Source organism: Triticum aestivum, chromosome 3A (genome assembly GCF_018294505.1).
Source record: "Triticum aestivum cultivar Chinese Spring chromosome 3A, IWGSC CS RefSeq v2.1, whole genome shotgun sequence".
Lineage (NCBI taxonomy): Eukaryota > Viridiplantae > Streptophyta > Magnoliopsida > Poales > Poaceae > Triticum > Triticum aestivum.
In genome coordinates, this window is record NC_057800.1 from 628,968,828 (window position 1) to 629,040,916 (window position 72,089).

Consider the following 72,089-nt stretch of genomic DNA (forward strand, 5'->3'; position numbering starts at 1 on the left):
CTTGTTGCGGTATATCCATTTGGTGCCTATTATATTGTGCTTCCGTGGATCAGGACGCTTAACCAGTTCCCATACATTGTTCAGCTCAAACTGTTGAAGCTCTTCTTGCATAGCTTGAATCCATTCAGGTTCCATGAAGGCTTCTTCAACTTTCTTGGGTTCTGTAATTGAGACAAATGCGAAGTGCCCACAGAAATTTGCCAGCTGAGTTGCCCTTGAACGAGTGAGTGGACCAGGTGCATTGATGTTGTCAATTATTCTCTCAATCTGCACTTCATTGGCAACATGAGGATGTACAGGGCGAAGACTTTGCTCTTGCTGATCTGTGTTGTTGTTGGGAGGAATGTCTTCAGGCTGAGCATTGTCTTCATGTGGATCAGGTCCTGAGATGATAAGTTCTTCTTCAGGATGAGCTTCAGAAGGTATAATCTCTCCAGTTCCCATTAGCTTGATTGATTCACTAGATGGAACTTCATCTAGCACATTTGGCAGTTGCTCTCTTTGTGAACCATTGGTCTTATCGAACCGCACATCCATTGTTTCAACCACTTTGTAATGAAAGAGATTGAAGACTCTGTAGGAGTGCGAATCCTTTCCATATCCAAGCATAAAACCCTCATGTGCTTTTGGTGCAAACTTTGAGGTGTGGTGTGGGTCCTTGATCCAGCACCTTGCGCCAAATACTCCGAAGCAAATGACATTTGGCTTCTTGCTAGTTAAGAGTTCATAAGATGTCTTGTTCAGAAGCTTGTGAAGATAAACACGATTGATTGTATGGCATGCAGTGTCAATGGCTTTAGGCCAGAATTTTCTTGGAGTCTTGTATTCATCTAGCATCGTTCTGGCCATCTCAATGAGTGTTCTGTTCTTGCGTTCGACGACGCCATTCTGTTGTGGCGTGTACGGGGCTAAGAATTCATGTGTGATGCCCAAGGTATCAAGATATGTATCAAGTCCAGTGTTCTTGAATTCAGTGCCATTGTCACTTCTGATGCGCTTTATCTTGGCGCCGTAATTGTTCATAGCTCGATTGGCGAAGCCTCTGAAGACATCCTGCACTTCAGTCTTGTAAAGGATTATATGCACCCAAGTATATCTAGAGTAATCATCAACAATGACAAAGCCATAGAGGCAAGCAGTAGTGGTAAAAGTTGAGTAGTGAGTGGGACCAAAAAGATCCATGTGAAGCAGTTCGAAGGGTCGAGTAGTGGTCATGATTGTCTTCGAGGGATGTTTTTCCCTCGTCATTTTCCCTGCTTCACAGGCACCGCATAAGTGATCTTTCTTGAACTTGACGCCTTCGATGCCTATGACATGCTTCTTCTTCGCAAGGGTGTGGAGGTTCCTCATGCCAGCATGCCCAAGCCTCCGATGCCAAAGCCAGCATTCTGAAGCTTTTGCCAGAAGACATACTGCAAGCTGTGGCCCTGCTGAGAAATCTACCACATACAAATCATATTTCTGATACCCTTCAAACACTAGAGATTTGTCAGATTCCATTAGTACCAGGCAACGATATTTTCCAAATATTACGATCATGTTCAAATCGCAAAGCATTGAGACAGACATTAAGTTGAAGCCAAGGGATTTAACAAGCATGACTTTATCCATGTGTTGATCCCTTGAGATTGCAACTCTACCTAGACCCAATACCTTACTTTTACCAGTGTCAGCAAATGTGATGTGGCTCTTGTCGGATGGACATAAAGTTGAGTCCATAAGAAGGCTTCTTTTGCCGGTCATGTGATTTGTACACCCACTGTCAATAATCCATTCTGAAGACGCTGGTGTCGTACCCTACAGTGCAGTTAGGGGGATAGGCTTCACGAAGAGAATTGTGAAGCAGAAACATTTGACGAACCAGTGGGTTATGAAAACTTAGATCCAGATTAGGACTAATAGGAAGAGTAGCATGCGATTCAGGAATGAAGTACATAGTGATGCCATTCGGGCATTTGATCTTGCGCCCTACAAAATGTTTAAGGTCTCCAGCAATAGCGTCAGAAGATTTTGGTTTTCTGCTGGAGACCTTTCCCTGCAAAAGAGAGTTAAGCTTTCTTAGCCACCCACATCTTCAAGGGTGGCTTAGAAGCAATAAGTCTAAGTGCAGCATCTGAGAATTTTGGCTTTGGAGCCCTAGCAAACAGTCTAGCAGGCGGACAATAGTACTCATAAGAATAGGCAGAATAGTTCTTGGTCATATGAACATGGTGGTTTGATGAACCGCTCTCATATTCATATGCCTGGGTATGGTTTCCCTGCAAAATATTTGCGTTAGTGCGACTCAGGTGAGTCCTCTGTCTGTATGAAGCCTTTGGACCGTATGAAGCCTTTGGTCTGAGGTTTGTCTTCTTCATGTGAGGTGTCATGAAGACATTCACAGGAAGATTTTCTAGACACCTTTTTGGAACCCAGATCTTCTTCATAGGCGGTCCATTCCTGCAGTTAGTACCAATGTACCTGGCAAACACTTCACTATTCTGATTCTTAAACAGTACATAGTTTGCATCAAAGGATTCATCAATGATAATGGGGTTAGCACAAGTGAAGCCAGATAGATTGGATGGATCTGCTGAAGGTTCCTTTGCAGCAACCCACATGGTTTTGGGGTACTGCTCAAGTTTCCAGTAAGAGCCATCTGCATTCATTTTCCTTACGAACCCAACACCCTCTTTCCTAGGGTTTCGGTTCAGAATCTGCTTCTTGAGGACATCACATAATGTCTGATGCCCTTTAAGACTTTTGTACATCCATGTTTCAAGCAATGTCTTCAACCTAGAATTCTCATCAGCAATAGCGGTGGTATCCTCAGCAGAGGGGTTAGTTACCACATCAACAGTTGAAGATATTGCAACAGCAGTAGCAGTGGAACATTCAGCAACAGAAGTAGCATTATCACACTCAATGCATTTAAGACATGGTGGTTCAAATCCTTCCTGAGCGGAACTGATCTGTTTGGCGCGAAGTGACTCGTTTTCCTTTTAAAGATCTTCATGAGCCGCTCTCAATTTCTCAAGATCTTGCTTCCTTTGAAGATAATCATAGGAAAGCTTTTCATGAGTTGTTGAGAGAGTATCATGACGATCTTCAAGTTCCTGATACTTAACGTGAAGATTTTTTATGTCTTCAATTAAGGATTCAGATCGAGTCATTTCAGCACCCAACAGATCATCGCTTCTGTCTAACAGTTTTTGAATATGTTCCATAGCTTTCTGTTGTTCAGTTGCAATTTTAGCAAGTGTTTTGTAGCTGGGTTTTCGGACCACAATCAGAGTCATCGTCGCTAGATGTTTGATAGTGAGTAGTGCGTGTGTTTACCTTGGCACCGCGTGCCATGAAGCAGTAGGTAGGAGCGGAGTAGTCCTTGTCATTTGCATCGGTGTCGGTGATGAAGTCATTGTCTTCAGTGTTGAAGATGGACTTGGCGACGTATGCTGTAGCCAGACTTGCAATGCCAGAATCAGACTCCACCTCTGCCTCCTCAGAAGCGGACTCCTCCTCTGAATCCATTTCCTTGCCAACAAACGCGCGTGCCTTGCCAGATGAGCTCTTCTTGTGTGATGAAGACTTTGAGGAAGACTTGGAAGAAGACTTTGAGTATTTCTTCTTCTTCTTGTCGTCAGAGTCATATTCCTTGCTCTTCTTCTTCTTTCTGTTCTCATTTTCCCACTGTGGACACTCAGAGATGAAGTGTCCAGTTTTCTTGCACTTGTGGCATGTTTTCTTCTTGTAGTCATGAGCAGAAGCTTCATCATTCCTTGAGCTTGATCGTGAAGACTTTCTGAAGCCTTTCTTCTTGGTGAATTTTTTGAACTTCTTCACAAGCATTGCAAGTTCCCTTCCAATGTCTTCAGGATCATCAGAACTACTGTCAGATTCTTCTTCAGATGAGGAAACAATTTTTGCCTTCAAGGCACGAGTTTGCCCATAGTTTGGACCGTAGATATCTCTTTTCTCAGAAAGCTGAAACTCATGTGTGTTGAGCCTCTCAAGTATGTCAGACGGATCGAGTGTCTTGAAATCAGGACGTTCTTGAATCATCAGGGCTAGGATGTCAAATGAACTATCAAGTGATCTCAGCAGCGTCTTGATGACTTCATGTTTGGTGATCTCAGTGGCGCCGAGGGCTTGAAGCTCATTTGTGATGTCAGTGAGTCGATCAAATGTGTGATGGACATTCTCATTGTCATTTCGCTTGAAGCGGTTGAAGAGGTTACGAAGGACACTGATTCTCTGATCTCTCTGGGTTGAGATGCCTTCATTGACCTTTGAGAGCCAGTCCCAGACCAGCTTGGATGTCTTCAAAGCACTCACACGGCCATACTGTCCTTTGGTCAGATGACCATAGATGATATTCTTGGCAGTAGAGTCCAGTTGAGTGAATTTCTTGACATCAGCAGCAGTGACACCTTCTCCAGCCTTGGGAATGCCGTTCTCGACGACATACCATAGGTCGATGTCAATGGCTTCAAGATGCATGCGCATCTTATTCTTCCAGTAGGGATATTCAGTTCCATCGAAGACGGGGCACGCAGCGGAGACTTTAATTATCCCTGTAGTCGACATAGCTAAAACTCCAGGTGGTTAAACCGAATCACACAGAACAAGGGAGCACCTTGCTCTGATACCAATTGAAAGTGCGTTATATCGACTAGAGGGGGGTGAATAGGCGATTTTTATGAAAGTCTTCAAAACGTGGAAGTTATGAAGACAAACAGTAGAGTTATGCCTATTACTATGCAGCGGAAGGTAGATTACACTAGGCAAGCCATGGTCAAGTATTCAATAGAGTGAAAGCACAGTGACAAATAGCTGCAGTGTAATAAGGATCGGGTAGGAAGATATTATGAAGCCAAACAGATCATACATTCACGTTGTGAAGACAGAAGATAGAGCAAACATGCAATGACTTCACAATGAGTAACAATAAGTAAAAGGAAGTGAAGATGAAACCAGTGACTCGTTGAAGACAATGATTTGTTGGACCAGTTCCAGTTGCTGTGACAACTGTACGTCTGGTTGGAGCGGCTAGGTATTTAAACCTTAGGACACACAGTCCCGGACACCCAGTCCTGAACCGCAGCTCAGGACACCCAGTCCTCACCATATTCTCCTTGAGCTAAGGTCACACAGACCTCGCCCAATCACTCTGGTAAGTCTTCAAGGTAGACTCTCAAACCTTCACGGACTTCGTTCACCGGCAATCCACAATGTCTCTTGGATGCTCAGAACGCGATGCCTAACCGGCTGGAGGATGCACAGTCCTCAAGTGTAATAAGTCTTCAGATCACTCAGACAAGAAGACTTAAGTGATGCCCAATTCTCTCTGGCTCTGGGTGGTTAGGGCTTTATCCTCGCTAGGTGTTCTCTCTCTCAAAGGCTTCGAGGTGGGTTGCTCTCAAACGACAAAAGCCGTGCACTGAATCTGAGCAGCCAACCGTTTATGGTTGTAGGGGGTGGGCTATTTATAGCCACTTGGCAACCCGACCTGATTTGTCCGAAATGACCCTGGGTCACTAAGGAACTGACATGTGTTCCAACGGTCAGATTTCAAACTCACACGGCAACTTTACTTGGGCTACAAGCAAAGCTGACTTGTCCGACTCTGGACAAGATTTGCTCTCATAGTCTTCACTCGAAGACATAGGTTTTTTAATTAGGCATCACTTCAGTCATTCTGACTGGTTCTCTTGGACCCCACTTAACAGTACAGTGGTTTCTATGACTCAACAAAAATGAAAGAGAACTACGAAAGATCTAAGTCTTCGAGCTCCATAGGCTTCACGTGGTGTCTTCTCTTGTCATAGTCTTCAATATGAATATCTTCATATACCACCATTGACTTCAATGTCTTCGTACATTTTTAGGGGTCATCTCTGGTAGGAAAACCGAATCAATGAGGGACTTCTACCTGTGTTATCCTGCAATTCTCACAAACACATTAGTCCCTCAACTAGGTTTGTCGTCAATACTCCAAAACCAATTAGGGGTGGCACTAGATGCACTTACAGACCAACTTGTATGTGATGTCTCATTGATGAAAACGATGATCATGAGGAGGTGTTATATGACAATGACGTATTATGATGATAAGTTGTTAATGATATGATGATGATGATGATATTTATTATATCATTGGGTGAAAGAACCGCGGATTAGTTTCAAGTGGATGATGTCCATCCACGTGAAACTAGTCCATGGTTCTTTCTCCCACTGATGTAATAACTCATTATGATGTAAAATCATTCTCTAAATTGTTGCGGTATGAAAACTTGTATAAAGGTGTATGAATACAACATGAAATAAAAAAGAAATACAAAATAATAGTAGTAGCGTGTGCTAGGAGAAGCGCTACTACTAATTACTAGTAGCGCTCATAGTGGAACGCGCTGCTACTAAGTCGATGTAGCAGTAGCGTGGTCCGACCGCCGCTACTGCTAACCTTTAGCTGTAGCGCCTTACTAGTAGCGCGGTTCCCCGCGCTACTGATAGGCTCTAAACACGCGCTACTGCTAGGGTTTTCCCTAGTAGTGTCTGTCTTCACGTGGAGCTGACACGTGGTTCCTTCGGACAATGAGAATTTTACACATGGAAATTTCCCATTGGTTCTCTCTGTTAGCGGGTTATTGGATCCAAAACCGGACCCGATAGCTTAATGGCAAACCGTTACGGTGGATGTCACGTGTCGGTTATCCTTGACGATAGCACTTCCATGACGCGCCATTATCATTATGGAAGTGGACACTTCCGTGATGATAATTTTGGTATTGTCATGGAACACTTTTACAACAACACATGTGTGACTATCTTGACTCTGTCATAAAATCTTCATGGATGTACATGCATGGCAGAAAACGTGACCTACTGTGACAAACACGTATTATCATGAAAGTGGTTTTTTTATAGTGGACGGAGAGCTTACCAGGGGCAGAAGACCTATCTTTGGTGTAGTTTATACTCTTTTATTTATAGTGAGACCATCTGAAATGTAGCAAAGTACATGAATGTGGTTTTTGTTTGAATCTATTTTTTTACGTGTTTGTCGTTTGTGTCTTAGCGAGAACCATACTGGAATGCAAAAGTTGTGTTTTATCACACGCATGTTACTATTACTTCTAACATGAGTTTTATGCCTTTTTCTACTATATACTTCATGTGTTTTTCGTTTGGCTGATGCAAAATGCACCTTAAATCAGCACAGGGGTTGCATGTGTTTAGAAATAGAGTTGCCTTGTTCTTAGACCTTATAAAGGCAACTCTAGACTTTTTTTGCGCAGCTATGATGCCCAACACACCGATCTTTTTTCTGCGTAGAGTTGTCTCAATGGATACAATATAGTTCCTTCATGTTTACAGAATCAATATTTTTGGGGGCTGGATGGGTTTGTACCATCTGTCTGCTAAACAGCACATGAGTTTCCCATTTTTTCTACTAGAGTTGCCCATTTTTGTTCATGTGTTATTTTGGTTTACACAGTTCATTGTTACCCAGATGCCCCATGCATGCAATGGGGTTTTCCTAGGATTTTTGGCTCAAAACAGTTGAGTAGTTGGACAAGCACCAAAAATGGGCGTCTATAATCAACATCCTGGTGTTTGCACCCTTTATCTGCCAAACAACACTGGAGATTGCCCAGTTTTGGTACTAGAGTTGTCCCTTTTTTATCTAGTGCTGCTTTGTCTTACTACAGTTGTACATCAAGGTACACAATGCATTTATACGTAGTTGCCCCGTCCATACAGTAGGGTTTCCTAAAAGCAGTCGACTAGTTGATCTTGTTTTTCATCAAAGAAAAAAACCAGTTGATGTTCAAACAAGCACGACTGGGGTGGCCGAGTAAGCAAGACACGGCCGAAGACCAAGGAGGAGAGAGTGCCGGGGGAGCTGGTGCTTACCTATTTGGGGGGAGGTAGGCTGTCTTTTTTGTTCTCCGGATCTGATTTGGAGGAAGAAAGGAGGAGGAAGAATGGGTCTTTGTATGTGTTTCTTCTTTCACAAGACGCCAATGATGGGGGGAGCAACATGTCCTTGTTCTCCAGATCTGATTTGGAGGAAGAAAGAAGGAGGAAGAATGGGTCTTTGTATGCGTTTCTTCTTTCTCAAGACGCCATTGATGGGCACTAGTAGAAAAAGGGCCTTCAGTCCCGGTTCATAAGGGCCTTTAGTCCCGGTTCTGGAACCGGGACTAAAATGTCGGTACTAATGCCTCTCCTTTTAGTCCCGGTTCAATCCAGAACCGGGACTAAAGGGCGCGGCCACGTGGAGCTCCACCTTTAGTCCCGGTTGGTAACACCAACCGGGACCGGTTGGTAACACCAACCGGGACTAAAGGAAATTTTATGATTTTTTTAATTTTTTTTATTTTTTTTATTTTTTTTATTTTCAAATTTCCGAATTTTTTTAACCTCTAGTCTGTAATCACCACCCCTCATCACTTCTCAATTTATTCTCTAATCACCCCTCATCATTTCAAATCATCTAACTTCCCGAACGGTCACCCATCCTCCCACTCCCCCAGCCTGAGCACGCTTAACTTCCGGGTTCTATTCTCCCTCGCTCCAAGTCTGCACTTGTTGTTTTCCTGACAATACTAAGATGTCAATCCTATTAACCTTCAGGAATTTTGCTTGAGCATGAAGTGACACATTTCATAGTTTTTATTTTGAAACTATTGTTTTAAAAAACAATAATTATTTAGTAACACTAATATTTCTTGAATAATTAGTTTGACCATTGTTTGACCACAGTTTGACCAGATTTGACCAAAATTGAAATAACTGAAATAATTATTTAGTAACACTAATATTCTAGAATAATTAGTTTGACCATTGTTTGACCACAGTTTGCCCATTGTTTGAATTTTTTTCGATTTTTTCACCCTAGATCTTAAAAGCCCCGTAACTTTTTTTTGTTAGGTTTTTGAGGATTTTGAAAATGTTTGTTAAATTCGGATGTAACTTTTCGAGTAGATGATTTTTCATATAAAAAACTTTTTCATCCGAGTTAGTATGCAAAAGTTATGCCCATTTTTACAAATTTCAGAGAGATTTTGCAAATAAAGTCAAAATTCACATTTGCAATTTTTCCCAACAACTAGACCACATATCACATGGGAAACTTATTTTCTTTTATTTTTTTGACATTTCCATCATTTTCTTTTATTTTTTTTAAACTGAAAAGGCGATCCACGGGGGGGGGGGGGGTAGAGTTTGAAAATGGGACCTTTAGTACCGGTTCGTGGCACGAACCAGGACTAAAGGTCTCATCCCCATTAGTCCCGGTTCGTGCCTCAAACCGGGACTAAAGGTCTAATCTTTAGTCCCGGTTTGAGGCACGAACCGGGACCAATGGTTGTGGGCCAGGAGCGAGGCCCATTGGTCCCGGTTCATCCCACCAACCGGGACCAAAAGGTCCAGATGAACCGGGACCAATGGCCCACGTGGCCCGGCCGGCCCCCTGGGCTCACGAACTGGGACCAATGCCCCCATTGGTCCCGGTTCTGGACTGAACCGGGACTAATGGGGTTACCCGGCCTGGACCAAAGCCCCCTTTTCTACTAGTGGGGGGGAGCAACATGTCCTTGTTCCCTAGATCTGTTTTGGAGGAAGAAAGGAGGAGCAGGGAGGAGGAAGGGGTCCCCTGCGTGTTCTCATCCTTCAAGTAAAAGGGGGAGAGGGGCGCGTGAGATCGGAGCGGGAGGGGGGCAGGTGGGGGCTCAGGAGAAACACGTGAGGGCGGTGGCGAGAGGACCAGGGCGCTCGATCCGCTCGATTAGGTGGGAACTATGCGTGGGGGGCGTGTTTTCCTTTTATGGGTTGTCCTAATGGGGCCGTGCGCTGGCGCTTTCTTTTGGGGAGAGTGCTCGATCTCGCGAGCGCGTGCTCGGGCGCCAGGTAGCAACGTCCATGTTTTCTACTCCCTCCGTTTCAGCTTACAAGTCCTGCGCGTATACTTAGGTTGCTAATTTTATCACCGTAATATAAACTATATAACACAAAAATTATACCGTTTGAACATATAAAACATCTAAAGTTTATAATGATATGTTTTTTTTATAATATATGACTTCTATTAGTTTGGTCAAATTGATGATCTAGGGGTACACGCACACTTTATAATAAACAGAGAGAGAGGGGGGGAGTAGCAAACGTTCCCAACAAATATTGTTCGCGAGATAGAGAAAATCGTTGGCAATTCGTGTTCGTGAAGGATTGGAAACTGGGCCAGTGCTACGATTCGGAACCGACCCGACCCTCCTATACATCAACATGTCCCATGATCGGCTCTGCGGGGATCGACTTGGATTGGAGCGTCGGTACGGAAACAGGAAGCATTGGAGCGATTTCGATATCCTGCCTCGATGTAAGCATCTCTCTCGCCGGCATTGTCACCAGTCTCCGCCGGCGCTGATACGTATTGTAATTATTAGGGCATCTCCAGCCCGCGCCCCTAACAGGCCCCTTCAGGTCACTTTTTCGGCGCCGGCGCTGAAAAAACGGCCCAGTCGTGCCCCCAGGACGCTGAAAATCGTCGGTTCGGACCTTTTTTCCGCTCGGCGCTCACAGGCCAAACCCGGCGCGCTGGGGAGCTGTTGGGGGCTCCGGCGCTAGGGAAAAGCACGCCTGGCCCACACCGCCAGGGAAAAAGTCAAGGTTTTCTTCCCCGACTCGCCTCGCACCCCCCGCGCCCTCGGCCACCACTAGCTGTATCCCGGCGACGGCCGCCGCCCGACTCCGGTAGATAGCCATTCCTCGCCGGAAAATAGCAGCGCTTCGCCGCGGCAGCCCCTCCCGCAACAGCTGGGCGTTTCCGGTCGCAGTTTCCGGCCGCGGAGGCGCGGTTTAACGGCGGGTTCACGACCATCGAGCGCAAGGTGTTCGGCGATTTGCCCGTCTCGGCGATGGACTCGGATGAGGAGGAAGAGCTCGCCGCGCTGCTGGAGGAGGAAGCCGCGACCGACGTCCAGGAAGAAGAGCATCTGATGGTGCTCTCCGCCCTCGCCCAGCTGCTGGCGAGCAGTGAAAAGCCGCGGCGAGGTGGCTCGGCGCCGGGGCGGGTGAAAGCAAAGAACCGACATCGTCTGCAAGGCTACTGCATGCTCTACTCCGACTACTTCGCCGATGCTCCACTTCATGGCGAGAGAACATTTCGGCGCCGTTATCGGATGAGCCGAAAGCTCTTCCTCAGGATTGTGAATTCCATCCGGGAGTTCGACAACTACTTCAAGTGCAAGATGGATTGCACTGGCGCTCTTGGATTCACCTCCATCCAGAAGTGCACGACAGCGATGAGGATGCTTGCATATGGAGCTCCCAGTGATTCATTCGACGACTATGGGTGCATGGCCGAGTCCACCAGCATAGAGTGTTTCTACAAGTTCTGTCGGGCAGTGGTGGCAGTGTTTGGGCCACAATACTTGAGAACACCCAATGCGGAAGACACTGCTCGGATCCTAGCCCAGAATGCAGCAAGAGGATTTCCTGGGATGCTTGGAAGCATCGACTGCATGCATTGGAAATGGAAGAACTGCCCATTTGGTTGGCAGGGGATGTACAAAGGCGCCAAAGGCGGTTGCAGTGTGGTGCTTGAGACGGTAGCCACACATGATCTCTGGATTTGGCACTCCTTCTTTGGTTATACAGGAACTCACACATGACTTGCTGTGTCATCTTGCACAACATGATCATCGAGAGCGAGTAAGAAGACCCAGTGTTTGACACTGAACCATACTACACGCAGGGTCCTCTAGCCGAAGTTGATCACCAGCTACCGGCAACTTGGACTGCCTATCTCAGTATGCGTCAGGAGATCCGAGACCCACAGGTGCATCATCAACTGCAGAAAGATCTGATTGAGCACCTATGGAGACTCAAGGGGGACGCCTCGTGATGAAATACGAGTTTTTATTTGTTGAACAATATAATTTGTATTGAACTATTTGTTGTTGTAGTATTTTGTTGAAGTATTTGATTTTTCTGTGATGAAATATGTGATAAGAAATAATTGTGTTGATAATTAAACGCCGAGACACGGCGAAACCACGCCGAATATGGGCCTATTCTCACCCATATGGGTCGTTTATTCGCCGAAATTGAGCTGTAAAGTGAGCCAATTTCAATGCCTGGGCGCGACGACTGGGCACAAAATCGCTCCCAACGCCGAGTGCATCGCCGGCTCGCCCCAGGGAGCGATTTTTATGCGTCCTGGGGGACCAACGGCTGGAGATGCCCTTAGTCGCCGCCGGCGTGTCCATGGACCTGACCATGGATGGCGTCGGAGATAGATAGATAGATAGATAGGGCCCGGCCCGTTTGCCAGAGCGTTGCGTCGGGGCCTCGGGGAACTGTGTGTGTATGTATCCTGATGACAAGTGGGCCATACCATACCGTCGACCTCCTTCCATCTTGCTTCTCCTCCGTTCCCCTCCCCTCCTCTCCCCGGAAAACCCTAACCCCCTTCTTCCGTCATGGCCACCGACCGCGCAAGGGGGCGACGCTCCCGGCGACAGCCTGTGGTGCCCGTGCAACGCCTCCGCACCCCTATTACGGGACGAGCAAGTGGATCCACGAGTCTCCGCGACCTGCCGCCGCCCGTGCTCCCGCCTCCTGATTTGATGGACGCCTTCCGCTCGCTGCACCAGTATGACCATCGTCGCCACCGCTTCTTTCCTTTCTCTTTCGGTTTCTCATATTTGCGTAGGATTCATGCTGCACCGGTAGATGATTTCGTTTTGGGTCTCTCAGTTTCCGTAGAAATAATATATTTTATCTGGAACACACACACACACACACACACACACACAAGTCTCTGTATGCTTCATCAAGCAGATCCAGACTGCATTGATGTTGATTATTCATCTCCTAACAGCCTGCTTCTTTCACTCCAGCTCCGGGGAGGATGAGCAGCAAAAGCCGGCCACAGCATTGGAGGAATCGCCGTCATCATGGACCTGGCTTCCCTTGTTATCCAATTTGTTTCAGAAACAGCACAGCCAACTGCCGTATGGCCACTCAGCCTCCCCCTCTTGTTATATATCATCATGTTTAGTCCAAGTCAAATTGTTTCATTTGTCAATGGAGGCTTGTTGCTTGGATCGTTCATCGATGGAGGATTTGGGATAACAAGGGTTTCTGTACAGGATGGTTGGTTTGGTGTTGTTCATGTTTTTCCTCGCCAATAAAATTTTGCATCCAATTGGTTTTGAGCCGATGTTTGGCAAACCAATCACTAGACTTGCCAAATTTTGGCTTTCCCAATACCGTAGCGCAAAAGTTAGCAACAACTAACCTATCCAGCCCGCATTTCACACCGATTTCAGGCCTCTTATCGACCTTTTGCCATGATGATACCATGGATTATTCATTCACCACCTAAGATAATTTGGTTTTGCTCATCGAAACTGCTTGTTCCAATGCAGGTCTCAGGAGCATGTGGCTGAGTCTGCGTCCGGACAAACGCTGCAGCAGCTGGACGTCTCGTCATCAAACAACTTGGTTGATGTTACACCATTCAAGGGATTGTCCATCACTGCCACGTCCTCGTCCTCTCAGCGTGACACCATTTGGGTCCGATACCAGTGTGATTGGGGGCTCACATTTTACACCAGGATCGATCTTCATGGATATTTCCACACATATCCTCATGTGGGTGGGCCATTTCAGAGCTTAGAGCAAGTTAACAATGCCATTGATCGCTATCTTCATGACCGTCGGGATCCAATAATGTAAACTTTCTCAACTCTTTTCTTTGCGTGCACGCTTGCAATTGATAATATAGTCAAACAAGTTCCAATTAATGCTTTTTCCTTCTATGTTTTAAGCCCCAAAGGTGATTACAGTTTTTGCATAATTAATCAGGAGAAGAACGAATGAACCCTAGTTAGATTATAGAAAATTTGGTACTTTCATACATACAGAAGAAACAAAATGACGCACCAAACTGCCTTAATTTTTAAGTTCCTGTTCTGAGACCACTTCAAGTTAAGGAGACATTTTAACTATATTTGTGAGAGAGTTGCTGAAGTAGTGCGTCAAATTAATATAGATGCTATATGTGCTACCACTTTGTAATTTTGTATGTAGGTCTCTTTCGTTTTGGTCGATTAATGTCATGAGCTACGCCAGAAGACATGTGCGAGCTGTTTGATCCTTGTTAAACAATCCTGCATGCATACTATTTGTCCCTAATCCTATTTCCGGATGATAGCATTGAAACTATAGCCAGTACCTCTTTGTACACTCCACTGTTTGTGAAAGTAAAATATATTAACCATGAAGGAATCTCTGATCTAAACTAGGTGCGAGGAGCGACCTGAGTTCTATGAAGTGGGTAAGGCTAGTGTTGAGAGGGGTATACGGGACTCTCTTTTCTGGCCTGATGGCTCAAAGAAGATGTACGTGAAATCTGAGCCGGTTGATGAAAGCCGTTGCTGGATGCTCCAGCTGGTTCAAGCTTTGGTGGACAAGTATAACGAGGATCACAATCTTTTCAAGGTTTGCTCTTTGTCCTCCTTCCTGTCCTTACTCTTTATCATGCTACCTGTATTGCTTTGTGTTATACGACTGTCCTATTCGTTCATCTAACAACTAGTCGCTGATGGGATCCATTCTTCTTATCTCAGGATCTTGCGTTTGAAGTTAAAGATGTTGTGTGCTACGAAGTAATATATGAGGGCAACTGCCTCTACTACCATATTAATTTCACTACAAGGACCAAAGGAGCAAAGACCGCCGACAATCTATTCTTTTCTGAAGTCAAACGTATGCCAGGAGAAGACAAAAAATTGGTGGTCAGCTGTACCTGCATGGTTGATCCTTCTGATAACGGTATTTTGTACTCTCATCAAGTGTCGCTGAAATTTAGTTCAAACGTTTTTTTCTTTCAAACCGTATTTTTACTCTTATCATGGTTGACCTGTTTGTTTGTGCCTCGTGGGATTTTATTCTTGTAATATCTCAAAGTAGTTCATGCACATCCATGTGTAATATCTCAAACTAGTTTATTACCTTCAGTTAATCAGCTATCATTGTTTAAAGGTCATTATCTCCTCTCTTTATTTAAAGGTCTCCATGGTTGACCGTTTTGATAACGGTACTTTATACTCTTATCATGTGTTACTAAAATACAGTTTAAACGTTTATGTCTTTAGTGTATGATCTCTGAATTGACCTGTTTGTTTGTTTGTGCCTCGTGTCATCTTATCGATTATCCTTGAACTTTGCATTGTGATATCTCAAACAAGTTCATGCACATCCATGTGTATTATTACCTTCACTTAATCAGCTATCATTATTTAAAGGTCCTTATCTCCTCTCTTTCCTTAAACGAAGGTCAATGCTACGGCTGTGAAAGTAATATGAAGCACCCCAATGCTGATGCATATGCTGGTGGTCACTCAAAGGTTTGCAACTTGAAGGGAGAATGTCTTGGTCCTAATATAGCGGTCGCAGAGACTATGGATGACGTAAGTGTGATGTTTTTATTTCCTGGTAAGCTGGCGTTTGACATTTTCTGTTGCTGTGTTCGTTTTTAATTGAATGAACGTCTTTTACAGTGGAAGGCTGAGGAAGCGAGGGTAAGACAAATGTTCAAGGTAAAGACGCTTCATCTTGTGTGCTAGGTATATAATAACATGATGTTGGTTAGTTGGTTGATCAATTCCTGCTTGTGCATTTGTTTCCATCAGGGCCTTGACGATCCAACTGTTGTGGCGCGACTCATGGAACCACCCAAGTTGAACTTCGGAGCAACCAAGGCCACCGATGAGGAAGTAGAACGTTTTATGAATTCGATCATGGGACCATGCGATCCTAACCTTTGCACCACTTATGGCATCCTCGATGCTAGCGCCGTAGAAAGATTTAGAGTGGCGCTAATGTAAGACCAAGGATGCTGCCCGGAGTTATGTTGCACTTTCTTGTGGCTAGATGGTTCCTATCAGCAAACCGTTCGATACCAAGCTATTTTGTGTCGCCTGTAGAAGAAGCTGATCGAATGCTTATTTGGTTTGAAGATTGTTATATGTACGGCTTTTATTATGTGTGTATGGCAGTACTGGTTATGGCTGCTCGTCCTCGTATCCATTTTTTTTATCGACTGCTTGGGTATGTCAAATATAACATAAGAGCAATCTCCAATAGATGGTCTAAAATTTGGCGGTCCAAAACCAGAGATGTAAAATTTGGACCGTTAAAAAGTGCGTTTTGAAGCTCCGAAAAAAGCTCAACTCCAATAGATGGTCCAAATTGATGGTCCAAAAAAGCAACTCCAACAGATGGTTCAAAATGAAGATGTAAAATCGTCTTGATCGTCTTCTTAACCTCGGGACGTCGGCCGCCTTCGTCAAATCTGTCGCCATCAAGCTCTCCCCGAGCGCGCCATCCTCCCCGTGATGAGCTCCTCTCCCAATCCCCCTATTTTTCCCCTTCGATCGGTGTCGTTTGCCACCGCTCCCGTGCTCGTCCGTGGTCGCCATGGCCGGAGCCTGAGCTCCCCGGTATGTGCTCCTTTGCCGGCCAGCAGCGACAGAGGAGGGCAGCAGCCGACGCGAACACCACGAGCAGCGGCATAGGCACGCTGCACGGGCCAGCAGCGACGACAGCTCGGCTGGACAGGGTCAGTGCGGGGCGGCGGCGGGGCCGGGAGGCGGTGGCAACGGGGCGGGCCAGCAAGCAGCGGTGGGCGGCGGCCTAAGGACCCGGCGGAGGCCTACATGGGCAGCCAGACCGCCGGAGGCGCCGAATCCCACCGCGGCTGCCTCCTGATTCGGCGGCGCCCGGGCGGCTGCGAGATGGCTTCCGGCGAGGGAGGCGACGGGGGCGAGGGCGGCGCGACGATTTGGGGCGGTGGCGGCGACGGCGGCGGGGATTTGGGCGGTGGCGGTGGCGGATCCGCCCGACTGGTGTTCGGGCGGGTGGACAGGCGCGGCTGTGAAATGAAATGAAGTGGCGGTTGGGCGTTGGCAGGTGGTCACCGAATTTGGACCAGATGCATCTCGTGATGTAAATTTGCACCGCGAGATGTTGTATTTTACATCACGAGGAGGCCGCGGTCCAATTTTTTTACATATGAACCGTCTGTTGGAGTAGCGTTGCTTGCCCCAGACGGTTCAAAAGTTAGGTATTTTTACGTTTAAACTGTTTATTGGAGATGCTCTAACTGTGTCTGATCTATGCATGACGCGTTGAAGGAGAGAACACCGACCAGATGGACATATATACAACGACTCACCAAAACTTGATGTTTGCCCGTTTGGTTTTCAAGCAAAAAGAAGGCTTAAGACGAAAATCCAAATCTGAGCCCGAGCTCATCTGCACCTGCGCTCACCAAAAAAATTAAAATAAATACTAAAAAAATTCAAAAAATTCCAAAAAAAATTGGGATGGTGGACAATTTGATGCGTGAGGTGCGCCCCAATTTTCAAAACATTTGGACTTATGTGCAGCTCTCAGCAAAAAAGACAAATCGGAGGTCTGTAAAAATGTGTACTGTTCATATACTGTTTTGGTCTGATTTGTCTTTTTTGCTGAGAGCTGCACATAAGTCCAAATGTTTTAAAAATTGGGACGCACCTCACGCATCAAATTGTCCATCACCTCAATTTTTTTCGGAATTTTTTGAATTTTTCTGATTTTTTTACGAATTTTTTTTGAGCGGGTGCAGATGCACCCGGGCACCGAAACGCCGCACTCCCCTGACCTCTTTTTTTAAAACCGAGAAAGCGCTTGCTGCTTGATCTCTTTTGTGTCCAACTTCTGGCCATCAATGCCTATGATGCATAAATCGATAGCTAGCCCATCGAGATACGTTCGGCTAGAGGCGGACGTACACGTACACGCTGCAAACGTCGACCTTCAGTGCATGTGTTAATTACCTTGGTCTTTGACTGATTACAAGAGATAACTCTACTACAGATCTTAACATCTAGGAGGACATGCTCGTGCAAGGCTGAATGCATACGGTGGCTATTAGTACAAGCTGATCCCTGAGTGTAGCTGAATATGCATGCAACAACGTAACAGTCGATGCAAACCAAAGAAAACCGAGAAAAAATGCCACTTGCCAAACACCTCGGCAGTTTTATCAAAACTGAGAAAAACTATGGTTTTTAGAAACTAAAGTATTTATTGCCCATGTATTGAAATACTTAGATTTTGGAATACCATGGTTTTGAAAAAACGTTGTTGCCAAACTAGGCCTAAAATGTCAAGTCACACAGGAGACACACCAAACATTGTCGTTGTAATTTTAGCACAGTATAACCGAGGCTAAACCGAGCTCTCTCACGTCCTTAGCCATTTTGGCCGTCGGATTTCGGGTTTGGATCGTTTCTGGCCGTCCGATCTTTGTTTCAGCGCAGTTTATGGCGACCTGGGCCTCCTGTGCAGCTACTCCGGCGGAAAAATCCGACTACGCTGGTTGATTGGGCCTAGAGAGGGTAAGCACGGCCCACTGATACACCCAACCCTGTTCGTTTCACGCACCCGTCTCACAGCTACTTCGTTCTCGCAGCGCCTCCTCCCCCCGACGTCTCCTCTTCTTTCTGGCGACCTCGACCACCGCCGCCGCCGACCACGACCTCGAGCAGTGGATCTTACTCCTCCGTCCTCGACCTCGAGCGGCGGTAACCATCCTAAATCGCACACGTGCTCTTCACCGTTAAGAGAAATCCATCGACGTCCATCGTGCCTCGCGCGACCTAGGTATTTAGATGACGCGTCGTGTGCGTGGGGAGTGAGGGTGGGGGATTTGTGCGTCCGGGGTTGCGGAGGGGGTTCGATTCGGCAAGGCTGAGGCGTGGGGGCGAGCGGTCGGGCCACTGGACCTGCGCCCACATGCTGCAGGTTATGGCCGGCATCGACGGCGGTGGGGACGCACCGGCAGCGCGGCAGCCTGGGTTGACGCCCATGGAGCTCATCGAGCAGGTGTGTCTCTCTCTTTCTTCTCTGCTCTGATCTAACCACCCGTGGCAGCGGTTGGCTCCGCCTGTGTGCAGTGCGCTACTCTGTTTTTCTCTTGTTCCCGTGGGGATTGGTTACTTGGTTAGTCCTGTTGGTTCTGCGAGCGCGATTCATTCCTTGATCGCTGGGACGGCTGGGGATTCGGTTTCTAGAATCGATGGCCATGTTTACTGCACGATGTAGTAGGACATTGGTAATTTTTGTTTTCGAAGAACACAAATTTTCAGCATCAGTTGTGTTTCTGACTGGCTTAAAAAACATATGTACCTCTCTCTCTCTCTCTCTCTCTCTCTCTGCGATGATTCGGGCGTTTATTAAAAGTTTCAATGCTTCAGTCAGGTAGTACAAGTGTATGCAAAATATTTCAAGTGTGCTAATTAATGTAGTGGTATTGTGTCCCCCCTTACAGACGGTGATTACATGTGGAGTTCGGGAAGAGCAGCTGCAGCATCATCAGTACATGCCTGCTCATGTACTTGGAGCCTTGGAGGAGCAGAACGAAAATATTTCCAATGTCACGTTGGACATCTTGACAGCAGGCACTGATTTATCCGAGGCAGCAAGTCCACCAAGAAGGACGAAGACGGCAGCATCAGCGACGACGATGCGTACACTCTTTTTTATTTGTTAAGATGAGCTAGATTCCACCCAGTTTTGCTCACATGATTGACTCATTTTTATTTGTTGGATCATGATGCACTAAAAGATGTTCAAAATTGATGGCATGAACACTCTTCTATATTTAAATAGTTGAAATGAGGGATTTTCTACTATAGAGAATCCTGACAGCACAGTCATTAAGGATAATAAAACATGTTATTTAGCAATAATACATAGGCTTGCATAGTAATTAACTGGTCATTTGATTTGTTGATTACATCCACTTTATACAATTCATTCTGCAGAGGGAAAGCAGTACAATAAAGTCTTTTTTAGTACAGCAAAGCAACTCCTTAGTTCTTATCATGTCTACTCACTTGTGGAAATATTTTCTTATGTCATTGCATTTTAATCATTACATAACATTATTACGCCCTACGATCCAAAATACCTTTCATGGTTTTAGTTCCTCCTTTGTTATTTGCTCATCTTATTGTGGTGTTAATTGAGTGTACCATATAAACTTTACAGGTTACTGTAATCTTGTGAAGCAAAGGTAACTGCTTCTGTTGAGTTGTTACAGAATGTCCTATGGAGGAAATCAGCAACAAAGCATACACTATGTCGTAATTCAAATTTGCTTGCAAGATTTCCTAGGAAACCCGATCCCTGTAATTCCAGTGGGATAGATGATTAATTGAACACATATAACTTATAATGTGTGATTTTAAAATAATTGAAGGAGGTTTGGTGAAATTTTAAAAATTGTTGTGACTTATCAACTCTTGTGAAAAATAAGAACTACTCATGCATTATTTTCTAAAACAATATCCTGTCATGATTTAGACAATCTCATCTACCGCATTATTCCTTGGTTGCAGGTCAGTAAGGTCGTCTTACTTTGATCCCTGGGTTAATGATGTTACTTTCCTAGAAGGTAGATGGAGTTATGACATTAGGCGGTTGACTAGATGGTCACCAATTGTTGATTTGTGTGCCAGGGACCACGCCCGCATCTCTGCTCCAGTCAATCACATTGTGCTATGATGCGCACATCCTCAAGTCTGGGAAGCGACCCTGGTAACCCAATTACAAGCGCATTTTTTTAATCCTATCACATGCGCAATCTCATCAGTGGTTAATTTTCCATTATCTGGTTCAAGTGTTTATTGGTCAGCACTGATAATTGGGTTCTTATAAATAAACATATTTGATGATGTCTTCTTGAATCGATCAGCCTCCCTAGATGAAATCAATAAACTGGAGTACTTGAATCTATCTGCCACTTAGCCCTTGAAACCAGTACGACTACTAGCCAAATACACTCAAATCATAGATCTCTCTACAATCTACTGTAACTATCTCACATGATATAGTACTAAAAGACAAAGTTTTTCAATTTTTTTACTAAATACTATCAGTTCTTAAAACTCAAATCATCCTATTGTTGCAAAGTTGTGGGGTATATGTGATAGCTTATGGTTGTTCGAAAAACTAAGACCATGATCTATCCTAAATGTGAGATTTCATTGTGAATTAGTTGGTAGGATTAATTCTTTTGTTCTGCTGCAGCTCACTCTTAAATAATGGCAATTAGTGTCCAGAGCCCTTCGCTGTCAACAAACTGGATGTAGACACTCAGGTGGAAGCATCCGCTCAGCCCCAAATTGATATTCTCTTTAATGATTCTCGGTATGTATTTATATCAGCCAGAACATCTTATATGGGTTTCTTCTCATGATATTTGTGTCACATCCCTAGCTTCTGGCATTGCTCTAGGCTAGCTTCATGTGTGCATCATGTCTATATTTTTGAAACTTGAATTGAGGAATATTGGAAGCCTCAAAATCCTAAATAAAAGAGGGGCAAAAACCCTAGAAATCTCATTCATTGCTCCAAAAGGCTCTTCTTAAATGTTTGATAATTTAACCCGAGAGATGGTCCTATGTCTCATTCCGTGAGTTGTTCGATCTTCAAGAAGATCGACCCTTCTAGAGTCTCCTTCCCTCCATGTCATGTTGGCAGGATTTCTCAAAACAAGACATCAAGACAATGATGGTGAATGAATCAACGTTCAACTGAAGTGCACCCTGGATCGTGAAGATTGTACTAGTTTGCGTTTCCCCTTCATCCTACCCTACGCTTGAATCTCGAGATGAGATTCTTGTTTAGTGGGGGTGAGTTGTCACATCCCTAGCTTCTGGCATTGCTCTAGCCTAGCTTCATGTGTGCATCATGTCTATATTTTTGAAACTTGAATTGAGGAATATTGGAAGCCTCAAAACCCTAAATAAAAGAGGGGCAAAAACCCTAGAAATCTCATTCATTGCTCCAAAAGGCTCTTCTTAAATGTTTGATAATTTTTGGTAAGGGTTCTGGTCCCAACCAAAATATTGAACATTTTTAAGGATTTATTTTTGGGACTTTGAATTTAAATCATTAGCTATTTGAATTTGAATTATATTCATATAATTAGAATATAATTTCAAATACCCCTGAAATATTTTATGAGCTTTTGGAAAAGTCCATCTAGCCAAATAAAATTATTCAGAGGAGTTTTTGGCATTGTTTGAATTTGTTTAAAATTCAAAACAGTGGCAAAACGAAATTAAATAAAACAAAACAGAAGAAAAAAATAAAAGAGAGAGAGAGGACTTACCTGGCCTCACCCTGCAGCCCACCAGAACCGGCCCAGCCGGCCCAGCCCGCCACCGCTACTCCCCCCCTGTCGTCTTCCTCTTGCCAGTGGGAGCAGCTGCGTGCTCGCACGCGCGCGGCCGAGGAGGCCACCTCCTCCCTGCCTGGCTGCCTCCTCCTTCCCTGGTCCCTCCCGCGACGCCACGCAGCCCCGACCCCCTCTCACTTCTCCCTCGCTCTCTGGACCTCCCTCCCCTCGCTCCTCTGTTTCCCCTCCCGCGACCGAACGGAGCCGCCGCCACCGACGAGAGCCACCGTGGCTACCGGCCACCCCACGGCTCACCGACGCCCCAGGAAGCTCCGCCGGTCCTCCCTCTACCTCCTCAACGAGCCACGAGGCCCCGGACGTGCCACAACACCGCCCTCGATGCCTTCTTCAACCTCGGGACCGCCGGCCATCTTCGTCAAATTCGCCGGCTCCGGACCGTCCCCGACCTCGCCGAGCGTCCCCTCGTCATCGCCGTGAGTCACTGACCCTCTCCCCTAACTCAGCATGCTCCCCTCCGTGCCGTAGCGCCGTTCCCCACGAGCACCGAAGCCACCGTCCGCCATTGCTGCTGCACGCATAGCCTCCGTGCTCCCCTGGCCTCACTGAGCTGCTCTTAGTGCTCCCCATGTCTAGCAGGTGCTGCCCAGCCTCTCCATTTGCTCACTGATGCACCGTAGCGACGCGCCCGAGCACCACCGAACACCATCGCCGCCAAAGCTCGTCGCCGGCATGAGTTCCGGCGACCCCACGACCTCCCACTCGGTCCTCTGGATGCGCGGGAGCAAGGGCCATCCCCTGGTGCCCTCAGCGCGCCAAACTGACGCCTCTAGCGCAAGTCCGGCGTGCCCCGCCGTGTTCTGTGGTCGCCGTCGGCTGGTCTCCGGCGTGCTGACGTGGCGTCGTCGTTAGGGCTAATGACCCTGCTAACTAACCCTGTGACACTGACAGCGGGCCCCGTAGCGGGTCAAAGCCCGAGTCAACGCGGGATTAGCCCCTGTGTCACTGACGTGTGGACCCCACACGTCAGGTTTGACCCGAGCCGGCCCCTGTTGACTTGCTGACGTCATGCCAACGTCATGCTGACGCAGTAATGTTTTCTGGATTTAATTTAATTCTGAAATTCCAGAAAATGAATATAAACTTCTAAAATTCATAGAAAATTAACCGTAACTCCAAATTAAATAATTTATATATGAAAAATTATCAGAAAAATTCAAGGAATCCATCTGTACCATTTTCATGCATGTTAGAACAACTTATAGCTGCTGTTTAGCACAAATCAAATAAAGGGCATTTAAATAATCACATATGGAGTTTGAATTTGAATCTTGTATTCAAACCAACTTCATTTAATCTGTTGCTAGTTGCATTGGCTCAAAACACATTCATTTTGCCATGTCATGATCATGCATCATATTGTGCATTGCATTGATTGTGTTCCCTTCTGTGTTGCCGGTATTTGTCCCCTCTCGATAGACGTGATACCGATGATGTGATTGTTGACACTGATGAAGACTCAATGTTATCTTCAAAAGTGCCAGGCAAGCAAAACCCCCTTGTTCATTCCGATACAATCCTACTCTCTCGCTCCTGCTCTCTTTTACTGCATTAGGACAACACCGATTCATCTGTTACTTGCTGCGGTAGCTGAACCCCTTTGTCCTTTGCATGACCTGTCATTGCCACAGTAAATAGATGAAACCCACTAGCATGAGTAGGAGTTGTTTGAGCCCTGATGTGCCTACTCATTCATGTTTGTTTGTCATGCCTGCTATTGCTTAGAGTTGAGTCAGGTCTGATTCATCGGGGATGAATCAGAGGCGTGTGAACCTGTCCTACTGTGTGTGAGCTAAGTGTGTGAACACGATTTGGTAAAGGTAGCGGTGAGAGGCCATGTAGGAGTACATGGTGGGTTGTCTCATTGCAGCCGTCCTCAGGAACTGAGTTCTGTGTTTGTGATCCATGATTCAGCTACTACCACGCATTGGGCCCGAAACCAATGGACCCTCTCGGCTTCTTGATCACCCTTGTCCTCTGTCCAGGAGTTGCAAGTAGTTTCTGGTGTTTGTAGTATGCTGGAGGTCGTGGGCAGCGCTGACCGTAGGGGTGGGCTGTGATGCGGTAGGCACGTGGCACGGTGTACCGGGCGCCCGTTTGGTGTCTCGGGAACCCTGTTCACATCGTTTGGGGCTGTGAGCGAAACTCCGGCCGGATCTCCTCATGGATGGAACCCGAATAGGCGATAAACCTGGACTAGAGACTTAGGTGATTAGGTAGGTCGTGGCCGACACCCACGTTGGGCTTCCGCTTGAAGGTTGCCGAGTACATGTCGTGTAAACGGCGGTAAGTGGTGAGAGCGTGTGTGAAGAAGTACACCCCTGCAGGGTTAACCTAATCTATTCGAATAGCCGTGTCCGCGGAAAAGGACTTCTGGGTTGCTTATATCAGTTCATAGACAAGTGAAAGTGGATACTCTAAAATACGCAAGATAAGCGTGAGTGCTATGGATGGCGTTCTCGTAGGGAGACGGGAGCGGATCCATAGTGGTGTATTGATATGGTGAATATGTGGACTCGTGTGCGCCACCTCAAAAAAGTTACTCGCAGTCGTAGTTCAGGATAGCCACCGAGTCAAAGCTGGCTTGCTGCAGTTAAACCCCACCATCCCTTTGTTGATAATGATGCATATGTAGATAGTTCTGATGTAAGTCTTGCTGGGTACATTTGTACTCACGTTTGCCTATTTTATGTTTTTGCAGAGAGACTTCAGTCTCACTAGTATTTCCGCGTGGTCTTCGACGTTTAGCTTGTTACCTCAGCTACGATCTTGTGCCTCGGCAGGATTTGGTAGATAGTCAGGCTTCTCAGCCTTTTTCATTTATAGATGTCTGTACTCAGACATGATAGCTTCCGCTTGTGCTTGATTTGTATGCTCTGAATGTTGGGTCATGAGACCCATGTTTGTAATATCTCGCTCCTCGGAGCCTATTGAATAGATTACTTGAGTCATAGAGTCATGTTGTGATGCCATGTTGTATTTGCACATATCGAGCATATTGTGTGTATGTTATTGAAATGCTTGGTATGTGTGGGATCTGACCATCTAGTTGTTTATCTTTAGTAGCCTCTCTTACGGGGAAATGTCTCCTAGTGTTTCCACCGAGCCATGGTAGCTTGCTACTGCTCCGGAACACTTAGGCTGGCCGGCATGTGTCCTTCTTCGTTCCTGTGTCTGTCCCTTCGGGGAAATGTCACGCGGTGAATACCGGAGTCCTGTTAGCCCGCTACAGCCCGGTTCATCGGAGTCCTGCTAGCCCAGTGCTACAGCCTGGATTCACTCGCTGATGACCGACACGTTCGATGCTGGGTCATGGATGCCTGTCCCTGTAAGTCTGTGCCGCTTTGGGTTTACGACTAGCCATGTCAGCCCGGGCTCCTTATCATATGGATGCTAGCGATACTGTCATATACGTGTGCCAAAAGGCGCAAACGGTCCCGGGCAAAGGTAAGGCGACACCCGTGGGAATACCGTGCGTGAGGCCGCAAAGTGATATGAGGTGTTACATGCTAGATCGATGTGGCATTGAGTCGGGGTCCTGACAATTTGTACCTTACAAAGATTTTGTCTTCATGCTTGAATTTTACCAGGTTCTTTCCTGTTTTTACCATTCAATTATTACACAGTTGTTATGCGTATCACATTTGCTGTAAGGTATATATGTTGCTTTCTGTTGGAGAAAACAATTTTGCAGTCTATTGATTGAGTGCATGGCTGTCATGATTTCCCACCGTCATATCCCATTCCTTTATTAGCTATTTGTTGGTAATCTCATGAGTTGATTTGCTCTTTCAAAATTTTCAAGTTACTTCCTAATTTATGGATAACACAGATGAAGTGTGCTTTGACAGATATAACAAGGAAACATCCACGTCTAATTTGTTCTTGATATATTTATATTGGTTTATATCTCGCTGATCATACCATTTTTTATTTGTGATATTAGAATCTTTGCCTTCTCAAACTTACATTTTGTTGGGATTGCATTATGCTCAATGAATTTGATAGAAGTATACCCAGAGGATGCTAAACAGGGAAACAAAGTACACTCGGTAAATTTAATTTGCTTTGTCAAGGATATATAGGGCAAAAATTCCTCTTATAGCTCTCCTCGTATTTATTGCAATAAGTTTTTGGTCACCATCTGGAATCTTATTCCAGGATCCATTTTAATCCCATACATTTTTCCTGCTGAGTCTTTGGATGACTGGACTATTACCTCTCCAGGAGCCATACATTTTTATTTTTCTGCTGTTTATGTCTTGGTATTAATTAGTTGTAGTCCGTGAACATTGTTGTGTATGCTGTCATATACCAAGCCAATTTGTATCCATGAACCTTGAGTTTTCCCTTGAATAATATATATGTTTGACTTTATGCAAATTTAATGTGTTTTATGTGGCATTTATTTACATTTCTTTATCATTTTATCGTATAAATAGACGGGCGTGGCAACGCGCGCCTTCAATTATCTAGTATCCTGGATTTCCAAACCCATTTGAAGTATTGAAGTAGGTTGAAGAAAAGAGACCAAACCTAGGGAAGAGCAGCGTCGTACTACGAAAAGCGATCATACACCCACAAACTCCGTTTTAAAAGTGAAGACTTGTGCTTGCACTAATATCTTGAGCTTTAGGATTGGAGGAATAAGAGAACCAAACATAGGTCCTGTGGAGATACTTGTACCCCCATCTCGTCAATTATCAAATATCAGGATTTGTATCTGTTTCTGTTATCCATCTCATATAGAACTTGTTCTTCCTGTGGTAGGAAATGTTCCCATGGTTTGAAAGGCAAACGTGGTGATTTTGTCAATTACGAAGCTCCAGAAAGATCCTTCCTTTAAGTGTTTTCTGTGCAGGGTGTGTGCGTATCGTCTATGTTCTAGTAGTTGATGCTTTAAAAAAGAACTGAAAGAAACAAGCTGAAACTGTTTGATAAAAAGAAATCATCACGCTGAAATTTGTGAAAAATCCTCCACTCATTCATACCATGTTATCCCTCGGAAGGACAATTCAATTGCTCATTTTCGCATATGTTACACAGGAATGTTCATTTTCGATCTATAGACTAATATGCTCACTGTGAATCCATCTTCAGCTACAGAATATAAAATATATGAATTGTCATCGATCGGCTATGTAATCTATTAACAGCTCGTCTTTGATAGAACCTTCATCTAAATCTTTCAGCTCATCTTTGATAGGAATGCAAGATCTATGGACTAGTACTGATTTAATCCATCTTCATCTAAAGAATTTATATAAATTTGTTCGGCGGGATCTGGTATATATTTCATCACAGAATCTAAAGCCGAAGTAATCCGGCACCTCACGCCGACAAATTGGGCACTTTGACTGTTGATAGAACCACTGTTTGATGCACGGGGTATGGAAGGCATGGGCGTGGAAGCACGGCAGCCTGACGATCTCCTCGTCACCAGTCTCCAAGTCCAAATGGCAAATTGCACATTCCTGGTGCCGCGAGAGCTCCTGCAGCAGCGTCGGCCTCTTTGCACGCGCGGATTAGGGCCTGTGGATGGCTGAAAACCAAACATACCAGCAGTGACGGCAAGTGGAGGTCATGTCGAAGCGCAGGGTGTCTCCCTCAAGTCTGCCAATCTTGCGGCCGATCTCATTGGCGTAGTCCATTTGCGGGTGATCATGGCCCCCCAGTTCGCGGGGGCGAGATCGTAGTCGCCGGTAACCGGCCCGTCGGCCAGCATGCGGTGGATGAGGTCGCGGCAGGCCTCGTAGTTCCGGAAGACAGCAGGATCCGCGACCTCTACCGCGGTGGTCGAAGGGCGCCCGGTCATCGAACGAGGAATCGATGCTCCACCCCGCCGGCGAGTTGGCGTGGGTCCCGATGCTGCGCCTCCCATGCGACACAACCACGTCGCCGTGGATGCGCAGGGAGCTCGGGAGATGGCACGGCTTGCGGTGGTGGAAGACGCGTAGGAGAACTCTCCCACCGCCGTAGACGTGCATCTCCGTGACCTCCGGCGCGTGCGGCCACGGTGGCAATACCATGGCCCCGGCGCCTTCTCTCTCTCTCTCTCCTAGTCTCTCTAAGGAACGCGATTTCTTATAGGCGAAGGAAGGAAGGAGGACCGGCTGTAAACTGAAGGAATCTGCTGAGGGTCTCCATCTGGAAACGGAAAGTGGGCCCACTGCCTGTGACCGTTGGAAGAGATATGTATGACGAGCTTGAAGACTTTCCCTTTCGCTCCGTGTAATTAATATCGTTGAAGACTGGATACAGTTTAGAGACAAACCAAAAATGGCGAGCTTCAATTTCCTGCCCTAGGGCGTCATAAACTGATGTGCCAAAAACGTAGCGTGAGACGAGGACAGACTGACAGACCAAAAACGACACCTTCAGTCTCCGCCCCTTCAGAATCTTCACAACTGTTGAGCAGGGTTTATCAGATGCTTTCCTACCAACCTCTAGTGCATAGCAATTGCAAGGCAGCTAGTGGGCGTTCCTTCCATTCCAAGTTGCATAGCAATTACCGGGAACCTGAAGCAAAGCATCAGCAGGAGGATGTGCAGCAGATACGTGATGATGAGAAGGGAATTTCAGGTGTAACACATGGAATAGAAGGCGTATTCTGCTGGAGCTAGGAATCTCAAGTTGGTAAGCCAAATAACAAATCTCCTCGGTGATTGTGTAAGGACCATAGTACTTGGAGGACAGTTTATGCTTTGCTCTTCTGACGACAGATGACTGAACGTATGGTTGCAGCTTAAGGAAAATTCTCTTATCAACAGTGAGCGAAAGTGCAGTTGTATTTTTGCCTACCTGGGATTTCATGCGACAATGAGCCCAGAATAGATGCTATCTTACTGAATCAACAACCAATGCCCCTTGTAAAAGCCACTCAGTGATGTCCTCTCCCCATCCTGAAAAAAGTATCGCTCCCGTGCGGCTCCTCTAGCTGCACTGGCGCGCCCAACTCCGGCCCCTGCCGGTTCCCTCCCCACCTCCATCCTTCCTTGGCACCGCCAGAGGGCATGGCCGGGCGAAGCCTGGTCAGTGCCCACGCTGGTGGGGCTCTCTCGTCCTCCCACATGGTCGACCATCACTGACGGTCGCAAATGTCAGAGATGAAGAATCCCGACAATTTGGTGTAATGCACTTGGGGACGAAGGGAGGATCGAGCATCACCGACGGTCGAATATATCAGAGAGGGAGTGCCCACCATATACACCACATGAGATGAGAGTTTTCAAGGAAGACTCGACAGACTGAAAGTCAACCCGTGATGAATATTCAGAAGTTTAATCTTTAAATTTTGAACACAGGAGATGTCTGATGATGATAGGATCCCGGAGTACGATTATTGCTACGATGACCGGGGTTTGTGCGACGACTATCCTCACCTGCAAAATGATAGGTTTTTCATCGTGAAGCTGGACGAGACCTTTGATGTTTGTACGGTACACAACGACAAGCATTTCATCGTAATTAATATCACCACTTGTGCTTCTTTTGGTCAACATTTAATTCCTGGATTTTTTTTTCAATTCGATTAGTACACCCCGTGCCATGCAAGACCATATGTATTGCAGAAGCTCGATTTCAAAGACTTTGAGAATACGGAGACGAGGAGGGCTCACTTAAGAACTAAACATGGTTATGTGTTTCTGGTTAAGCTGTTCAATATGTACAATCACTCCCATTTCGGTTGCTCTAATTGGGAAGCTCTCTGCAACTCATATGGATTTGACGAGGGTATGCAAATAACATTTGATGTTCGTCCCGAAGATGATGATGATAATATCGATATCTGGGTGGATGTGGATATGCCTTCAGTTTTGCCTAAATGTGAGTTTGTCAAACTAATTTGTTAAATGAAGTAATTTATTGTTAATTTTAAAATATTTGGTGTTCATCGGTACTAAACATCTTTATTTATAATTGTCAGCTTATTTCGTATCTTCCAAAAATACTCGAGAGGCTGTAGACAGGACATACTACAGCTATGACTCCGAGCTTAATTGTGAGGAGAAAGGTTATCTTGTCTCATTCATAGATGATGTTGAGGCCTTTAAAACCAATCATTTTATCCTCCCAAATTTTACTCGATACGTGCCACTAGTGCATAAATTGCATGATGGTAACTTCATTGCCAAAAACTTGGTAAGATTTTGTTAAGGATGTAACTTTATTGCATACATTATTCTTAAGTATATAAATTACATTGCTAACTATAAATGTTATTATTACGTTTTTCAATAGAGGCCCCCGAAGGAGGTTGTGCCTTACATGCTGTTTACCGAAGGTTATATGCATATGATTAACTTACGATCAACTCCTTCAAAAGCTTACTATAATACATACTCGATTTCTTCAAATGACGGAAGGCTCAAAATCAAAGAATGGAGCAAAGTGATGAAAGCGCACACGCAACTAATTGGAGACAACATGATTGTGTGCAAGCCACAAGTGTGAGATAGGTTTATCTCCATTCTCCATTATGGAGATGGACCGATTTATCTCTTTTATGGTATTTTACCTAGGAGAGATGAGTAGGTCCTAGGTATTAAGAATAATTAGTTAGTGTTGATTATGACAATGATGATGATGAGAAGTTGTTATTATGTGGTACAATGTGTTAGAGTTGATGATGTATTATGATGATAAGTTGTTAATGATATTATGATGATGATGATGATGATGATGATAATAATGATGATGATGAGTTATTATATCATTGGGTGAAAGAACCGCGGATTAGTTTCAAGTGGATGGATCCAAAATGACCAAGTCATGCTAATCCATGAATTGGTCACTTTGGATCCATCCACGGTTCTTTCACCCAATGATGTAATAACTTACTACGATGTGAAAACAACCTCTAAATTGCTACTATATGAAAACTTGTATAATGGTGTATGAATACAACATAAAACAGAAAAAATAAAATAATAAAAGTAGTAGCGCGGATAGAGAGGCGCGCTGCTACTAATTACCAGTAGCGCGTTCTACCAGAAGCGCTACTGCTAAGTAGGTATATCAGTCGCGCGGGCGAACCGATGCTACTCCTACCTTTTAGCTGTAGCGTCGTAGCAGTAACGCGGGCCTAAAACCGGCGCTACTACTAGGCTTTTCCCTAGTAGTGATACCCTACTATGCTACTGTCTGCCTTAACAATGCTATTATGTTATTCTGGTTATAAAACTGGTTGGAGAACATAATTGCTTGCTAGTCGATATATACCCTACTAAGCAAGAGGTAGTGAGAGAGATGAGGCCAAGATATTGAGAGAGATGTGAGTGAGGGGGAGAGGACCGCTGGGATCTAGATGGGCCTAGCCCATTAGGACAAATAGGCCAGGCCAGCCAATCAGCCTTTTTTATCTAAATAAAAACCATAACAACCGAAAATGAAATAAAAAAATACTTAGAAGTTTATAATAAATCATTAGAAAATTAGTGAAAATTTGAAAATAATATACATTACTTAATATAAATAATTCATGTATTTTTTGGACAAAGTAAATGGGACACATGAATAGGACATATTTAAATATATTATATTAGTAAACATGCCCGTGCGTTGCAACGGGTGAGAAAAAAATTATTTCTCATACACACTCTCGAGACATCCGTAAATCTCTTGAAATCAGGAACGATGCCACATGAAAAAGAACATGATAAGTGATGTTGCACAAAAACATAAAGATGTGATGATTTTTTAAGTGTATTCAAGATGTTTCCAATTTAGACAATATAAATATTTGTCTAGTTGCAGGTATCTCTTTATGGATTTGTTGTCGTTCCTCCTTGGCGGTTCCCAACAAATATTTGCATTACCATGAAAATAACAAACTACATTTTATTAATTAATGATAGCATTTGCATAAGAGCATTATTTTTGCCCCCTTGATATATGTGTTTTTTTGTAATCCAAGTCAAGTCTTAATTTGGTTGCAAGCATATTAGACAACTCCATCGAAAACAATCAATTTGCAAGGACATGCATACCAAATGTTCTACATCACCCTTGCTCTCCGGGGAAATAATTTCTTCTATTGTTCTACATCACCCTTGCTCTTCGGGGAAATCCAACAACTACATCGTGAGTAGTAGAAGAATTCCCGGTGCTGTTGTTGGGGAGTCATTATCTACCAAATAGGAAAACTGCACACAAACCTGCTATTTGCCTCTCTTTGTTATAGAAATTAATATAGTCATAGAAATTTTCATGTTACTCAATTACCTCTCTTTGTGTTAGAATCATTAATGTTCCATTCTTCTTCCATGCATATGCTAGATATTGTTTGCCTGGATAATTTTTTTACTTATAAAATATCTATGTATAGGAAGTGGGTTAGACTTAAATGTGCTTTTTACATGCTATATGATGCTCTCTTTATGTTTAAACTCATGTCCTTTATATGGGCATCATCAATAGAATTTTAAGCATATCTCAATGTCTATAGAGAAAGAGCTTGTTGGGAGACAAACTAATAGTTATCATTCATGTTATTTTGTGTCAACATGATTATTACTACATGTTGTTTACCGAAGGTTATATTCATATGATTAACTTACGATCAACTCCTTCAAAAGCTTACTATACTACATACTCGATTTCTTCAAATGATGGAAGGCTCAAAATCAAAGAATGGAACAAAGTGATGAATGCGCTCACGCAACTAATTGGAGACAACATGATTGTGCGCAAGCCACAAGTTGGAGATAGGTTTATCTCCATTCTCCATTATGGAGATGGACCGATTTATCTCTTTTATGGTATTTTACCTAGGAGAGATGAGTAGGTCCTAGGTATTAAGAACAATTAGTTAGTGTTGATTATGACAATGATGATGATGAGAAGTTGTCATTATGTGGTACAATGTGTTGGAGTTGATGATGTATTATGATGATAAGTTTTTAACGATATTATGATGATTATTATTATTATGATGATGATAATGATAATGATAATGATGATGATGAGTTATTATATCATGGGGTGAAAGAACCGCGGATTAGTTTCAAGTGGATGGATCCAAAGTGACCAAGTCACGCTAATCCATGAATTGGTCACTTTGGATCCATCCACGGTTCTTTCACCCAATGATGTAATAACTCATTATTTTGTAAATACAACCTCTAAATTGCTACTATATGAAAACTTGTATAATGGTGTACGAATACGACACAAAACAGAAAAAAATAGAATAATAAAAGTAGTAGCGCGGATAGAGAGGCGTGCTGCTACTAATTACCAGTAGCGCGCTCTACCAGAAGCGCTACTGCTAATTAGGTATATCAGTCGCGCGGGCGAACCCATGCTACTGCTACCCTTTAGCTGCAACGTCGTAGCAGTAGCGTGGTACCCCACGCTACTGCTATACCTAAAACCGGCGCTACTACTAGGCTTTTTCCTAGTAGTGATACCCTACTATGCTATTGTCTGCCTTAACAATGCTATTATGTTATTTTGGTTATAAAACTGGTTGGAGAACATAGTTGCTTGCTAGTGGATATATACCCTACTAAGCAGGATGTAGTGAGAGAGATGAGGCCAAGATATTGAGAGAGATGTGAGTGAGGGGGAGAGGACCGCTGGGATCTAGATGGGCCTAGCCCATTAGGACAAATAGGCCAGGCCAGCCAATCAGCCTTTTCAATCTAAGTAAAAACCATAACAACCGAAAATGAAATGAAAACATACTTAGAAGTTTATAATAAATCATTAGAAAATTAGTGAAAAAATTAAAATAATATACATTACTTAATCTAAATAATTCATGTATTTTTTTGGACAAAGTAAATGGGACACATGAATATTACATATTTAAATATATTATACTAGTAAACATGCCCGTGCGTTGCAACGGGTGAGAAAAAAATTACTTCTCATACACACTCTCGAGACATATGTAAATCTCTTGAAATCATGAACGATGCCACATGAAAAAAAACATGATAAGTGATGTTGCACAAAAACACAAAGATGTGATGATTTTTTAAGTGTATTCAAGATGTTTCCAATTTAGACAATATAAATATCTATCTAGTTGCAGGTATATCTTTACGGATGTGTTGTCGTTCCTCCTTGGCGGTGCCCAACAAATATTTGCATTACCATGAAAATAACAAACTACATTTTATTAATTAATGATAGCATTTGCATAAGAGCATTATTTTTGCCTCCTTGATATATGTGTTTTTTGTAGTCCAAGTCAAGTCTTAATTTGGTTGCAAGCATATCAGATAACTCCATCGAAAACAATCAATTTGCAAGGACATGCATACCAAATGTTCAAGGTTGCATATCAACATTGATATTCTTAAAAAAATATATTATGAAAACAAATTAAAACAATATGAAAATTAAAGTCAAGCCATTGGTTTATGAAAGCTTGTATCAGCAACATTGTATATGTTTTTGTACATCAGAAACATTATATATATACACATTTAATTATTTCCAATTTCATGGTCAACATTTTTCAAAACATATTTATTTTTCATGTCTACTTTTTTATACACATTCTACTTTTTTGTATACATCAGGAACATTTTTTATATATACGTTTAACATTGCCCAAATACATGATAATATTTTTGATAACTTATATTTTTTTATGTTTACTTATGTTCCATACACATTGTATATGTTTGTATACATTTATCTTATACATCAGACTTTTTTATGCACATTTAACATTTCTTAAGTGCATGATTAACATTTATTTAAGAATGGAAAATTATATTATTATTTTTCTATATGCACTGTACTTTTCTATATGCACGCACGCTAAAGCACCACGTTCAACTAATATCACATGCACGCAGCTACTGTTCTTTCATACCAGTCGTTCAACTTATATCACACGCAACTATTTGCTCTGTGTATATCTGGTATAGCAAGCTGCATATTACCGATGAAAAAAATGTTAAAGCTACATATAAACTAATTCTCAAACATTACAACCTTTAATTTGTAAAAAAAAAATCAATTTCATCTGTAAGGTAGACAATCCGCATCTATCTGTTTTGCATCAAAACAAACATGTTTTTCAGTTTCGTAAAACTTTCCACTGGAAAATTAGGAGTACCTGAAATTAAGGGTACATTCTTTTAAAACGGAGGCAATTTTTTTGTCTCGACCATTAATTAAGCAAAAGAGAATTGCCAAGTTACTTAAAAGAAAACCGGGCTAAAACCATCGCAAACTGCCGAGCAGCACACACATCATACCCTACACACCACTCAACTAAGAGGGCCACATCAAGATACACTCTGACGGCATCATTATCACGTCTCCCCAACGGCCGTCATCCCCCCCCCCTCATAGTCTCCGAGCAAGCGACTCTGACTTCGACTACGACGAACCTCGACCCAGATCTCACCGTAAGGCTGTGTGGAAACATAAGAAGACCCGTGCCAGACCCATACACCCGCATCGAAGGCAGCGCAACTCCGACTTTGATGGAGAGCTAGCCCAGAAGGAAAAATATGCATGGTTGGCCCTGCGGAAGACCACAGAACAGAACTCCTACTGTCTGTCATCGTCACCATCGGGGCCCGCCTCCCCAGCTTTGAGTTCACCACAGCAAAACAACCCAAGGTAATACCACACACATTGTTGTGCCTTCGACATCGCTCGTCTCCACCATCATCGCCAGAGAGGCATCGATGCCTAGCTCCAAGGACGAAGTCCTCACGAGGGAAAATGACTCCAAGGCACCGCCATCATCCGATTCCACTGGATTAGGGGTTTTCCCCGGAGATGGATCCATGCAGGAGGGGTGCGGCAACACAATAGCGATGCCTCCAAGAAGGTCTATGACGACCATAGCGGCTGCCATCACCGGTCATAGGCCCAAGGCCGAGACAAAGTCTTCATGCAAGCTCACAACACACCCAACCTACACCGGCTTTGATAAGTCGACCAAGCACCACCACCACGAAGAATCAGCTTGCCAACATAGAAGCCCACCAACGCAGCATACAACTACACCTTGCAGAGGTCGCTGGTGGTCACCAACCAGCATCGCCTGCCAAGTCCGCGACCGTCGATCGAAAGCGGGACATCGAACGTAGCCCGAGCCTCCGGACCATATCGAGAACCATGCCGGCAGGACCAGAGACATGCCACCTGAGGCCAAGAACCACCTCGGTTCCTAGCTGTAGCCATGCGCTAGACACGCCTTCATGCACCACGCACAACACAACACACGCATCGGAGGACGAAGACACCAGATCTGGCAGACTCTACAATCCTACATGGTAACCTATGTGGGGAACCGGGCTTATTTCCATGTTTTGCCCTATCAATGGTACCAACAATAATCTAACCATTGGTAGACAGAGCTCTCTGACAACATATATTTGTGATTGTAAGGGGACAAAAATGTGTGTACAAATCAATGTAAAGACACAAATGCACATGTCGAGCATGACCAATATGTGGTTTGCGACCAAAACATGACAAATGACTATTCAGAAGGGAAAAGTAAACAAGAAAGGACATGCTCCCTCGAAGAAGGCTTGTGATGCCTTGCACTAGTTGCAGTGCTCCTCCTTCTAGGGTTGTTATTTCTTTGCAAATATTCCAGGCAGAAATAGTAACCACTTATAGATCTCCCTGGAATTCCACTTTTGCAAGAGAAACCAAATCAATCTGATTCAGATTAAGACACCAAGAGATTGTTCCGGGCAGTGGCAAATAAAATGTTTGTTGAGTCACCTAGGAGACGCACCATATCATTGTTGATATTATAACATTTTTGTTTTAACATACAACTTTTGTTTATAGGTCAGCTAATAAGAGACATTTGATCTTTTGCTTCATTACTATCTTGAATTTCTAAAATACAAGGGTTCAAGCAAATTTGGTAGGATACTTAACTCTAACAAGGCTAGAAATAAGACCTACTAACGCTAATGCGCGAAGCAGAGAGCGATATCGTAGTGACAAAAGTGGCCTAATCTCACTAACTAACGCGGCACCCTAGAAGCAAAAGATCTTCCATGGTGTGTTCAATTCATGCAGCTCTAGTTTGCAGCAAACCTTAAAATAAAATATTATTCCTTCTGTCAAAATGTTCCAGGCAGCATTATTAATGTAACACCCTCGATGCGACTATAGCTCCCACGTGTCGAGGCACGACTTAGAGACATAATCGCATTGAAGGCATATGTCGCAAGTCAGGCAATCTTCACAACATCCCATGTAATATAAATAATAAAAGGGGAGATAACATAGTTGGCTTACACTCGCCACGTCAATCAAGTACATAAATAGCATTACAACATTCAACACTCATGGCCCGTCTACGACACCAAAATAAAAGACAACCCAACATGCGACATGGTCCCGATCACCCCAACCGGGCACCACTAATCATCAGGAAAAGAAACATAGTATCGCTGAGAGTCCTCGTCGAACTCCCACTTGAGCTCGAGCGCGTCACCTGGAGCGGAATCATCAGGCCCTGCATCTGGTGTAATAGTAATCTGTGAGCCACAGGGACTCAGCAATCTCGCACCCTCGCGATCAAGACTATTTAAGCTTAATAGGAAAGATAAGGATAAAATATATGTGGAGCTGCAGCAAGCGACTAGCATATATGGTGACTATCCTGTTCGCAAAAGAGAGCGAGAAGAGGAGCCAAAGCGCGAGCGAGAAACTAGAAAGCAACCTGCGCAAGCATTACTCCAACACCGTGTCCACTTCCCGGACTCCGCCGAGTAGAGGCCATCACGGTAACTCACACTGTTGATTAATTAAGTTAAGGTTCAAGTTATCTACAACCGGACATTAACAAATTCCCATCTGCCCATAACCGCGGGCACGGCTTTCGAAAGTTCAAATCCCTGCAGGGGAGTCCCAACTTAGCCCATGACAAGCTCTCACGGTCAACGAAGGAATATACCTCCTCCCGAGACGTTCCGATTAGACTCGGTACCTCGGTTCTTCAAGACGCTTCGACAGGTTAAAACAAGACCAGCAACACCGCCCGAATGTGCCGACAAATCCCGATAGGAGCTGCACATATCTCGTTCTCAGGGCACACTCAGATGAGACATCCTACGAGTAAAACCAACCCTCAAGTTGCCCCGAGGTGGCCCCGCAGTCTACTCGGTCGGACCAACACTCAGAGGAGCACTGGCCGGGGGGGGGGGGTTTAAATAAGATGACCCTCGGGCTCCGGAAACCCAAGGGAAAAGAGGCTAGGTGGCAAATGGTAAAACCAAGGTTGGGCATTGCTGGAAAAGCTTTAATCAAGGCGAACTATCAAGGGGTTCCCATTATAACCCAACCGCGTAAGGAACGCAAAATCCGGGAACATAACACCGATATGATGGAAACTAGGGCGGCAAGAGTGGAACAAAATACTAGGCGAGAGGCCGAGCCTTCCACCCTTTACCAAGTATATAGATGCATTAAGATAACATGGCAATATAATGATATCCCAACAAGTAAATAATGTTCCAACAAGGAACGGTCTCCAATCTTCACCTGCAACTAGCAACGCTAAAAGAGGGGCTGAGCAAAGCGGTAACATAGCCAATCAACGGTTTGCTAGGACATGGTGGGTTAGAGGTTTGACATGGAAATTTGGGAGGCTTGAAAGCAAGTGGTAGGCATCGTAGCATTGGCATAGCAAAAGAGCGAGCATCTAGCAAAGCAAAGATAGTAGTGATTTCGAGGGTATGATCATCTTGCCTGCAAAGTTGTCAGAGTTGCCTGGATCCTCGAAAGCAAACTCAACGGGCTCCTCGTTAGCGAACTCGTCTCCCGGCTCTACCCAAACAAGACAAACAAGCAACAAGGACACAATCAACCACGTGCAAAGCTCAAACAATATGATGCAAAGAAGGTATGCTATGCGGGATGCGATGCGGGATGCATATGCAAGATTTAAAAATGGATTCATGAACCTGGCCTCAACATGGAAAACCAAGTATGCCACTGGAAATATGAGATGAAATCGCTTGAAAACGATATAAAGAACGCCGGAATCGGAGTTACTGTTTGGAAATGGCAAGCGAATCAAATATGACACCGGTCTGCGATTTACAGCAAGTAGCCATCTAAATGCAATGAGATGAACATGCTACAGGACTCAGACATGACAACAAAATACATGACAGGGATGCATTCAAGATGCTTACCAAAAGTCTAGCACTGAGCTACGGCCAATTCATCCATTAACAGGTTCAAACAAGCATGGCAAAAATGCATATCGCAAACAGATTTCAGACTTAGTGAAATTAACATTTGTCTGAAATCTCAGATCAGGTAGCACTCTTTGGAGCAACAAAACTACATGCTACATGACCTGAACATGACAAAGTAAAACATGGCATGGAGCTACTCAAAAAGCTTAACAAAAGTCCCTTAGTGACCTTGAGCTAAAAGGGATCAGAAAACATATTGGCAAGCATGTGAACATAGCAAAAGCATAATCAGTTTTCAGACTTAGTGAAAACTGGCACATGCTGAAACATATCTCAAGTAGGCATGTTTACGAGCTCGATGCACTCACTACGGAGCAAGATATGAAAAGCTAAGCATACATCCATCAAGAATACACAAAATGCAAGCTATACATGGCAAGAACAATAGAATAGCATGCACGGATCAACTACAACATCATCGGCAAAATTGCTAACAAGTAGACAATCTGCCCGGAATCACGAAGTAGCAAAAGTAGAGCTCGATTGGCTCAAGCTAGGGTGCTCCATAATTGCAAACAAAGACATGGATGGATAGAGCACTACAAGATTAATAAAACATGCTTACTGATCATCCTCAAAAGAGGCACAGATCACTAGGAAACAACATGAACACATGGCAACATGAGATAAACAGGTCAAGGACTTAGTGGAAATGCTAAGTCCCTGAAAACAGAATTACCAAGTGCCTCACTTTGCAAGCTTGTGCTAGTCACCACGCACATCACAAAAATACATGGGTTATACCTCTGGAAAGATGGAAAAACCCTTAACAAAACATATGTAGAGCACCAGGGCATATCATGCACACAATAATCATGGCAGAAATGACAAATATCTAAATGGAGCAGCAGATCTGACAATTATCTCAAGTAGCACTCTTCTAACAGCATTTCGGGCATCAAGATGAACTCAAATGAAAATAATGCAATGAGATGAAATGATGTGCTCTCTGAGGCGAACATTTTGATATGCTATATGCCCAAAACGGAGTTACGGATGCGGAGATATAGCATGATGAACAGGGCAACATGAGCTGGGGTTTTAGGACAAAAAGTCAACCCTCGAGATTTAGATCTCAGATCTGGCACATTCTTCGATGTTTGCCGGAGCTTCGCCGGAGACGTCGCCGTGGAGGAGGTCAGAGAGGAACTTGAGGGGAGGAGAGGCCGGCCGGTGAGGGAGCTTGCCGGGGCGGCGTGGTGCGGTGGAACGGCGAGGCGGAGGGGCGGCGGACGAGGTCGTCGGGCGGCGCGGAGGCTCGCCGGAGTGCGGCTTGCCGGCGAGAGGAGGGGCGCCGGGCGGAGGAAGGCGGCGGTCGGGCGCCGTGGAGGAGGAAGACGACGGCTCGCGGGGAGGGCGCCTCTGGCCCGAGCGAATCGCGGGGAGGGCCGGCTTCGGGCCGGCGGGCCTTCGCGGCGGTGGCGGGGACGACCTGCCACGTGGCACGCGGGGACAGGCTGGGTGCGGCAGCGCGGACGTGTCCGGTCCGATCCGGACGCGTCCGGCGGCGGGAGGAGGACGAACGCTAGGGTTAGGGTGGTTTGATCCGGGAATTTCAGGGGAGATGCCTATTTATACATAGAAGGAGCTAGGAGAGTCCAAATGAGGTGCGGTTTTCAGCCACACGATCGTGATCGAACGCTCTAGATGATGGAGAGGGTTTTGGTGGGTTTTGGACCAAATTGGAGGGGTGTTGGGCTGCAACACACACGAGGCCTTCTCGGTCCCTCGGTTAACCGTTGGAGCATCAAACGAAGTCCAAATGGTACGAAACTTGACAGGCGGTCTACGGTAGTAAACCAAGGCCGCATGGCAAGTCTCGTTCCAATCCGGAAATGTTTAATCCCCACACACGAAAGAAAGGTAGAAATGACCACCGGAGGAGAACGAAGCGCCGGAATGCAAAACGGACAACGGGGAAAAAGCTCGAATGCATGAGATGAACACGTATGCAAGTGCAATGCACATGATGACATGATATGAGATGCATGACAACGACAACAACACACGAAGACAAAAACCCGAACCCGAACTTAAAGCCGGAAACGGCAAGAGTTGGAGTACAAATTGGGTAAGTTACATCCGGGGTGTTACAATTAAACACTAATCATACTAGTTCTCCACGGAAGCCCAGTTTAGCAAGAGAAACCAAATCAATCCGATTCCAATTTGGAGACTAAGAGATCTTGAGGCGTTCCCATCAAGTAATGCTAAAGGGGCAGTGGAAAACAAAATGTTACTTGAGTCACGGAAGCGACACGCTAAAACATTGCTGATATTATAATTTCTCTGTTTCCACATAATAGATCTGCATGGAGTCCCACTTTAGCCACAGAAGCCGAACCAATCCGATTCCGACTCGGAGACCAAGAGATGTTGAGGTGTGCCCACGCCAACAGGGGCGGAGCCAGGGGGGACGAGCAGGGGCCTGCCCCCCCCCCCCCCCCCCCCCCCAACAATCAACAATTTTAGTAGGAGCAATGAGTAATTACCAACGAGATTCGATCAATATACGTACTCGGCCCCCCTATACTCCAATCCTGGCTCCGCCACTGCACGCCAAACACATGTGTAGTGCTAAATTGATAGTGGAAGCTAAACTGTTACTTGAGTCACACAGGAGACACGCCAAAATCATTGTGCCTTTGTTTTAACACGTCCACTATCTTGGACTTTCAAATCCATTTGAAAGATTCAAGCACATTGGTTAGCATACTCACAAACTACTGTAAAGGATACATTACTCAAAACGAAGTAAGAAAAGAGACCTGCTAGCGTTAATATAATTAGAGAAGGGAAGAGGGACCTCATACTACGACTCGGTTTTTAACAGTAAAGGCTTGTGCTTGCACTCTCTTTAGCTTTAGGATAGGAGGAATAAGAAAACCAATTATAGGTGCCGTGCAGATATCAAATGTTAGGTTTCGTATCTCGTATCCATCTCGTACAGAACTTATTCTTCCTGTGGTATGAGACGCTCCCATGGTTTGCAAGGCAAATGTGTGGTGATTTTTTTAATCATGAAGCTCCACAATGCACCATCGTTAATGTATTGTCTGTGCAGAGTGTTGTAGTTGTGTGTATCGTCTATGTTCTACTTGATGCTTTTAAAAAAGAATTGAAAGAATAAATTGAAACTTTTTGATAAAAAAATTATCAATGAAATTTGTGACAAGCCCTCCAAATCATGGTATCGCTCGAAAGCCAACTCAATTGCTCATTTTCAGATATGTCATACATGAAATGTTCATATTCGATCTACGGACATCAGCACAGAACCCTCATGCTCACTGAATCCATGTTCAGCTACAGAATACAAAATATATGAATTGTTCATCAGCTATATATGTAATCTATCAACAGCTCCTCTTTGATAAAACCTTCATCTAAAGCCTTGAGCTCATCTTTGATAGGACTGCAAGATCTATATATGCACTACTGCTCATTGAATCCATCTTCATCTAAAGAATATAGTATGAATTTGTTGGCTACCTAATAATTGATTAACAGCGGCTTATCTTTGGATCCGCTCGAGATCTATTTCATTTCAGAATCAAACCTTCAAAATTCGAAGTAATCCACCATCTCACGCCGGCAAATTGGGCAGTTTGACTCTTGATAGAACCACCCTTTGATGCACGAGATGTGGAAGACGTGGGTGTGGAAGCACGGCAGCCTCACGATCTCCTCGTCACCAGTCTCCAACTCCAAATGGCAAATCGCGCATTCCTGACCGGGTGCCGCCAGAGCTCCTGCAGCAGCGTCGGCCTCTTTGCAGGCGCGGATTAGGGCCTGTGGATGGCTGTAAACCAAACATACCAGCAGTGACGGCACGTGGATGTCGATGTCAAAGCGCGAGACGTGGCCTTCAAGGTCAAGTCTATCGATCTTGCGGCCGATCTCATGGACGAAGTCCATTTGCGGGTGAAGATGGTCCCCCTAGTTCCCAGGGACGAGGTCGTAGTCGCCGGTCACTGACCCGTCGGCGAGCATGCCGTGGATGAGGGCACGGCAGGCCTGGTAGTTCCGGAAGACGGCAGGTTCCGCGACCTCGATGTGGTGGTCGAACGGCGCCCGGTCGTCGAACGAGGCGTCGATGCCCCACCCCACCGGCGAGTTGGCGTGGGCACCGATCCTGCGCGTCCCGTGCGACACAACCACGTCGCCGTGGATGCGCAGGGTGCTCGGGAGATTGGTTGGAGAGAGGCGGCCGACGACGCGATGGAGAACTCTACCGGAGCTGTAGACGTGCGTCTCCGTGACCTCCGCCGCGTGCGGCCACGGTGGCAACACCATGGCGCCGCCGCCTGCTCTCTCTCTCTCTCTCTCTCTCTCTCTCTCTCAGCAGGAAACGAATTGAGCTCTGCCCCATGGCGGATCGGACGCGACGCGAATTCTTATAGGCTGTAAACCAATGGAAACAGAAAGACGAGCTTCAAGACTTTCCCTTTTGCTAGCCTGTAATTAATGTCGCTGAAGACTGGATACAGTGTAGAGACAAACCAAAAATGGTATGCTTTAATTTGCTGCCCGAGGGCGTCATAAACTGATGTGCAGTCCATCGTTAGCGTGAGGCGAGGACAGACTGACAGACCAAGGACACCTTCAGTCTCCGCTTCTTCAGCATATCTTCACAAGTGTGTGTTCAGCCTAGTGCACGCTGAGATAAACACCTCCCCTTGCTGTCAGCGCTCCCGAGACATCCACACTGATTTTTAAGCAACCAGGTGGGCGTTTGGTCGAGCTCAGTTGGGCCATAGCCAGAACTTCACCTCATCGCACTCTTTCCGCGAATACACAAATTTGCGTATATTCAATGATAGAAGTAATTAGAATGAGTGCGAAAAAGGTACAACACATGGCACGACTCTAAGAAGAGGTGAACATGGTGCCCGAAGTTAAACCTCGACATGAGCCGAGCCGAGCTAGCAGAACTAGGGCCGAGCCAGGCATTAGCTCGCCTCTCACGAGCCAAGCCAAGTGGAGCAAACTGCTCAGGCCAGCCTCGTTCCCAGGCTCGGCCCGAGCTTTGCACTACTAGGAAAAAGCCTAGCAGTAGTGCGGGTAAAATGCTTATCAGTAGCGCGGGCAGTAGTGCGGGTAAAATGCTTATCAGTAGCGCGGGCAGCTGCACTACTGATACGGCGCTACAGCTAACGCTTAGCAGTAGCGCGTGCTGACCCGCGCTACTGCTATCTAGGGATAGCAGCAGCGGTCGTCGTAAAAACGCGCTGCTACTAATATTTATAGCGCCCTAATATAAAAGGCGCTACCGCTAAGACCTGGCTGCTACTAAAGCCATACCCCGTGCTACTGTTATTAGTTTCTGCAAAAAAAATCTGCTCCATATTTTGTGTTGCTGAATTTTATTTAGTGTTTTATACAATAGTCTCTAGCATATCATACACATACAAATCTGATCATATCATACACATACAAATAGCCTCATCAAAGCGATCATCTCATCACCATAATCATCATCCAACACAAAATGACGTCTCTCTCGAAATAGCGATACAAGTTATGAGATGCCTCAAATACTTGCAACTACATCGTCATCCATCTAAACAATGATATAGACAAGAAGAGCTATCACTATGAGTGAGAGCGGAACTATGCAGTACATGAGGCGGCGGTTATGAGTCCTCTGTCGCGTTAGCGTGAACCTCAAGTAACTATCTTCTGCTTCATGTATGCTTTTGAACCATTTATGGCTGGCGCCCGAGAACCTCTCGGATCATTTACCCTGCACATAATCATCATTTTCCGAATATAACATGTCCAAAACATCACATGTACAAATATGACATGTCCAAATTTCAAATGTGACATGTCCAAATCACATGTCCACATATCACATGTCCACTTCAAATTTGCATATAGCAAGAAGAAAACTATAGAACTTGAAGAAAAATGCAAGAAGTTTTTAAAAATAGCAACACTTGCATTAACTAAAAAATAATAAATACCAACAATTGCTTTAATTAAAAATAGCAATAGTTTGAAACCTAGGGTTCATACTAAGTACCACTAAAAAATAGCCAATAATCTGTCCTAGGTTTTTTTAACTAGGGTTCATACTAATTGTAATTAACTAACTAGCACTAAAAATAGCCTAGGGTTCATACTAACTAGCACTAAATAGCTAGGGTTCATACTAACACAGAGAGAGAGAGAGAGTGAGAGAGAGAGAGAGAGCAGAGAGCAGAGAAGAGGGGAGGGGAGAGTGCTTACAGAGGGCGGAGAGAGAAATGGGGTCGGGGGAGACGGCGACCCTGAGGCGCGGCGAGGAGGAGTCAGGGAAGACGGCGGCGAGGCGGGGTCGGGGGAGATGGCGGCGAGGCAGGGTCAAGGGAGACGGCGGCGAGGCGGGGTCGAGGGAGACGGCGGCGGAGAGGGAGGGCAGGGACTCCGGTGTGGGAATTATAGTAGTAGTGTGTTTTATTCCTGCCGCGCTACTGCTAAGTGGATAGAAGTAGCGCCCTTTCTGACCACGCGCTACTGCTAAGTAGCAGTAGCGCCTCATTTTAACACGCGCTACTGGTAAGATTCGGTATATAAGGTTTTTACTAGTAGTGTTGTGCTGGCTCGACCCAGCTCGGCCGGCTCATGTGCATGGACAGTGCATTGCACATCAGGTACAGATAACTAATGCTAAGTCCTAAAAGCAACTTTGTTCACTGAGAGATGAAAAAAATGCAGCAAATGACTTGATCAATGGCTCACTGAAACTTTGACATCATCAACACTGAAATTTGAGACATCAAATGCACCCAAGTTTGGTCAGCAAAACACTAAAATACTTAAGATGAACCTAAACGATTCATGAGTTTAGCAAAATAAGATGACATACATATGTAACATCCATAGTTAAAAGTTCAATAACAAAATAAACATAAAGTACCCATAGTCCAAAGTTGAGAAGTTGACATATATCACATCCAAATTTCAATGGCAACATAAACAATGCAAGAGTTATCCATCATTTAATGGTGACGACCAACATAGATCCATTGCTTGATTTACTTCCATCTGGAAAGTTGACAATGGCATCTTGATAGTCTCCCCCTCCAATGTAGCCTACAAGGAACAATAGCTATATAGTAAATGAAAAAGCCTACAAGTAACAATAGTTGTAGTGAACTAAAAAAATCCTAGAAGTAATATACTTACTAGTAGTTGCAATCTGCCACACTTTTAGGCAATTTGACCTTCCCCACATCCTCATCGTCCTTGTCTTCTTCCACATCCTTGTTTTGTGTAGGTTATCCATGAAATTTTTTATTTATGAAAATAACATGATGAATATTGAAATCATATGACATTGACATAGATTGAAATATACCAACACATTTAAGTCTTTGTGGGCACCCTTGATATAACTTCCACCATAGACCAATGCCTTCACTAGGTAAGGTTTTAGAGAGCTCCTATAATCATATAGAATTCTTCCACTCGTGCAAAAAGTGGATTCCGAAGACACCGAGCTAGCTAGGATAGTTAAGAACCATCTCGCCATATTTGTCACCACTCTCGCAGGTTGAAGTTGGCACCCATAACCTCATTTGCATCATCCATATAGTTTCTCAACTCATTTTTACACCATTTTGTAAAAGTGGATGAGAAGTACGAGAGAAACTCATAATCTGCGGGTGGCATTGAGGTACTTGTAATGCAACTAAGGATACTTCCATTGAGGTTCAACTTTGCCTCTTTTGGGAATCAAATTTCTAATACAACTTGTCCAAATCTTTCTTGAAATCAGACAACTCAGTTTCAGCCTTATCCCCATCATAGATCTGCCTAAAGCACCACTCCACATACTTCATCTTGTACCTTGGATCCAGGAAGGTGGCAAGAACCATGACAGTGTTTGGTTGTTCACAATATTTGTTAAACTTGTCCATCGTATCATGTCCCATAACATTGTAATTTTTTTGCGGGTGATAACATTGTAAGTTTTTGTCCTTATGAACCATGGCTTTTCTCAAAGTAATTTTGATACTGACATTGTGGGGATAAAATATGTTGGTGGTGGGATATGATTGACCTGAAAAGTCCATAGTCACTCTAGCAAAAGCAAACAACAATGGCTCAATAAGCTAAAACACCCCCATTCTTTGTTTGTAGGCTTCCACTTGTAGTTGTCATCTGAATTAGCATAAGAAACCAATGCTTGCCTATATGGTCACCAATTTTCAGCATCTTGTAAGTCAAACTCCACCTTGTGCAAACAACTAGGGGTCAAATGCCATCCAATTTCAAGGCCTAAACTTCTATAAATCTCAACAAATTTGTGCAACCGGGCAGGGGATTTCTCGAAGTACTTCATTGTATCCCTTTGATTCATTACAAAGGTTTTCATGCATATTGTCCCATCCTGCACTAAATTTGACAATGTGAGCACAACACTGGACATGAAAATATTTGGCTTCAAAGTCTGTCCCTCTTCAAATAGAAAAATATTGCCTTCAAATCTTCAACAACCCAGTCATTGTTTGATATATTGTCTAGTGTGATGTACACTATATTGTTTTGTATCTTCCATTCAGTCACACAAACATACAACACAACAACAATGATGTTTCTGCTTTAGGGGGATATAACTGCATGATGGTGAACACATGAGTCTGTATTCTCCAGTGTTTATCTATATAGTGTTCCACTACACACTACACACATATAAGATATGGTTTGGTTACTTGTCCACATATCCCTAGTGATACTAATATGGTTCACATTCTTCAAGGTTGCCTTAAGGAATTCCCTCTCTTTCTTGAAAACGTCAAGCACTGAACTCTTATTGCCTTCTTTCAAAGAACTCAACTCTTATTGCCTTCTTCCCAATGGCTTAATATAGTGGGTTTGAGTACTTCATCACAATATTGAACCACTCATGTCCCACTATCCTGAATGAGTAGTTATGGACGACCACCATTTTTGCAACCAACTCCTTCTTAGTGATCTGGTGGCTACTACTGCTTATAGTCTACTACTAAGTGCTAACTAGCAGCTCTTGTACACTTAGAAATAAAAATATGCAGCAAGTGACTTGATCAATGCCAATAATATTCAGACATATGAATACATCCAAGGTTCAATGAATATGGACTCAACAGATACTCACTTTTCGACAACATATATGCTCAAATGCATCAATTGCTAGACCAAACAAAGACAAGGGTAAAAAATATAGGAAATTTCCTATTTCTTTTATTGTTCTCTTCCTTATCTCTATGCATCATATAGCAAGATCAAAAGCTTTATTTTAGAAATTGCTTCACTTGCTAGATCAAACAATTACATTCGCTCACTACTTACCGACGACTCAGCTTAAGCCAGAGAAGTAGGTGTGGCAGAAGTGTTTGCAGTGCCGGGAGTCTAGTCAAATGCAAAATCAGTTGTCGCGTCCGTCGGCGCCTTGGTGTCAGCTAGACACCAAGGGGGAGCCGGGTGTGTCTGCGCTCGCACGTGCTGCTTTGCCTTCCCATGCGGGATGATACATCTCAAATATATCTATACTTTTTTATTGTTAAATTCTGTTATTATCATTCTCACATATTTTGGCCATCATTTTATATTATTTTTCTTGACTAATTAACATATTAATCCAGTGCCCATTGTGAATGGATGTTTTCTGCTTGTTTATGCTTTTACAGAAAATCGATACCTACAAAATTCCAAACACGATGAAACTTTTTGACAATTTTTTCTGGAATAAGAGACCCTTTAGGCTTCAGGGAAGGATGAGAATACCCATGAGGAGGCCACAATACTAGGGGCACACTAGGGCGTAGGGCACGCCACCCTTGCTTGTGGGCCCCTCATGGCTCCATTTGCCCCAATTCCTGGCCTATAAATTCACATATATTCCAAAACCCGTGGAGTGAGACCCTAAATAATTCTATTGCCACCGCAAGCCTCTGTTCTGAAGTGATCCCATCTGGAACTATGTTTTGGCACTCTGTCGGAGGGGGAATAATTGGGGAGGACATCTTCATCAACCTTGATGCCTCCATGATGATGTGTGAGTAGTTCTTTCAGGACCTACGGGTCCATAGTAGTATCTAGATGGCGCTCTCTCTCTCTCTCTCTCTCTCTCTCTCTCTCTTCAATACAATGATCTCTTCGGAGATCCATCCATTTAATTCGTGTGGCATGTTTGTTGGGATCCAATAAATTGTGCATTTATTATCAGATTGTTCATTGAATTTATATGAATCTCTTGATTTTTCTTTGATGTGTAATTTTATAGCTATGTATGCTTTTCTATCGATGAGTCTTCTCTGGCAAGATAGACGAGTAGTTCTTCAAAGGGAGTGGTGCATAGTAGTGGGTTCAATCTTGCGGTGATCTTTTCCAGTGACAGAATGGATAAAGACACGTATTGTTTTCTTGTCACTAAGGATAAAACGATGGGGTCAATCTTATTGTTAGGTTTTCTTCTATCTACTTTATGTCACCTTGCTTATTTTGTTACTTTGTTTCTAGTGAACTTAATAATTTGAGATGCAAACTGGAGAGCATTCTTGGGGTGGAGTAATAGTAGTAGATGCGGTTCGATTAACTGTCTACTTATCAGGATGTAATGCCTATGTGATATTATGCCATGAATGATCATAGTTATAATCTACGCTATTCTCTCAATTGCCCAGCAATAATTTTCTACCATGCCATTGCATGCCTCTAGTGAACCTATGGCCCCCGGGTCTATTTTCCATCAATACAAAAACTCTTACAATTGCACTTTTACTTTGCTTTACTATCTGACCGCTTTGCCCTATCACTATTTGTTTTTAATCTTGTGGCTAGCAAGCACAAGGGGATTGACAACCCCCTTGCCTAATTTGTTGGGTGCAAGCAAATTATTTGTTTGTATGCAGGTACTGCCAAAGTTGTTAGCTTGGTGACTCCTACTGGCTCGATAAACCTTGGTTCTTAACTGAGGGAAATAATTTCTTCTGTTGTTCTACATCACCCTTGCTCTTCGGGGAAATCCAACAACTACATCATGAGTAGTAGAAGAATTCCTGGTGCTGTTGTTGGGGAGTCATTATCTACCAAATAGGGTAACTACACACAAACCTGCTATTTGCCTCTCTTTGTTATAGAAATTAATATAGTCATAGAAATTTTCATGTTACTCAATTACCTCTCTTTGTGTTAGAATCATTAATGTTCCATTCTTCTTACATGCATATGCTAGATATTGTCTGCCTGGATAATTTGTTTACTTATAAAATGCTTATGTATAGGAAGTGGGTTAGACTTAAATGTGCTTTTTACATGCTATATGATGCTATCTTTATGTTTAAACTTATGTCCTTTATATGGGCATCATCAATAGAATTTTAAGCATATCTTAATGTCTATAGAGAAAGAGCTTGTTGGGAGACAAACTAATAGTTATCATTCATGTTCTTTTGTGTCATCATGATTATTACTATTGTAGTAATTATGTTGTATCTTTTATTTTCATTTTTGTGCAAAGTAAGATATTTAGGGTGATGTCAATGCTTGTTTATTTGGTTCTGTACAGAAATAAAAACTTCTGTGTCCAGTATCTGAATTTTTTTCTCTACTGGAACGTGATAAAATATTGAACTTTTTACATAGTACTGAGTTATAAATTGTCAGTGTTGTCCTAATTGTTTTGAATATTTTGAGTTGCAGAAGTACTATCTTAAATTACATCTTTAAGGTGTTGTTCTATTTCTGATAGATTATATTTTGATTTCATAGTTTGCTTGTTTTTTAGTTTCCATGCCTTATATTGGGGAATATAAATTGTGGAAATGATAGAATATAGTAGACATTATGTGGGAATGATTACAAATCTTGCTTGACAGTACACAATTGAATGATTTATTTTTATACTAACTCCTCTCACAAGTTCCGTTAAGTTTTTTGTGAATGAAGTTTTCAAGTTTTGGGTGAGATGATGATGGAAGAAGAATAAAGGATTGGAAAGACTGTAAGATTGGGGATGCCCAAGGCACCCGAAGGTAATATATAAGGAATACTCAATAATCTAAGTTTGGGGATGCCCTCGTAATATATAAGGAATACTCAAGAATCTAAGTTTGGGGATGCCCCAGGTGGCATCCCCTCTTTTGTCTTCAATCTATCGGTAATCCCAGTTGGAGCTATATTTTTATTCTTCACATGATATGTGTTTTTCTTGGAGCGTATTTTTTGTTTGGATTGTTTCCTTATTTGTATAATCATTGTTTCCTGACCATGCCTATTAAGAGAGACATACATTCATCTTATATTTATAAAATGCTAATTTATTCTTGACTTATATCTTTTTGAGTTGAGGCAATTTCTCTTGCACTTCACCTATATTTGTTTGAGCATGGTGATATCTTTTTGAGTTGAGGCAATTGCTCTTGTACTTCCACTTGTAGTTGGCATCCGAATTAGCATAAGAAACCAAGGCTTGCCTATATGGTCGGCCAGGTTTTAGCATCTTGTACGTAGAACTCCACTTTCTGCACACATCTAGGGTCAAGTTCTATCAAATTTCAAGGCCTAAACTTCTGTAAATATCAACAAATTTGTGCAGTCGGGCAGGAGACTTATTGAAGTTCTTCATTTTCTCTTACATTCGTTACCAAAGTGATCATGCATGTTTTTCATCCTGCACTACCAAGTTGACAATGTGAGCACGACACAAGGCATGAAAAAAATTGGCTTCAAAGTATGTCCCTCTTCGAACAAAAAACATTGCCTTCAAATCTTCAGCAACCCCATCATTGTTTGATGCATTGTCTAGTGTGATGGACACTATCTTGTTTTGTATCTTCCATTCAGTCAAACAGTCAAATAATGCAACAACAGTGACATTTCCGCTGTGAGGGGGATATAACTCCATGAAGGTGAGCACATGAGTCTGCATTCTCCAATTTATCTATATAGTGTTCCACTACAAACATATAAGATATGGTTTGGTTACTTATCCACATATCAGTAGTCAGACTAATGTGGTCCACATTCTTCAAGGTTGCCTTAAGGATTTCCTTCTCTTTTTTGAAAACCCTTAAGCACACAATACACAACTCTTATTGCCTTCCTGCTAATGGCTTGATATAGTGGGTTCGAGTACTGCATCACAATATTGAACCACTAATGTTTCACCATTCCAAATGAGTAGTTATGGAGAAACCACCATTTTTGCAACCAACTCCTTCATAGTGATCTCGCTACTACTACTTATAGTCTACTACTAAGTGCTAGCTAGCGGCTCTTGTACACTGAGACATGAAAAATTACACAACAAGTGACTTGAGAAATTGCAATAATATTTAGACATATGCATACGTCCAAAGTTCAATGAATATGCACTCAATAAATAGGGGCATAACATGGGCATACAGACTTGTATACTCACTTTTTGATAGCATACACACTCAAGTGCATCAATTGGTAGACCAAACAAAGCAAGATCAGAAGCTTTATTACAGAAACTATATCACTTTCTATATAAGACAATTACATTGGCTCACTGCTTACCAACGACTCAGCTTAAGCCAGAGAAGTAGGTGTGGTGGACGTGTTGGTGGGGTCGGGTGTCCAGTCGGGTGCAATAGCAGCTACCGCGCGTGTGACGCCCCTGATTCAATCGTACACTAATCATACACACAAACGTGTACGATCAAGATCAGGGACTCACGGGAAGATATCACAACACAACTCTAAACACAAAATAAGTCATACAAGCTTCCGATTACAAGACAGGGGCATCGAGGGCTCGAATACAAATGCTCGAACATAAACGAGTCAGCGGAAACAACAATATCTGAGTACAGACATTAAGTTAAACAAGGTGCGATAAGATGGCTAGCACAAACATGGATACAGATCGAAGAAGCGTAGGCCTCCTGCCTGGGATGCTCTTAAACTACTCCCGGACGTCAGCAGCCTGGACGTAGTAGTACGCACCCTCGATGTAGTAAGGGTCATCATCAACTATGGCGTCTGGCTCCTGGGCTCCAACATCTGATCGCAGCAACCGAGTATAGGGGAAAAGGGGAAGCAAAGAAACCGTGAGTACTCAACCAAAGTACTCGCAAGACTAACATCAGATCTATACTACATAGGCATCGGTATCAATGAAAGGGGTAGTATCTGTGGACTAGACTGCAGAATGTCGGAATAAGAGGGGGAGAAGCTAGTCTTATCGAAGACTATGCTTCTGGCATCCTCCAACTTAAAGCATGTAGAAGAGAGTAGCTGGTAAGTTAACCAAGTAACAATGTATAGCATAAACCTACCCAGCGATCACCGGGTTATCTCTGGAACTTATCTGGTGTGTTTTTTAGGTATCTAGTTGTAGTTATCATGAGTTCGAATACAACTCCAAGTGTCCCGTTACCGTGGACATGGCTATTTGAATAGATCAACTTCCCTACAAGGGTGCACCACATTGCCCAACACGCTCGATCCCTCTGGCCTGACACACTTTCCTGGGTGATACCCGGCCTCGAGAGATCAATGTTGGGGAACGTAGCATGCAATTTCAAAAAAATTCCTACGATCACACAAGATCTATCTAGGATATGCATAGCAACGAGAGGGGGGAGTCTGTCCACGTACCCTCATAGACCGAAAGCGGAAGAGTTATCTTAACGTGGTTGATGTAGTCGAACATCTTTGCAATCCAACCGATCAAGCACCGAACACACGGCACCTCTGAGTTCTGCACATGTTCAGCTCAATGACGTCCCTCGAACTCTTGATCCAGCAAAGTGTCGAGGGAGAGTTTCTTCAATATGACCGGAGGAGTAAACTGTGGAAGGGGCACCGCACACGGCTAAGAAACAATTGATGTCCTTTGGGGTGCCCCCTGCCCCCGTATATAAAGGAGGAGAGGGGAGGAGGCCGGCCCTAGGGGACATGCCAAGTGGGGGGGGGGGAACCCACTAGGACGCCTAGTCCTACACTAGTAGAAAAGGAAAATTTGTCCCGGTTCATAAGGAACATTTGTCCCGGTTCGGCAACCAGGACTAAAAGGTCGGTATTAAAGCCCAATACCTTTAGTCCCTGTTCTTACACCAACCGGGACAGATGGGCCTCCACGTGGCCGCTGCGGCTTGCCCAGACAGGGGGGCCTTTTGTCCCGGTTGGTAGCGCCAACCGGGACCAATAAGCTTCCATGCGTCAGGAGTTCAGGGGCTGGGGTTTTTTTTCTAAAAGGGAGGGGGGGTTGTAGGGTTAATTTAGGGGTTTCATATATTGTGTTAGCTAGCTAATAGAGAGAAGTGTCCTCTCTTATCTCCGTGCTTGGTCGACGCTACATACTATACGTATAGAGAGGACTCGACACACTAGCTAGTAAGCAAATGAAGGAAACAATTAAGTACAAAAGATCGCCATGAACATATACAAAGAGAATTGATCGACCTCTCCTTCTCCGAGAGATTGGTCGAACAACAAGTTTTCGTATATGTATCCGATGCTACTGGCTATATATATAATGTAAGATCTCTTACAATCTCCTAGCATCTGAACTCAAGTTCCACATGGTATTCTCCGGCTTTCTTGATGACGTGGTCAAGAAAGAATCCCGCCAATTCCTCTTGAATTGCTTTCATGCGATCTTGTTGTAGGAGTTCATCCCGCATCCGCCACATCTAATTTGAAGAAGGGGGTCAATACATATACATGAATGAAACTCAACACAAATGATGGTAATAAAATGAAATTGTGAATATTATTGCTTACGCACATCAAATTGTCTTTTAGACTAGCCCCGGTTTTTTTGCAAGTCGCATTGTAGATGAACTCGTAAACGTAGTATCCACGGTAATCATTCCCGGGTTCCTGCCACAAGCACTTTACGAGAAATAGAGGTCAATCAAACTGATAATGAAGCATTATAAATGGTATTGATGAAAGTAGCTAGAATCAACGGGATCGAGATGCGCGGAACTAGCTAGCTAGTACTAGTTACTTTCGGGTATGTACATCGGAGCTCCCCCGGCAGTTCCGGAGCTTGTGCGGTGAATACTTTCCAAACCCTGCGAGACAAAGAAAACACTTACTTGATATCAGGAAATGAACAAAGTTTCCGATATGGTGCGATAATGATCGATTGAACTTACTTCTCGAGAATTTTAGTCATGTCTGCATACTCCTCGGAAGATTTTCGTCTCGAGTCTAAGGCGGTTACTAGTCCCCGCTCAAGCTTAATCTCAAGGAGAATATAGTGGAAGCTGCGCACGTATGCATAACTCATCAATTACATTAATATAACCTCAAGTAATAAGGGAAACCGAATATGCACAAGACAGTAATACTCACTTGAAGTTGTAAGGAAAGAGTATTTTATCATTGTTTTGATTTTGAAGCAAAGATCGTAGCAAGTTGGCCTCGGTGTCTTTGGCCTGAAAGGTAACCATATATTCATCTATGAGATTTGTGTTAATGAACCCAGTATCATAGATTTTTGCTTTTGTGCATTCGACGATCTTCAATCTGCACAATATAGTGAGGAACATTATATATACATGCAATGAAAGAGCTGAGCTATATATAGAGACTTAATGACAAAAGTAGTACTTATAGATACTAGCAAGTGACCGTTAATTTATCGAGGGCCTTTTGATTGAACCACTGGAAGAACTCCTCAAATGGAACAGACAACAGTTCAATTCCAACGAGGTCATGCTCCTCTTTAACTCTCAGCGTCAAAGTTTCCTTCTCCCCAGACTCTCTGTAGGTTTTCATGTACCAATCATGGAATCTTCGCATCATCATTGTCAGAGGAGGACTTCCATCTTTGATGAGAGGCTTCATGTACTAGTATTTGTGTTCGTTCACCTCCATGGTATCATAATGTGCATCACCGGGTAGGTAATCTCCAAGATTGGTACCGGGCAAAATCACCGGATGATTAGCGACGATATCGCTAGACACCTTGAGCGGGGGGCACGATTGGTTCGCTTGTTCGCCGAGCTGGGCAATTTTTCCCAACTCATCGCTCTGCTAACCTTCGATCACTGATAGCACTTCCCGACCGCTCCGCTTCGATATATGACCTTTCAATAATGCGCTCATAGTTGGTTTTCGGCGGAGACGGTGGTGGTTTCTTGAGGGCATCCATAGTGCGCTTTGCTTTCACCGGATCTATCTTCTCCTCCAGAGGTGAATGTTTCTTAGCTCTTTGCATTACAAAGAACTCCCTCACTTGGGCTTGATAGATCTCTGCGTTTTCCTTCTCGGTCATCTCGTATGGTAACTTCTCTAGAGGCTTTAGACATGGACCGAATCTGAATTGCCTCCCGCCTCTGGCTATACTGCTAGACGCTGGAGCAGAAAGAGTGGTTGTGGCTGTCTTCTTTCCTTGCTTACTAGGCGGAACAGACGGAGCAGTCGGAGCGGCGGCGGCTCTCTTCCGCCCTTGCTGACAAGGCGGACAAGGAGGCGGGTTGCTCGGGCGCGCTGGCGCAGGCGGAGAAGGAGGCGGAGTGCTTCCATGCGTCAGAGAAGGAGGTGGAGTGCCCTGATCACTCGCCGGAGGAGGAGGCGGAGTGCCCTGACTCGCCCGAGGAGGAGGAGGAGGCGGAGGCACCTAGTTCGGAAGGTTGATGAGCTCGTTCCGCCATAGACATGGAGTCTTCAGAGCAGAACCCAGCTGAGTCTCCCCTTCACCAGTAGGGTGGTCAACCTCGAGCTCCTCAAATCCCTTCGTTATTTCATCCATCATCACCCTAGCATATCCTTCTGGAATTGTCCGGCAGTGAAAAGTTGCGCCGGGTTTAGGAGGTGCAACAGAGCCGACAGCCTCCTTTACTTTGAAGTTCTGCCATTGCGTCATAAGGTGGCAATGTTGAGACTCCGTGATAGCATCCACGGGGTAGCTAGCAGGAGCCATGAAGAGAAGCTCCTGAAGCGGCTCGGTGGAAGCCACGCTGCTTCTTCGCTAAGATGGCGGGGTAGCTTCGGCAGATCGCTTGCTGTGAACTGCTTCTCCTTCCTCTAGCGCTTTTACCCTTGCATGCAACACCTGTAGTTGGGTCTGCTCCACTGCCCTCCTCCTCTCTTGGTCTTTGTATCCGCTTGCGTCCGGAAACCCAGCCTTCCACGGAATGGAGCCTGGAGTGCCTCGTGTCGGTCCAGGGTACTCAGGATTCCCGAGGGCCATTGTGAGCTAGTCGTTTTCTTTGTCGGGAACGAACGTCCCTTCCTACGCTGCGGCGATATACTCCTGAAGCTTCATGACGGGTATTCGCAGTTGCTCGTTCGTCCAAACGCACTTCCCTGTTTCAGGGTCCAAGGTTCCGTCAACCCCGAAGAACCAAGTCCTTGAACGGTCTGGCCAGTTCAATGTCTCTGGCTCGACCCCTTTATCAAGAAAGTCATTCTCAGCCTTTGCCCACAATGGCCGGTCTTTGAGGTAGCCACCTGACATCGTGCGATGGTGATTCTCCTTCTTGTTTGTCGCTGGCATCTTCTTACTCTTGTCCGATGTCTTGTGGGCCAAAAATGCATCCCAGTGATCTCTGATCTTCTCAAACCGGCCGGTGAATTCTAGTGTCTTCTCTTTGTCAACAAACTTTGTTTTCAGCTCATTCTTCCACCTGTTGAATAGATATGCCATCTTCTTAAGAGCATGAGACTTGACCAATGGCTCTATAACTGGCTTCTCTGGATCCTCCTCTGGCGGTAGGGTGAAATTTGCCTTCAGCGCGGCCCAAAGATCATCTTTCTGCCTATCTGTCAGGACCCCAATTCCAAGTCACATCGATCTAGCCGGTACACCTCATATCACTTTGCGGCCTCAGGCATGGTATTCCCACGGGTGTCGCCTTACCATGGCCCGGGACCATTTGCGCCTTTTGGCTCACGTATATGATAGTGTCGCTAGCATCCATATGATAGAGAACCCGGGCCGACATGACTAGTCGTGAACCCAAAGTGGCACTAACTTACGGGGACAGGCATACATGAATCAACATCGAGCATGTCGGTCAGCAGCGTGCAAATCCGGGCTGTAGCACTGGGCTAACAGGACTCCGGTGAACCGGGCTGTAGCAGGCTAGGTAGGACTCCGGATGTCACCGCATGACATTTCCCCGAAGGGACAGACACAGGAACGAAGTGAATCACATGCCAGCCAGTCTAAGTGTTCCGGAGCAGCAGTGCTGGGCTAGCAGGACTCCGGTAAACCGGGCTGTAGCGGACTACCAAGGCTCAGTGGAAGCACCAGACTACATTTCCCCATAAGAGAGGCTACCAAGGATAAACAACTAGATTGTCGGATCCCACACATACCAAGCATTTCAATAACATACACACAATATGCTCGATATGTGCAAATACAACATGGCACCACAACAAGACTCTACGACTCAAAGTATTTATTCATTAGGCTCCGAGGAGCAAGATATTACAAACATGGGTCTCATGACCCAACAATCATAGCATATAAATCAAAGCACATGCGGAAGCTTAACATGTCTGGGTACAGACATCTTCAAATGAAAAAGGCTGAGAAGCCTGACTATCTACAAGACCCTGCCGAGGGCACAAGATGGTAGTTGAGTTATGAAGCTAAACGTCGAAGTCCACACGGAACTACTAGCGAGACTGACGTCTCTCTGCAAAACATAAAATAGGGAAACGTGAGTACAAATGTACCCAGCAAGACTTACATCAGAACTAACTACATATGCATCAGTATCAACAAAGGGGATGGTGGAGTTTAACTCCAGCAAGCCAGCTTTGACTCGGTGGCTAACCTGAACTACGACTGCAAGCAACTCTTTTGAGGTGGCGCACACGAGTCCACATATTCACCATATCAATACACCACTATGGATCTGCTGTCGTCTCCATACGAAAACGCCATCCATAGCACTCACGCTTATCTTGCGCATTTTAGAGTATCCACTTTCACTTGTCTATGAACTGTATAGGCAACCAAGTAGTCCTTTACCATGGATGCAGCTATTCGAATGGATGATGTTAACCCTGCAGGGGTGTACTACTTCATACACGCTCTCACCACTTACCGTCGTTTACACGGCATGTACTCGGTAACCTTCAAGCGGAAGCCCAACGAGGGTGTCGGCCACGGCCTACCTAAACACTGAAGTCTCTAGTCCAGGTTTATCGCCTATCCAGGTTCCATCCGCAGGGAGCCCGGCCGAGGTTTCCACATACGGCCCCGAACGATGTGTACAGGGTTCCCGAGACACCAAACGGGCGACTCGGTACACCGTGCCATGGTGTATCTACCGCATCATAGCCCACCCCTAGGTTCAGCGCTATGCACGGCCGCCAACACATATCCTATAAATACTAGAAACTAGTTGCAACTCCTGGACAGAGAACTAGGGTGGTTAAGAAGCCGAGAGGGTCCATTGGTTTCGGGCCCAATGCATGGTAGTAGCTGGTTCTTAAATCACACATACAGATCTCGGTGCTTAAGGACGGTTCCAATAAAACAACCCACAATGTACTCCTACATGGCCTCTCATCGATACCTTTACCAAATCGTGTTCACCACACTTAGCTCACACACAGTAGGACATGTTCACAACTTTCGAATTCATCCCCGATGAATCAGACCTGACACAACTCCAAGCAATAGTAGGCATGACAAACAAGCATGAATGAGTAGGCACATCAGGGCTCAAACAACTCCTACTCATGCTAGTGGGTTTCATCTATTTACTGTGGCAATGACAGGTCATGCAGAGGAAAGGGGTTCAACTACCGCAGCATGTAACAGTTGAGTCGTTGTTGTCCTAATGCAGTAAAAGAGAGCAGGAGCGAGCAAGTGGGTTTGTATCGGAATGAACAAGGGGGTTTTGCTTGCCTGGCACTTCTCAAGATAGTATAGCTCTTCATCGGTGTCATCAAACTCATCGTCAGAACATATGTCTACTAAGGGGGAACAGGTACCGGCAACAAAGAGAGAGCACAATCAATGTAATGCACAATATGATGCATGATCATGACGTGGCAGGATGTTGTGATTTGAGCTAATGCAACTAAAACCAGATGAAATGAAGTTGGTTTGAACCAAAGATTCAAATTCAACTCCATATGTGATTATTTAAATGGCACGTGTTTGATTTAACCTGATCAGTAGGCATAAGTTGTTCAAACATGCATGATAATGCCACAATCAGGTTCTTTGGATTTTTCTGATCATTTTTCATATATAAATTATTTGATTTGGAGCTACGGTTGATTTTCTATGAATTTTAGAAGTTTTGGATATTTTGTGAAATAAATAAATCATTTCTGATTTATTTAAAATCCCAGAAAACATTTACTACGTAAGCTTGACGTCGGTGTGACATCAGCAAGTCAACAGAGGCGGTCCAGGTCAAACCTGACCAATGGGACCCGCACGTTAGTGTAACAGGGCAGGGACAGAGGCTGACTGGTGGGTCCGGGTCAATGATGACGTGGCATGGTCAAACTGACACGTGGGGCCGACTATATTAATCTAAACTAAATAGGGAATAATCCCGGGGTTAATTAAGGCATGGGTCCCATAGTCACTGAGAGAGGGGTTAGTTAGTGGCATCATTAGCCACTAATGACGGCGCCATGTCGACACGGCCGGAGTTAAGCCGCCATCGACCTTCCCGCGTGGCGGAGTCCACACGGGATGGCGCTACAGGAGGCAGCTGGGCGAGAGAAAGGCACAGGGAGGAGGCCCTCGCTCGCGCGCATCTAATGGAGTAGGTGGGAGGTTGCGGGGTGGTCGGAGCTCGCCGGAAGTGAGCTCGCAGCGGCGCCGGAATTCGGGTGAGTGCGGGGTTGGCGCTGTGGTGCGCGGGAGGGTGAGTTAGCATGTGTGTTAGGCTCCTGGTGGCTTCCTGAGCGCGGTGACGCGCTCCGAATCAAGCTCAGGCGGCTGTAGTGACGGCCGTGACATGGCCGGCGGTAGGGGAAGCTTGGCCATGGTAGTTGCTGATGCTAGGGGTCGAAAGGGACGGAGGTAACGAGGGAGAAAGGACAGAGATCTCACAACGCGTCGACGGGTAGGCTCTGCGTGCTCGGGGAAGGCCGGAAGCAGGTGAATCAGTGGCGGCCGTGGTCAGAGCTCGAGGTGGTAGACAACGACGATGGCGACGTTGTAGGGTGCCCGAGGATGCATGGCTCGTCTGGGATGATAAAGATGATGAGGCGGAGCCGATGGACACGGCGGTTGGTCGAGGAACGGGCGGTGAGCGTGGTGGCAGTGAGCGGCGGCAATGAGCTTGCTCGGCTTCGGGAGAGAGAGCGAGAGAGGCGAGGTAGGGAGAGAGGGGAGCGGTCGAGAGGGTCCAGGGGGGTAGCGTGGCGATGCCAGAGGCGTCCAGGCCATCGAGGAGGCAGGCGAGCAGGGTGGAGGTGGCGCGTGCGTGTGCCCTGCCCAGCTTCTCCTCTGCCTACTGGCAAGAGGTAGAAGACGATGTCCCCCCTGGTGGGCTGGCCAGCTCGGCTATAATAGTGCCAGGCCAGGTAAGCCAGGTGGGTTTCTCTCTCTCTGCTCCATTTCTATTTTAGTTTCTGTTTTCTATTATTCTGCAGTCTTTAGGGCTTTATTACAGATACTTAAACAGATCCGAAAATCATGAAACTGCTCAATGCCACTGTTTGGAATATAACCAACAGCAAACATTTTAGTTTATGATTATTTGAGCATTTAAAATATTTAATAGCATTTATATGCCCAAATGCAAATACTATATGATTTAATTCAGAGCCCAAATATTTCATGGAAAAATGTGCAACACCTCTGGTTATTGCTTCTAGAATTTTCCAGAAATGATGAACATTTTTGAAAGCCATTTGGATTCACTGAGAATATTTTAGTTGAACCTAGTGAATTCCTTTGATTCTAGGGTTTAAACAATCCCTACTTCAAGTTCATTTGAGACTTAAACATGATGCACATATGAAGCTAGCCTAGTGAATGCCAGAAGCTAGGGATGTGACAACTCACCCCCACTATACAAGAATCTCGTCCCGAGATTCAGGACGTGAGGTGAGAAGACAAAGGGGATGCAAGGCTTAACACAATCTTCATGATCCAACTGCCTTCCCGGAGTTGTTGATTCATTGACTCCAATTGACCTTGACATCTTTGCTCTGAGAACTCCAACCCACATGACAACGAGAGGAAAGGAAAAACTCTAGAAGGATCGATCTTCTCGAAGATCGAACAACCGATGATGAACTCATGGAATGAGACATTGAAACATCTCTCAAGCTGAGACATGAAACATACATCTAGGGGATGGAGTGTAACAGATGACGAAGGTTCACTAGGTAGACAACAATTTCAGGCTTAAGAAGGTGGTGAACGGTTGTCGACGTAGCGAGGAGTTGAGTTTCCATGATACCATAAGGAGACATCTTAGAAGAAGGTGACTCGCAGAAATATCCCCTTAAGTGGCAAAAAGAATTACTTTTGATTCAGAGATCATTGAAACTCTTCATACCAGCCTAGGGCAAATCACAACAATCGTTTGTTGGAATACGAAGGGATGGCATACCCAGACTAGGATGGATGATGTGGACTACCTTGTTGAAGACAACACAATGGATGATTTTTGATTATCATCGGAAATGGATGGGACCCATGGTAGGACCACTTGAAGATGATCTTGGACAACAACTGCTGAGAAGGCGGATCATAGTGAAAAGGCACAATGGTGGGTGCAAGCTGGGGACAAAATGCAAATGTTGGGAATGATTCTAGTAACTGGGGAGAAACCCAACACTAGAGAGAGATTCCACTATTTGAAAGGTTATAGCATAACCGAGGAAACTGAGAGCAGATCCCAATTAATGCCAACGATAAATCCTAGTGATTGCGAGTGCTCTCAAGAACTTGAGCATTCCCATAATCAACAAGTTTTTCCAATATCCATGTCAAGGATCCTGGCAACACAACATACTACCATGATGAATAATGGTGGAGGATGCAGATGCAAAGAAAGATAACACTTTCTCAGATTTCACCTTAGCGAGGCCAAGGGATCAAAATCTGGATGATCGACCGAGAGACATTTAGCACTCCGCTTCTATTGTTCTCCTTGATGTGCTAGCATAACCCAGTCATTGATATGGTTTGGTATCTAGGACATCAAGTAAAAGGTCGGACTTCGGGAACACAAAAATCCATAAGGAACTACTAATGGAATAAATTCTACGAGATGCTTATGGGGAGGTGGCCAACTTCTTCAAACAAGATACTACAATAATATGTCTTCCGGTTGGGTGTGTTGGCCATGTCATCCACTCTACTGGTTATGAAGAGACAAATATTATAACTCTTGGGAAAACGCCCCAACCATCATATCTGCCTGAGATTCAGATCTGGTTGGTGTTAGGATATTCCAGACTCATCGAGTCTAGAAAGAAAATGAAAGTTTGCAACACAAATCGATGAGATGACATTGCGAGATTCTCGGGAGATGAACTATGATAGCAAGCCCCAGAACATGAGCTGGTTCTGCTACAACATGTGAACACGTTGTCCCAGACAAGCATGAACACATAGTAGTCTTATAATAAAACACTACCGAGTCTAGGTGGGGAGCCATCATCAAGGATATCGAAGTCCTTGCATAAGTCTTGCTCTTAAGAAGAGACTTCTTCTCCTTGAATAAACCAATCAGTGGCTTGGTGTGCTAGGGATACATATAGAATGAAGATGATCAGTCTATCAGACCATAGAATTCTTCGCACATGCATGACTGACTTGGGATGATTCCAGAGAAAGCAAAACAAACTTTCTTGAATTCACAGCGGCAACTTATATCAAATGCACGTGAATCAAAGGAAGTCACTTCTTTGATCCAAACATATACTTCATGAACGGGGCATGAAGAAAATGCTTACACAAGTTTCCAACACTAGCTGGATGTTCAACACAAATCATGAAGGAGACAAAATGCTGCTGATGGGCTCAACAGCGACTCATCGGAATTTCCATATCACCGGACTTCCACCATTATGTGAACAATGTGATAGTATTGGTCAGACCAAAAGATGTAATGGTGTATGCTTGAGGAGTCAACCACGAGTAGACAACATTACGAACATCGTTGGTTCTGATTTGATTTGAGGATAGCCCACACTCAAATCAAGGTTGGACAAGATGATAGATTGAAGAACTGATCACGAGGATCAATCGATGAAGATATCATCTTTCTTCAACACACACACAACACAAGGATATCCCTTCCGAAATGAACTAAGTGGGAAAAGCTTTCATCTTCCAACTCTGCAAATTGTTGTTTAGCTCAACCGACTAGTTCAGGGTATCCAACATAGAATCATGGAGAATGGGTGGTTTGAAGGAAAACCAATATGATCACGAACTCAACATAGCAGTCAGGTGACAACCTGGTAATACTTCCGTGAAGATATTCAGAAAATCACGAACCACTGATATGACTCTAAGCTCGAGAATAATCTTGCTTTTCAGGGCAAGACGATATAATCAAAAGAGTGAGGGATTGACACAATCCCAACTCATGGATCGAAGAGTGCACTAGAAATAAGGACTAGGTAGCACGATCAATCTTAGGATGATGATTTAATAATCAACACTATAAGAATGAGAATATTGTCCATTTACTACAAAGCAACGAGTTGCTCGGAGTATTGATTTCACACATCACAATTCACTTGTCGGCATTTCGGTTACAACAACACGGAACCGAGGAATGAATAACGATGGCGAGAAGTATCACTGCGTCAAGAATTCATAAGAGGTTGTGCAATTATCATGACATTCTTGACATAAAGATGGTAACACTCCAAGGTAGAACAGAGCAAAAGCTGGATTGGCATTTTGATCTGCGAAATACAACTACTTTGACCAGTCCAAGAAATGGATGAGCTGCTGGAGTTTGTTTTTCCTAGTCATTCCGGAATAGAATGGCTTGTCGGACCACAAGGATAATAGGCATCGATAACACGAATGCACGACTACTCTCCTGGCTACAAATTGATAGTCAGAGGTCAGAAAACAACTAATGAGGGACAACTCAAAGAACATATGATTTTCTGAGTTATGGATGCATAGATTAGTATGTCGAACAAGTTCAACATATTTCTTTTGGATAACCCATGCAGAAGAAAAGGGACTGGCAGAATCGCAATATGAATGGAGTACTCCTCAAGAGCACCCTGGTTGTGATCTTTTGGTTCAAAAGAACTTCTGCCATGATGGTTCATGGTATTTGGAAGAATGATATACCATGGACCTCGAAGATTATCACAAAGATTACTACTATCCTAAAGGTACAAGAAACACTATCAACGCGAGGTAAGTAGAGTGGATCTTGGGTCAAGAACCCAGGAGTAGAATACCTACTACTAAATGGCATCACGGGATGCTTCCGAGAATGGTGGCCAGAATCATCACACCGGGAACACAAAACATGGCTAGATTACTAGGTGACTCCCTAAAACACCTAGGGTCATAATAATAGCTCCAACATATATACCGAGGTAATAGAGTACCTCAATGCACCGGTTAGTGTGCTCATTCTGACCAAAAAGGACATTGAGAACGGAAAGAAAGGATTTGCAAGTGCATCAAACTATGTAGAGACCTGGGATGACTCGAACAGCATAACGACTGTAAATTGTCAAAAGATTTGAGACATCCTGCAAAATGGTGGCATAACCACTCAACATCATAATATCAAGGTTTCGAGACCAACTATGAACACATGGAAGTACTAGAAACTGAACTGCGACATGAATCCATCAATACTATAAGTCTATGGATTAGTAACATGTCATCCTGATAGATAGATGAGAAGGCCTAGTTTCTTAACCCTGTAGAAAAGAAGAGGTTGATTCAGATCAGAAGGGCATAAGGTAAAGGAGTAAAAAGAGCCTTACGTTCCCTTCCACAATCAATTCCCTTATATAACTAAAGCATTTCAAGACTCAACTTCGACCAGTTTGGCTTGGTAATCCTACAGGCAGCCAGGCTCTGATACCAACGCTATCAGGACCCAGATTCCAAGTCACATCGATCTATCCAGTAACACCTCATATCACTTTGCGGCCTCACGCATGGTATTCCCGCGGGTGTCGCCTTACCATGGCCTGGGACCGTTTGCGCCTTTTGGCTCACGTATATGATAGTGTCGCTAGCTAGCATCCATATGACAGAGAACCCGGGCCGACATGACTAGTCGTGAACCCAAAGTGGCACTAACAGGCATACATGAATCAACATCGAGCATGTTGGTCAGCAGCATGCGAATCCGGACTGTAGCACTGGGCTAACAGGACTCCGGTGAACCGGGCTGTAGCAGGCTAGGCAGGACTCTGGATGTCACCGCGTGACATTTCCTTGAAGGGACAGACACAGGAACGAAGTGAATCACATGTCGGCCAATCTAAGTGTTCCGGACTAGCACTGCTGGGCTAGCAGGACTCCGGTAAACCGGGCTGTAGCGGACTACCAAGGCTCAGTGGAAGCACCAGAATACATTTCCCCATAAGAGAGGCTACCAAGGATAAACAACTGGATTATCGGATGCCACACATACCAAGCATGTCAATAACATACACACAATATGCTCGATATGTGCAAATTCATGGCATCACAACAAAACTCTACGACTCAAAGTATTTATTCATTAGGCTCCGAGGAGCGAGATATTACAAACATGGGTCTCATGACCCAACAACCATAGCATACAAATCAAAGCACATGCGGAAGCTTAACTGTTGGGAACGCAGTAATTTCAAAAATTTTCCTACGCACATGCAAGATCATGGTGATGCATAGCAACGAGAGGGGAGAGTGTTGTCTACGTACCCACGCAGACCGACTGCAGAAGCGATCACACAACATAGCGGAAGTAGTCGTACGTCTTCCCGATCCGATCGATCCAAGCACCGTTACTCCGGCACCTCCGAGTTCTTAGCACACGTACAACTCGATGACGATTCCCGGGCTCCGATCCAGCAAAGCATCGGGGAAGAGTTCTGTCAGCACGACGGCGTGGTGACGATCTTGATGTTCTACCGACGTAGGGCTTCGCCTAAGCACTACAACGATATGATCGAGGTGGAGTATGGTGGCAGGGGGCACCGCACACGGCTAAGGAACAATCTCAAGGATCAACTTGTGTGTCTAGAGGTGCCCCCCTGCCCCCCTATATAAAGGATCCAAGGGGGAGGGGGCGGCCGGCCAGGAGGAGGGCGCAGGAGGAGTCCTACTCCTACCGGGAGTAGGACTCCCCCCCAATCCTATTCCAAATAGGATTCCCAAGGGGGAAAGAGAGAGAGGGGGCCGGCCACCTCTCCTAGTCCTAATAGGACTAGGGGAAAGGGGAGGCGTGCGGCCACCTTTCGGCTGCCCCTTTTCTCCTTTCCACTAAATCCCATTAAGGCCCATATGGTTCCCGGGGGGTTCCGGTAACCTCCCGGTACTCCGGTAAAATCCCGATTTCACCCGGAACACTTCCGATATCCAAACATCGGCTTCCAATATATCAATCTTTATGTCTCGACCATTTCGAGACTCCTCGTCATGTCCGTGATCACATCCGGGACTCCGAACTAACTTCGGTACATCAAAATGCATAAACTCATAATAACTGTCATCGTAACGTTAAGCGTGCGGACCCTACGGTTCGAGAACAATGTAGACATGACTGAGACACATCTCCAGTCAATAACCAATAGCGGGACCTGGATGCCCATATTGGCTCCTACATATTCTACGAAGATCTTTATCGGTCAGACCGCATAACAACATACGTTGTTCCCTTTGTCATCGGTATGTTACTTGCCCGAGATTCGATCGTCGGTATCCAATACCTAGTTCAATCTCGTTACCGGCAAGTCTCTTTACTTGTTCCCTAATACATCATCCCGCAACTAACTCATTAGTTGCAATGCTTGCAAGGCTTATGTGATGTGCATTACCGAGAGGGCCCAGAGATACCTCTCCGACAATCGGAGTGACAAATCCTATTCTCGAAATACGCCAACCCAACATCTACCATTGGAGACACCTGTAGAGCTCCTTTATAATCACCCATTTACGTTGTGACATTTGGTAGCACACAAAGTGTTCCTCCGGCAAACGGGAGTTGCATAATCTCATAGTCATAGGAACATGTATAAGTTATGAAGAAAGCAATAGCAACATACTAAACGGTCGGGTGCTAAGCTAATGGAATGGGTCATGTCAATCAGATCATTCAACTAATGATGTGACCTCGTTAATCAAATAACAACTCTTTGTTCATGGTTAGGAAACATAACCATCTTTGATTAACGAGCTAGTCAAGTAGAGGCATACTAGTGACATTCTGTTTGTCTATGTATTCACACATGTATTATGTTTCCGGTTAATACAATTCTAGCATGAATAATAAACATTTATTATGATATAAGGAAATAAATAATAACTTTATTATTGCCTCTAGGGCATATTTCCTTTAGTCTCCCACTTGCACTAGAGTCAATAATCTAGATTATACAGTAATGATTCTAACACCCATGGAGCCTTGGTGCTGATCATGTTTTGCTCGTGGAAGAGGCTTAGTCAACGGGTCTGCAACATTCAGATCCGTATGTATCTTGCAAATCTCTATGTCTCCCACCTGGACTAGATCCCGGATGGAATTGAAGCGTCTCTTGATGTGCTTGGTCCTCTTGTAAAATCTGGATTCCTTTGCCAAGGCAATTGCACCAGTATTGTCACAAAAGATTTTCTTTGCACCTGATGCACTAGGTATGACACCTAGATCGAATATGAACTCCTTCATCCAGACTCCTTCATTTGCTGCTTCCGAAGCAGCTATGTACTCCGCTTCACATGTAGATCCCGCTATGACACTTTGTTTAGAACTGCACCAACTGACAGCTCCACCGTTTAATGTAAACACGTATCCGGTTTGTGACTTAGAATCATCCGGATCAGTGTCAAAGCTTGCATCAACGTAACCTTTTATGGTGAGCTCTTTGTCACCTCCATATACGAGAAACATATCCTTAGTCCTTTTCAGGTATTTCAGGATGTTCTTGACCGCTGTCCAGTGATCCTCTCCTGGATTACTTTGGTACCTCCCTGCTAAACTTATAGCAAGGCAGACATCAGGTCTGGTACACAGCATTGCATACATGATAGAGCCTATGGCTGAAGCATAGGGAACGTCTTTCATTTTCTCTCTATCTTCTGCAGTGGTCAGGCATTGAGTCTGACTCAACTTCACACCTTGTAACACAGGCAAGAACCCTTTCTTTGCTTGATCCATTTTGAACTTCTTCAGAATCTTGTCAAGGTATGTGCTTTGTGAAAGTCCAATTAAGCGTCTTGATCTATCTCTATAGATCTTTATGCCTAATATGTAAGCAGCTTCACCGAGGTCTTTCATTGAAAAACTCTTATTCAAGTATCCCTTTATGCTATCCAGAAATTCTATATCATTTCCAATCAGTAATATGTCATCCACATATAATATCAGAAATGCTACAGAGCTCCCACTCACTTTCTTGTAAATACATGCTTCTCCGAAAGTCTGTATAAATCCAAATGCTTTGATCACACTATCAAAGCGTTTATTCCAACTCCGAGAGGCTTGCACCAGTCCATAAATGGATCGCTGGAGCTTGCACACTTTGTTAGCTCCCTTTGGATCGACAAAACCTTCCGGTTGCATCATATACAACTCTTCTTCCAGAAATCCATTCAGGAATGCAGTTTTGACATCCATTTGCCAAATTTCATAATCATAAAATGCGGCAATTGCTAATATGATTCGGACAGACTTAAGCATCGCTACGGGTGAGAAGGTCTCATCGTAGTCAACCCCTTGAACTTGTCGAAAACCTTTCGTGACAAGTCGAGCTTTGTAGATAGTAACATTACCGTCAGCGTCAGTCTTCTTCTTGAAGATCCATTTATTCTCAATTGCTTGCCGATCATCGGGCAAGTCAACCAAAGTCCATACTTTGTTCTCATACATGGATCCCATCTCAGATTTCATGGCTTCAAGCCACTTTGCAGAATCTAGGCTCACCATCGCTTCTTCATAGTTCGTAGGTTTATCATGATCTAGTAGCATGACTTCCAGAACTGGATTACCGTACCACTCTGGCGCGGATCTCACTCTGGTTGATCTACGAGGTTCAGTAGTATCTTGATCTAAAGCTTCATGATCATCATCATTAACTTCCTCACTAACTGGTGTAGGTGTCACTGAAACATTTTTCTGTGATGTACTACTTTCCAATAAGGGAGCAGGTACAGTTACCTCGTCAAGTTCTACTTTCCTCCCACTCACTTCTTTCGAGAGAAATTCCTTCTCTAGAAAGGATCCATTCTTAGCAACAAATATCTTGCCTTCGGATCTGTGATAGAAGGTGTACCCAACAGTCTCCTTTGGGTATCATATGAAGACACATTTCTCTGATTTGGGGTCGAGCTTATCAGGTTGAAGCTTTTTCACATAAGCATCGCAGCCCCAAACTTTAAGAAACGACAACTTTGGTTTCTTGCCAAACCACAGTTCATAAGGTGTCATCTCAACGGATTTTGATGGTGCCCTATTTAACGTGAATGCGGCCGTCTCTAAAGCATAACCCCAAAACGATAGCGGTAAATCAGTAAGAGACATCATAGATCGCACCATATCTATTAAAGTACGATTACGGCGTTCGGACACACCATTACCCTGTGGTGTTCTGGGTGGTGTGAGTTGTGAAACTATTCCACAATTTTTCAAATGTACAACAAACTCGTAACTCAAATATTCTCCTCCATGATCAGATCGTAGAAACTTTATTTTCTTGTTACGATGATTTTCAACTTCACTCTGAAATTCTTTGAACTTTTCAAATGTTTCAGACTTATGTTTCATTAAGTAGATATACCCATATCTGCTGAAATCATCTGTGAAGGTGAGAAAATAACGGTACCCGCCGCGAGCCTCAACATTCATTGGACGACATACATCTGTATGTGTGATTTCCAATAAATCTGTTGCTCGCTCCATGGTTCCGGAGAACGGCGTTTTAGTCATCTTGCCCATGAGGCACGGTTCGCAAGTACCAAGTGATTCATAATCAAGTGGTTCCAAAAGTCCATCAGTATGGAGTTTCTTCATGCGCTTTACACCGATATGACCTAAACGACAGTGCCACAAATAAGTTGCACTTTCATTATCAACTCTGCATCTTTTGGCTTCAACATTATGAATATGTGTATTACTACTATCGAGATTCATCAAAAATAGACCACTCTTCAAAGGTGCATGACCATAAAAGATATTACTCATATAAATAGAACAACCATTATTCTTTGATTTAAATGAATAACCGTCTCGCATCAAACAAGATCCAGATATAATGTTCATGCTCAACGCTGGCACCAAATAACAATTATTTAGGTCTAATATTAATCCCGAAGGTAGATGTAGAGGTAGCGTGCCGACCGCGATCACATCGACTTTGGAACCATTTCCCACACGCATCGTCACCTCATCCTTCGCCAGTGTTCGCTTAATCCGTAGTCCCTATTTCGAGTTGCAAATATTAGCAACAGAACCAGTATCAAATACCCAGGTGCTACT

At 44.4% G+C, this 72,089-nt stretch overlaps 3 protein-coding genes across 5 annotated transcripts; all 3 read left to right on the forward strand.

The window, feature by feature from the left end:
- Positions 1-12,365: 12,365 nt before the first annotated feature.
- LOC123062725 (uncharacterized) lies at positions 12,366-16,069 on the forward strand. The gene is made up of 8 exons (XM_044486362.1): positions 12,366-12,640; positions 12,888-13,001; positions 13,419-13,724; positions 14,298-14,493; positions 14,622-14,826; positions 15,331-15,464; positions 15,555-15,593; positions 15,687-16,069. The coding sequence occupies exons 1-8, from the start codon at positions 12,468-12,470 to the stop codon at positions 15,879-15,881; spliced, it is 1,362 nt and encodes a 453-aa protein (XP_044342297.1). The 5' UTR covers positions 12,366-12,467; the 3' UTR covers positions 15,882-16,069.
- Positions 16,070-18,482: 2,413 nt separating this feature from the next.
- On the forward strand, positions 18,483-23,782 carry LOC123062726 (uncharacterized). Of its 3 annotated transcripts, XR_006429841.1 has the most exons (5): positions 18,485-18,924; positions 19,370-19,568; positions 20,442-20,640; positions 21,133-21,252; positions 23,723-23,782. XR_006429841.1 is itself a non-coding variant. In XM_044486363.1 (2 exons), exons 1-2 carry the CDS (start codon positions 18,835-18,837, stop codon positions 19,589-19,591), a joined length of 312 nt encoding a protein of 103 aa, XP_044342298.1. In that variant the 5' UTR covers positions 18,483-18,834; the 3' UTR covers positions 19,592-19,876. The 3 variants fall into 3 exon arrangements, 1 of the variants encoding a protein (XP_044342298.1); XR_006429840.1 differs by having other exon boundaries at positions 18,485-18,623; positions 19,370-20,640; XM_044486363.1 differs by lacking the exons at positions 20,442-20,640; positions 21,133-21,252; positions 23,723-23,782 and having other exon boundaries at positions 18,483-18,924; positions 19,370-19,876.
- A 4,819-nt stretch (positions 23,783-28,601) lies between these two features.
- LOC123057047 (uncharacterized) lies at positions 28,602-30,460 on the forward strand. The gene is made up of 3 exons (XM_044480217.1): positions 28,602-29,742; positions 29,839-30,130; positions 30,231-30,460. Exons 1-3 carry the CDS (start codon positions 29,611-29,613, stop codon positions 30,458-30,460), a joined length of 654 nt encoding a protein of 217 aa, XP_044336152.1. The 5' UTR covers positions 28,602-29,610.
- Positions 30,461-72,089: the final 41,629 nt, after the last annotated feature.

Coding starts and splice junctions, on each gene's coding strand:
- LOC123062725 (XM_044486362.1), top strand. CDS start 12,468: ATGGCCACCGACCGCGCAAGGGGGCGACGCTCCCGGCGACAGCCTGTG. Junction 13,725..14,297: donor GACCGTCGGGATCCAATAAT/GTAAACTTTCTC, acceptor GATCTAAACTAG/GTGCGAGGAGCGACCTGAGT. Junction 15,594..15,686: donor GGGTAAGACAAATGTTCAAG/GTAAAGACGCTT, acceptor TGTTTCCATCAG/GGCCTTGACGATCCAACTGT.
- LOC123062726 (XM_044486363.1), top strand. CDS start 18,835: ATGCTGCAGGTTATGGCCGGCATCGACGGCGGTGGGGACGCACCGGCA. Junction 18,925..19,369: donor CCATGGAGCTCATCGAGCAG/GTGTGTCTCTCT, acceptor CCCCCCTTACAG/ACGGTGATTACATGTGGAGT.
- LOC123057047 (XM_044480217.1), top strand. CDS start 29,611: ATGTCTGATGATGATAGGATCCCGGAGTACGATTATTGCTACGATGAC. Junction 29,743..29,838: donor AGACCTTTGATGTTTGTACG/GTACACAACGAC, acceptor CAATTCGATTAG/TACACCCCGTGCCATGCAAG. Junction 30,131..30,230: donor GCCTTCAGTTTTGCCTAAAT/GTGAGTTTGTCA, acceptor TATAATTGTCAG/CTTATTTCGTATCTTCCAAA.